Source organism: Cajanus cajan, chromosome 7 (genome assembly GCF_000230855.2).
Source record: "Cajanus cajan strain Asha chromosome 7, NIPB_CcT2T_4, whole genome shotgun sequence".
Classification (NCBI taxonomy): domain Eukaryota; kingdom Viridiplantae; phylum Streptophyta; class Magnoliopsida; order Fabales; family Fabaceae; genus Cajanus; species Cajanus cajan.
This window is the reverse complement of record NC_138523.1, coordinates 60,533,453-60,597,002: the sequence shown is the minus strand read 5'-3', so window position 1 is coordinate 60,597,002 and position 63,550 is coordinate 60,533,453. Positions and strand designations below refer to the sequence as shown.

General features: G+C 31.7%; 7 protein-coding genes across 13 annotated transcripts; 5 read left to right on the top strand and 2 right to left on the bottom strand.

The window, feature by feature from the left end:
* Positions 1-3,613: 3,613 nt before the first annotated feature.
* On the top strand, positions 3,614-8,206 carry LOC109815142 (peptidase M1 family protein). Its single transcript, XM_020379761.3, has 4 exons — positions 3,614-4,641; positions 5,556-5,789; positions 6,021-6,347; positions 7,644-8,206. The coding sequence occupies exons 1-4, from the start codon at positions 3,670-3,672 to the stop codon at positions 7,938-7,940; spliced, it is 1,830 nt and encodes a 609-aa protein (XP_020235350.2). The 5' UTR covers positions 3,614-3,669; the 3' UTR covers positions 7,941-8,206.
* A 1,290-nt stretch (positions 8,207-9,496) lies between these two features.
* LOC109815124 (casein kinase 1-like protein HD16) lies at positions 9,497-15,115 on the bottom strand. Its single transcript, XM_020379735.3, has 16 exons — positions 14,539-15,115; positions 13,915-14,028; positions 13,732-13,805; positions 13,552-13,621; positions 13,417-13,472; positions 12,810-12,881; positions 12,556-12,650; positions 12,363-12,429; positions 12,116-12,245; positions 11,801-12,019; positions 11,545-11,672; positions 11,245-11,419; positions 11,073-11,163; positions 10,377-10,534; positions 10,025-10,213; positions 9,497-9,944 (listed from the first exon to the last, which is right to left on the bottom strand). Exons 1-16 carry the CDS (start codon positions 14,851-14,853, stop codon positions 9,885-9,887), a joined length of 2,013 nt encoding a protein of 670 aa, XP_020235324.1. The 5' UTR covers positions 14,854-15,115; the 3' UTR covers positions 9,497-9,884.
* A 19,009-nt stretch (positions 15,116-34,124) lies between these two features.
* On the top strand, positions 34,125-39,398 carry LOC109815138 (high mobility group B protein 15). Of its 6 annotated transcripts, none has more exons than XM_083060393.1 (7): positions 34,125-34,252; positions 35,680-35,883; positions 36,329-36,407; positions 37,188-37,350; positions 37,441-37,566; positions 38,173-38,567; positions 38,706-39,398. In XM_083060393.1, exons 2-7 carry the CDS (start codon positions 35,714-35,716, stop codon positions 39,048-39,050), a joined length of 1,278 nt encoding a protein of 425 aa, XP_082916519.1. In that variant the 5' UTR covers positions 34,125-34,252; positions 35,680-35,713; the 3' UTR covers positions 39,051-39,398. The 6 variants fall into 6 exon arrangements, with proteins under 6 accessions (XP_082916519.1, XP_020235346.1, XP_029130549.1 ...); XM_020379757.3 differs by lacking the exon at positions 34,125-34,252 and adding an exon at positions 34,304-34,428; XM_029274716.2 differs by lacking the exon at positions 34,125-34,252 and adding an exon at positions 34,481-34,553.
* A 4,719-nt stretch (positions 39,399-44,117) lies between these two features.
* EDA3 (DnaJ/Hsp40 cysteine-rich domain superfamily protein) lies at positions 44,118-47,468 on the top strand. Its single transcript, XM_020379717.3, has 6 exons — positions 44,118-44,285; positions 44,401-44,462; positions 45,365-45,533; positions 46,029-46,121; positions 46,836-46,969; positions 47,054-47,468. Exons 1-5 carry the CDS (start codon positions 44,228-44,230, stop codon positions 46,964-46,966), a joined length of 513 nt encoding a protein of 170 aa, XP_020235306.1. The 5' UTR covers positions 44,118-44,227; the 3' UTR covers positions 46,967-46,969; positions 47,054-47,468.
* Positions 47,469-49,208: 1,740 nt separating this feature from the next.
* Positions 49,209-53,372, top strand: THFS (10-formyltetrahydrofolate synthetase). Of its 2 annotated transcripts, XM_020379716.2 has the most exons (5): positions 49,209-49,545; positions 49,792-49,941; positions 50,674-51,849; positions 52,276-52,422; positions 52,911-53,372. In XM_020379716.2, the coding sequence occupies exons 1-5, from the start codon at positions 49,384-49,386 to the stop codon at positions 53,184-53,186; spliced, it is 1,911 nt and encodes a 636-aa protein (XP_020235305.1). In that variant the 5' UTR covers positions 49,209-49,383; the 3' UTR covers positions 53,187-53,372. The 2 variants fall into 2 exon arrangements, with proteins under 2 accessions (XP_020235305.1, XP_029130556.1); XM_029274723.2 differs by lacking the exon at positions 50,674-51,849 and having other exon boundaries at positions 49,212-49,545.
* A 1,695-nt stretch (positions 53,373-55,067) lies between these two features.
* On the top strand, positions 55,068-58,303 carry LOC109815118 (protein trichome birefringence-like 4). Its single transcript, XM_020379720.3, has 5 exons — positions 55,068-56,158; positions 56,683-56,875; positions 57,222-57,415; positions 57,583-57,741; positions 57,812-58,303. The coding sequence occupies exons 1-5, from the start codon at positions 55,347-55,349 to the stop codon at positions 58,161-58,163; spliced, it is 1,710 nt and encodes a 569-aa protein (XP_020235309.1). The 5' UTR covers positions 55,068-55,346; the 3' UTR covers positions 58,164-58,303.
* A 446-nt stretch (positions 58,304-58,749) lies between these two features.
* LOC109815128 (transketolase, chloroplastic) lies at positions 58,750-62,946 on the bottom strand. The gene is made up of 7 exons (XM_020379738.3): positions 62,261-62,946; positions 61,446-61,536; positions 61,261-61,366; positions 60,860-61,142; positions 60,518-60,666; positions 60,266-60,419; positions 58,750-59,908 (listed from the first exon to the last, which is right to left on the bottom strand). Exons 1-7 carry the CDS (start codon positions 62,753-62,755, stop codon positions 58,949-58,951), a joined length of 2,238 nt encoding a protein of 745 aa, XP_020235327.1. The 5' UTR covers positions 62,756-62,946; the 3' UTR covers positions 58,750-58,948.
* Between the last annotated feature and the right edge of the window lie 604 nt (positions 62,947-63,550).

Genomic DNA, 63,550 nt, shown 5'->3' with positions numbered 1-63,550 from the left:
TACTAACAGTATATAAATGATTAACTCTTTATAAAATCATTTAATTTGGATAAAGTTCTTAACAAAAACATATAATTAAAAAAGTTTATTCAAATTAGGTCAATGTATAATACTTATAGAAAAGATGAAAAAGTAAAATGTTTAATTAGATGAAATTTCATCATATTATACGTCATAAATCATATTATAATAATATTAATGGTGAAGTTGACACTACTATACTTTCATTCACTGATTATTCCTTTCTGTAGTTTTGAGAAAGAACGTAACTTTCGCTTTCAAGTGCTTGAGCATCTTCCTCAACAACAAAGACAAAAAAGTACTTCAGCATGTCCTCGGTGTCACTTTTATTTTCTTTTTATTCTTATACTCAAAGTTTAACCAATGTGGACGTGAAGGTGATAATTCAAATAGATGATACCTCAAAATTTCACTCTACCATAAACTTATTTCCTTCTCCGCAAATGAATAAGAGTTAATTACCTATATATTGTCAGTATAAAATTTTTTATTGATAACTAATCATATATTTTGATAGTATCTGTTAGTTGTTTATTTAATAAAATAATAATAAAATAAACAATTTTAATATATGATTATTGCCAGTGTAAAAAACTTTATGTTGACAGTGTATGGATGATTAACTCAATGAATAATATGATTTATATCAAATTTGAATCATTCAATAATAAAATTAAAAAATTTTAATACATAAATTAATTCTGTAAAGTTTTAAAAAATTATAAACTATTTTATATTTTTTCAATTCAAATTGACGGATAATTATAAAAATATTTTATACATTAATTTAAATTTATATAACAAAAATATTAAATAATTTTAAATTTTAAAAAAACTTACAAATTTGGTTAATACATTAACAAATTTTAATTCAATTGATGGATCACTAAAATCTCATGTAAAATATAAGTTATTGAGGGAAATAAATTTATGAAAACTTACTCTTTGAAAAAGTGAGTCCTCACTCTCTCTCTCTCTCTCTCTCTCTCTCTCTCTCTATATATATATATATATATATATATATATATATATATATATATTTATTTATATTTATATTTGTATATACACCAACCGGAAAAGAGACTATAAAGACATGATTCGACCATTCTTTCGATTATTTCGACCACCAAGACAATCAAGTAGCACCAACCCTGATCAAGGTAATAGGCGCAAACTAATATATTGCACACTTGCATTAGTCTTATTCAGTTCGATAATCAAGACAACCCAAACATCATATTATATACATGATTATTGCCTTATGTTTCGACATTGTGGATGATTTAGGTAGTAAAAATGGTATATGATAATTATTCCACATGCACTTACCTTGTTTGTGATGGTTTTGACGCTCTCAACTATTGAAATAATCGAGGTAGCCAACATGATCATATTGTGAAACCCTCATAAGATGAATTAACTAACTAATAAAGGGAGTATAACAAATTAGGAGGCTAATTCATCATTGACAACCATATTACTTAATTGGTAATTAGAAATCAAAGCCCATGGAATTCAAACCCATTATAATTAATATAAATATAATTAGTTATACAAATCGATGTAAAATGACTATTATTTTATATCACTCACCTATATATTTTAATCTGTTTTGACTTAAGTGTCATAATGTCTTTTGCATGTACTTCACTCCTCAAAATTATTAGCAAGCAAAGAGTTTAGTGTGTCTATCGCGAGAGATTCACTAATACTCTCATACAAGTAAAAAACACACACACACATGTATGTGCATGTATGTATGTATATATAGAGAGATCTATTTATTATAAAAATAAATTTATCTAAACTTACTCATGTTTTACATTAATTCAAACTTTAAATTTAAAATTTTTAATATATAGGCCAAGTTTATAATTTTTTTAAAATTTTTAAAATTCATTAATATTTCATTTCATTAATTCAAATTATCAGATAATCATAAAAATATTTTATATACAAATTTGATAAATAATTATAAAAATTATTCGATACTTCATTTAATTAATTCAATTTAAGGAATAATTATAAAAGTATCATAAATAATAAATTATATAAAAATTTTACACCCCACGAAAATCAAACTCATTTTCTTTTTTATACATTTGCGTTACAAATGAAGTAAATCTTAAGTAAAGTATGATAATATTATTAAATAAAATCTTAATATTCGTTTTTTTTTATAACAGAAAATAAAAGTTTATCGTAGGGCTAACTTCCCCCGATTAAAAGCTAAGATGCAATCAGTGTGAACAACAAAGTATAATAAAATAATCACCCGGAAGAATCAATTCAAAACTTTTCAATAGAAAACAATTTCATCCACAAACCATGAAGGAACCTCGTATAATCTTTCATAATCAAATGTATGTTATAAAGCAGAATGAATTTATCCTTCCAGCTTGTTTTTGCCTTTAAAAATTAAAATATATAATCAAAACATAGCATCTGTCTCGGGGCATCCTTACCCCTAAGAGAATAAATCGGGAAGAAAATAATAAATTTCGATTGTTTAACTGGACATAAAATGAGAATATAGTGAGCTTATTGAAAAATATGTCACCTTTAAAACCGTCGTTTCATTTATTTTCAGCTGCTTTTTCTTTTTATGCTTATCTTTCATGTATTCATACTATATATATATATAAATGGTTCTTTATTTTTTTAATATAATTTTTGAATTTTTTATCTTTAAATTTTCAAATAATAAAAATTAATATTACAGGTTAACTATTTTTTCAAATATAAAATTTTAAAATTTGAGAACTAATAGACACAACACTAATTGATTCAATAAATATTAATAATTTTTTAAATATTTTTAAATAAATATAAATACACGAAATATTAAATTCCATTAATATTTATAAAATAAATATATCTCCGATATTAACTTACTATTTGGTTTGAGGATTATGATAGTTAACTATGTTTCCTATTTAAATCGATTGTGATTTAGAAATTCTTTTTTATAAACTGTAATAAGATAATTTTAAAAAAATCTTTTTAATTTTTACATAAAATATACTCATAAAAAATTTGGTTGGCTTCATAAATGAGAGAACATGTCACTTAATAAAGTAATTAAAATTTAAATCTTAACTTTTAGAAACACAAAAAGAAAACTCACTTAATTAGTGTTTATCAAATTTCATGAGAAAGATTAGTTTATGTATTAAACAAAAGATATTTCTTAATAATGAATAAAAAATTAAAAAATAAATAACAACGACAAACGTAATTTTCAAACAACTAATATATCTTTTCTAGACATTAGTTAAGTAAGAAACAACTAGGTCGGTGAGAGTGATGAGTAATTTAAAAAATATATTAAAAATAATTTTATAAAAATAGTTAGTTATCGATAAAAAAACCAACAAATTTATGCATAATCTTATTTTAATTTTTGAAATATAATCAATTATATTATAAGTTATTTATTTAATAAAATAAAATAATTTGAAAAATATTATTAATAAAAAAATTTACATGTATAGATAATTAATTCTTATTGTTTTGTGGATAGTGATTCATTAATTTTCAATACACAAAAGCATCATTTCTCGTGTTCACGTCGTTCCCCCTCCTATAAAAGAACAAAACAGAGGTGGAGAGGTAGAGAAAGTTGGAAGCAAAGCAGAAAAACCAAGAATGGCACCCATTGACCCGCACTCGTTCACAGACTCAAGCGACCCGCCAACGAGCCACATCGCACTGACCCTCTACCTGGACTTCCCATCCTCCACCATAAACGCCACGGCCCTCTTTACTCTCCACACCCCCCACACGGGCCCATTCTCCCTGGACACCCGCGGCCTCACTATCCACTCCGTCCACACCCCCCAAACCCAAACCCAAGCCCCAATCCCCTTCACCCTCTCACCGCCACACCCCATAAGTGGGTCCCACCTCACTCTCACCCTCTCCAACCACACCTCCTTCCTCATCACCTACACCACCTCCCCCTCCTCCTCCGCACTCCAATGGCTCCTCCCTCCCCAAACCTTCGCCAAGTCTCACCCTTTCGTCTACACCCAATGCCAAGCCATCCACGCCCGCTCCGTCTTCCCCTGCCAAGACACCCCCGCCGTCAGGATCCGCTACTCCGCTCTCCTCAACATCCCCTCCCACCTCTCCGCCGTCATGGCTGCGCGCCACGTCGATCGCCGCCCCCCGAGAAACGACGACGTCGCAACCGCCCTTTGGTGCTCCCAAGGGAGGGTCGTCGAGGAGTTTCTCATGGACCAGCCCGTTCCGCCTTACCTCTTCGCTTTCGCCGTTGGGGGCCTTGGGAACAGGGAGGTGGGGCCCAGGACTAGGGTTTACGCGGAGGATGTGCCGGAGGTGCTGGATTCCGCCGCGGCGGAGTTTGCCGGGACGGAGGAGATGATTAGAGAGGGAGAGAGGCTGTTTGGGCCGTATGAATGGGAGAGGTTTGATTTGCTGGTTCTGCCGCCGAGTTTTCCTTACGGGGGGATGGAGAATCCGAGGATGGTGTTCTTGACGCCCACTGTTGTTAAAGGGGATGCAACCGGGGCGCAGGTTGTGGCGCATGAACTTGCTCATAGTTGGACTGGGAACTTGATCACTAACAAGACTAATGAACACTTCTGGTTGAATGAGGTAATCTACTGCCTCTGTGTTTCTATACAAGCTAGAAGAGCTTTTGAATGCTTTTTTCTAGGATTTTTTTTAAGAGTTAATCACCCGTACACTTTTTACATTAGCAACCAATTATATCTTTTAATAGTGTCACGTCAGTTTCTTATTTAATAAAATAATAATAAAATAAGTAACTTTAAAAGATATTATTAATAAACTTTACACTATAGATGATTATTTTTTTTTTAAAGAAAAAGCTCTTTTAAGTTTGTATCCAAACAGACTAAAAAAAAATCACTTTTATATACCATGATTTTAATTTAGGTAGATATTTATATGTTGGAGAATTTAGTCTAGGTCCAGATTCCCATAATTGATTTTCGTATTCGCAAATAAAATTACACTAGATTTTACTATTAACTTGCATTTAGAATCTTTACCTCAAAATTAATTTTGCAAATGTTCAGCTAAGCATACACATAATAATATTGCAGTACTTTTTGTTTGAGATATTATAAATATGGTCAAAATAGAGTATATAAGTGGATATTATACTCACCTTACGAAATGGTATTGTAAGATTGAGTTTGACACAAATCTATATTCTAAGATGGTATTATAGTCTATTTTAGGATGGTTAAAATAAAGTATAAAAGTGATTTGATAGTGATCGATGTTTTAAGTTATATCTTTTGTCTTATAAGTGTAATTTGTTGAGTTTCTCCTTCTACGATAATAAAGGTCATGACATGACAGGCTTATATTTGCAGTTCAGGTTTTAAGAGCATTGGTTGTTGTAAAGCATCACCATTTTGGTTTTTTTTTTTGGCAGTTTGCGTATTTGATATGTTGACCAGGAAGAATATTGTTTATGTGGTTTATTCTGAGCAAAGTTGAACTTGTGATCGTGAAATTATTGTTGACTGTGGTTTTAGGGCTTCACTACGTATGCGGAGAGGAGGATTGTGGAGGCTGTACAAGGAGAGCAAAGAGCCACGCTGAACATTGGAATTGGTTGGAGGGGTTTGAATGAGGACGTCGAGAGGTTCAAGGACAACTTCGAGTTTACAAAGCTAAAAAATAATCAGGAAGGAATTGACCCAGATGATGTGTATTCTCAGGTTCCATATGAGAAAGGTTTCCAATTCTTATGGCGCATTGAACGACAGGTATCCGAAATTGTTTGCTTTGTCTGATATGTAACAAGCTTGCTTTGCATCATATTCTGAATTAACTAAAAGTGATAATTGTTAAACTATGTTATTATGTGTTTGTACTCTTCATTTTTGGGTTGGAAAACATATGCATGTTTTGTTTGTTGTTTGGGAGTTAAGCTTGAACCTAATTTATTGGAATGGGGTGTATTTTTTCATTTGTTAATTTTCTTATGGATTGGGCAGGTTGGGAGGCCCGCATTTGATGAGTTTCTGAAGAAATATATTGATACATTCAAGTTCAAATCAATTGATACGGAAACATTCATTGACTTCCTTAAAGCCAACATCCCTGACATAGAGAACCAGATTGACCTTGTGCTGTGGACAGAAGGTACTGGCATTCCTCCTGATGCTTATGAACCTGATTCCAGTAGTTATAAAATGATTGTATCACTGGCAAATGAGTTCATAAATGGGAGGATGCCGAGGGAGGATGAAGTTGCTGATTGGCAAGGTCAGGAGTGGGAGCTCTACTTGGACAACTTGCCAAAATCCATTGAAGCTTCTCAGGTTAATACTGTTTTTTCAATTTCCTAGCGGCCTTTTCCTCCCTTCTTTGTTAACTTGATTAAGATGAACTTCTTATTCTCGTATGGAATATAGCGTTTTAATGTTTTGTTCAAAATAACCCTAAACCCTCCTCCACTTGATTATTGTGTCTTTCCTTTCCTATCACCCCCCTCACATCTCCTTCCCCTTTTAGGATTCTGGTATTGGCAATTAGATTATTGTAATGAATCCTGTGATTTCTTTCTGCAATGCTCATTTATTAGAATATAGTCCATCAATGGAAATTTGTCTGCTCTTGCTTGCACATAATATCCATTTTGGATCATTCGTGTGACTTTTGTCATTTCCTAGCTGGTTTCAGGTGTTGAAAATGAATTTCTTTCTGGTATTTTGATTTGGTATTGACTTGCTTGATGTGTGAATGTTTATGGTCTCTTTGTATTGCTTTATCAGTTGAATATTAAATGAAATGTTTCCTAGATGGATAGAAGTGATTATGGCTGGATAAAACATATATATGGAAAATCTTTTAGACTACCTTTAATTTAGGTCCTATGCATGGTTTTAAATTGCGGACCGCAACACGTGTTGCGGCCGCAATATTGCTGTTGCTACCTTGTCCGCAACGGCATCGGACCGCAATTGCGATGATACTCGAAATCACACATTTTTTCGCAACGTAACGGTGTTGCGTCCGCAACACATCTGCAATGTACCGCAATACATTTGTAATGCGATAAATTGATACTATAATTTTAAAATAAATTAAATTATTCATTAAAATAATAAGATATTTAAAAAAAAAGGAATTAAAATGTATAAATCCTTAAAAATAAAATATATATTGATAATTATAAATTTTTTATATTTAGTGAAAATAATTAATAATTTCACACCGCAACAACCGCAATCCGCATCGCAATACCCGCAATCGCAGTAACTGCAACCGCGACCGCAACCGCAATTTAAAACCATGGTCCTATGACTTGGCTAGTTTCTCTGTACATATCTATTCGATTCAATAGGATAGCCCCCCGCTTTAATTTAGGCTTTTTCTGCAGCCTATAACTTGCAGACAAGTACTTCATTCACAACTCTACTAAAATTCAAGCCCATTTAACCGTGCTTATTTACAAAGCTCTTGTGTAGTATACCTTCTCTTTTCTAGTTGGAGAAAGACAACCCATGTGTTAATATTAGGTGAAACTCAAATGTCACACGCATCATTTCACATATATTACCTGTTTACTGTCTGCTCCATCATAATTATTAAGTTGTATAATACATGTCATGCAGATCATAGCATTGGATTCACGCTACAAATTATCTGAGTCAAAAGATTATGAGGTAAAGGTGTCATTTCTCCAAAGGGCTATTTCATGTGGATGCAAAGATTACTATAATGAAGTGGAGAAAACCTTAAAAGGAGTTGGGAGGATGAAGTATCTTCGTCCACTTTACACTGCTCTTGTGAAAGGCAGTGGGAAGGAAGATGATAAAGTATTTGCCAAAAGGCTATTTTCAGAGGCTCGTGAGTGTTACCATCCAATTGCTCAAGGTGTTGTTGAGGCCATATTTGCTAAGCATCTGTAGAAGGAAAATTTCTCAGAATGTTTTATGTATTTGAACGTGCAAGATGTCTGAGTGTACTTTACAATAAATATAAGGTTTACTTTTATTCTGACACCCTCATAGCTGCTGCACCAGAAGTTTCTTCATGATTCTTCCTGTTAGAGCATCTCAGCTTTTGGTTTATAGGGTTACAAGAGTGAGATGTGAATTAATGATATAAAGATTTCCCCTGTAAGAATTTTTTCTACCGAGGAGGATATAAGAAATTTAGATGCAACTTACTCGGACGGCTTTTGCTTGTGTTTACTCTTGAGGGTTAACTCAATGTTCATTATATTATGGAATTTTTGTCGGGATATTTCTAATTTTATTTCTTAAAATAACATTTTTAATAATATATTATTGCCATATTATATGTGTATATATATATATATATATATATATATACAAGGAGGGATCTATTTATTCTTGATAGATTTACTATGTTCGATAATTCATATTTTACGTAGAATTTTAATGATTCAATTGTTGAATTTAAAGTTTTTAATATATAAATTTAAGTTTGCAAATGTTTAAAAAATTTGAAAAATTATTTGATATTTTGTTTTATTAATTTAAATCAACGTATAAAATAATTTTATAATTATCTGTCAATTTGAATTAATAAAATAAAGTATTAAATATTTTTTAAATTTTTTAAAAATTTATAAATTTGATCTATGTATTAAAAACTTTAAATTCAACAGTTGGATCGTTAAAATTTTATGTAGGATATGAATTATTAAACTAAATAAATTTATCTAAACTTATTCTTAAAATAAATAGATTCTAATATATATATATATATATATACACAACTTATAAGAATCTTTTATGGGATTCCTTATAAAGAATAAGTTAATTGTTTAAAAATACTTATTCTCGTAAATACAGGTGATAAAACTCAAAATGCCCTTAATATAAATTTAGTTATATCATAATTTTAGTATTTAGTTCAAATTATTTGTGATAATAATCATTTTAAGTTTTTTTTCTTCAAATGGTAAATTTTAATTTTTGTAAGCTATGTAAATTTGTTGGTATTTTTTTTTTTTTTTTTTTTTTGCTTATAACCTTTAAATTTTGTCTTTCACAAATTAAATTGATTAAACTATTTTTAATATTCTACCCATAGTATATTGATAAAGACCATTTTTTAATTAAAAAAATTATAATTTTAATTTTCTCTTTGATTTTCAATCTCAAAAATAATAAAATCAAAATTTATCATATCTATTTAATTTACTTCTATATTTAAAAATTATTTCGTATCGCAAATAAACTTTAAATACAAGACTTAACTAGGAATAAAAGACCTGAAAAATCAAAGTCACCCATAATTTTAATTAAAATTATTAAAATTGCAATTAAATCTAAATATTTTCACTAGTGTTAAAATTGAGAAATGGATTGGAGATTTTATTTGATTCCAAAAAATATATATAATTACATGAATCCTTAATTTAAATATGAAATCGTTGAAACCTTACTTTAAATGAATCAATTCGATGAAATAAAATTACATGAGACAATGCCAATTTATAATTTAAAGGAATCTTTTATGAATCTTAATATTCAAGTACTGTCGATGAAAAAAATCACACTCAAGCAACAAGTCATCTTTATGAATACTTGATTGATTAGCTGCATTAAGCTCGCGGCATGCAGAAATAATAAATACATAACCAGCATACACATTATGGAGGAACTTATGATATGAAGCTAAACGCCATTCATTACTCTGCAGCATTCCCCAGCCAAAGTAAAACACATAATAGAAGGGGAGATATCAGAATAATAATCTACATAGCACAACAAAATATGGTTCTCTGCTGGCACAATTAGTTTCTAGAAGATCTTGTGTGATTGGGCAGTTGACGATTCATAATCCGGTTGTCAATAAAATGCTTTAACATGTGATGGAAATCAGCATACTGTGCGCCCGTAGCACAAACAGGCAAGGTAAAGGTTTTTTGACCATTTGTCCTGAACACAAGAACAAAAAATAAGAGAACCAATCTTCATAATTAACTATAGAAATTAACTAGTCATTCATCCTCCATTACCTTAACATGTTGGCTGGGAAATTGAGATGTTCGTAGAGTTTCCTGAGTTTCATCACTGAGCTTGCGCCTTGGAATACTTAATATTAGAGCAGATTGATCCGATGTAGCTGCAGTTGCTGTAATCCTAAAACCTTTATCCCAACGTTTATGGATGCCCTCACTTGGATAGAGAAAATCAAGTTCTACCACCTATAATTAGAAAGTTAATATGAGAACATGATGGAAGTCTAGTAACAGGCTTATATCCACCATTGCTAAACATACCGAAGAGGCAGGAAATTGCACTCAAAAGAATGCAGAGAAACTGTTTATGCCAATATGTCACATGAAGGAATACAATTTAACAGCAAACCTGTTTACTGAATCCAGCATTGCGAGACATAACAACACCCCAGCGACTTCCAGCAGTAGCCATTGAGGTGACATGAAAACCTTCTCTCCATTTTTTGTTTATCCATTTGAAGGGGAAAGATTCGCTTACTTTGTAGGATTGTTGAGTATACTGGGTACCTACAGAAATTAGATAATAAATCACAACAAAACCAGAGGTAACAGTTGCAGAACCATTATATGCAGCGGTCTTTTAAAAAGGTAAAATAACGGCAAGGGCACAATTGACACCAAACAAAACATGACTTATGATGCAAGTTAATTGGACCACGTTCAATTGCACTACTATCAACAAAGCATTTAGATATTTGTGGGAATTGTTTCAGGTACATAATGAGACTCTAGAAAATGCTGAATAACCTGATGTGTATAAAGGCTTAAATACAGCTGTGGAGAAAACATAACATATCAGAAATTATTTATAATGTGAAAGTAAAGGTACCAAAACTGCATCTAAGCCTGATATAAAAGCTCAAAAGTAAGGAGCCAAACCCATTTATACCCCAATAGTGAATATAATACTGTGGGACAAAGATTGCAACTCCTGAAAATCTTTCCAATGATATTGGTAACATGATTTATCAACCATGAAAAGTAATAAAAACAATTAACCATTTCATCACAAGCTGGCAAAAAGTGACTCGTTTAAAAATCAAACCTTTTGACATCACCACCAGAGAGCTGCCAGTATTGGACCCTGCAATAGAAGTAATGTAATAATTTTTATCCCACTGCTCCATGATCCATTCCTGCAAAGAAACAATCACATGGATAAGTTTAATCAGATAGAATTAGATTAAAGGAACCGCAAGACATGCAGCATACTTCACCTTGTGCAAGAAAAAAGGTGACAACTTGAAAACTTGAGCTGTAAAACCAGTTCCAGCATCCATAATAAGGGCCCAAAAATTGCCACAAGAAGACACACAACTAATAAGAAGGCCATCTGCAATCCCTCTCTCGACATGCTGTTCTAATCTTGAATCACACACATTGTAATGATACCTGGAAAGCAACCAATTTAAAAGTCACAAGCAACTCATGGGCATAACATACTCAAGTTCACCCTTGTATACTTTATTGCTGAATTGAAGGAAACCACTAAAAAGAGAAAACTGCTGTGTTTCTACCTTTGTTTCATTGGTAGTCTTGCATTGTATATTGAAATCCACTGTGTAGCAGGAACCCCTAGACGAACCTTCTTCTTTGGCTGTGAATCATCTTCCTCAATATTCAATCTACCCCGCTTTTGCCCAACCTGCCAAACTATGATTTTGAGTAGATGTACACTTCTGAAGTTATGATAAATACAAAGACCAACCAGAAAAGGAAAAATAAAAAATAAGCCACAAAAACAACTCCACAAAACCACATTTTAGCGATCACCTTTTGGGCACCATCAGTATTAATTGGCCGCAAAGCAGGATTGGGTCCAATCGTACCATCAAACAAAGATATTAGCTTGGAATAATTAGGTTCTTCATCAAATTTCATATTCACTACAATCTCAAGAAATTGCCTAAAAGGAGAAGGGCACAAGCAGCACAGCGTCTCAGGAGATGTTCCCATCTTCTTTTTGCAAACAAGGAAGGATTTGCTATCACCCTAAAACACAAGGTAATGTAAGATAGAAATAAAATATTTTAAGAATAAATTTGCACAGCAAAATACTTGGTATGCATGTAAAATAAATCCATGTACCTGATAACCTTGCCACGGTAATCGACCCTTATGAAGGAAGATGAGTGTGTATGCAAGAGATTCAAGATCATCCCTTCTACTAGCAGTTCTCCCCAAATGTGCATGAACACTAGCATAACGAACAGTCCCTCTACATAAAAAGACAAGGCTCATTAACATTGATAACCATATGCAAAAAAACCATTAAAAAAAGAGGACTGCAAGGGAAAAAAGAAAGGAAAAAGTGGGGAAATAGGGGAAAGAAAACCTAAACATATCAGGACGTTGATCATATTCAACATGCAGTCCACTGGAGGTGTCTCTCCATTTTGTTGCTGAGAAACATAGCATATTTTAAGAAGGGATTCATAAGAAACCTCAAATACACATTTAAACTTGAATTACATCAACAAACCCAATCCACTGTCAACAAATTTAGACTTTAAACTACATCAACTAACCTAATCCAAGATCAACAAGAAACAGTTTCTTCTCTTGCGCCGTAGCTGGTTGACCAAGTAAAAAGTTCTCTGGTTTTACATCACCGTGTACATAACTAAAATGAACAGCAGTAACAAAAAATAAGAAAGAGATCATGTTTATTGCCTAGAATTTAAAATAACTAAAACGGAATCAATTTGCGGACATTCTGAATGTCACTAAGTAGGAAGATGAAGAAATGTTTCAAACAAACATGTTTTGACTAACAACATACCCTTTTGAGTGCATCTTCTCGAGTATTGATAAGGACTCAACCGCTATACATGAGACCATTTCAGCAGACATCCTAGGCATTTATTAATAAAAAAAACAAAACTAACAGGTCAGGGTCAGAAAAAGGGAAAATCACTTATTCTAACATGATCTATTGCATATATTCAAACTAAGGGTGGACGAAAGATAAAGGAAAAACAATTCAATGAAGCAAAAAAGACCAAAAAGGTTAAGGTAACAGAGGTGGAAGTTGATGGCATAAATACTAGGTTGAAGCAAAAAAGAATACATCTTTAGACAAAATTCTTGCATACAGCAAATCAAACCATAAGAACTAAACCAAAAAAAATAGTACAACAGAACATATAGTCAAATACAACCATTTATGACTCACATTGTTTTGCGTTTCTTTATACAATATTCACTAAACTAAGTACTCAGAAGAGAATGAATTTGAATTCAGTCACCTTGTTTCAATGTGAACCTCACACAAGAAAGCCCCAAAACAAATAAAATCAGTATATTACAACCTTTGTTTTAATACACATGGCATAAACCCTATAAAAAAACATTAAGGCCAAGATAGATACAATCACACTTATACTCACGTCTGGCTTGAGGAATTCCAGAGATCCCACAAACTGGGACCAAGTATGTCCATAACCTGCACATAAAGGAAAATAGATGAATTGTTAAGTTGGCAATGATATAGTGCAATGGCTGCTGTGTAGAATAGATCATACCATCACATAATATTCTCCTTGTCTTCCTTTATAGTGTACTTTAGGTATTCCGTAACTACCCCCAAGAGTGCTTTTGACATAACATAAAAGTCAAACATTAACTATACATAGTTGTCACAAATCATGATAAATAAATTTGAATAAACAAGTAAAATAATATAAAAGTAAGAAAGTACCTACTTGTATACTTGCCACTCGTAAGGAGGGCCATAGGTACAGCCCTTACTGTTTCTATGTTCAAATTTCAGAGCCACCTGAGATATTATGTTAGATAGAAATCAACTTAAAGCCAAATTGTGGCAAAAGTATTAAACCATTCAACACATTAACACATAAAGCCCGGATGTAATAAGAGAAACTTGCCTCCATAGCTCCAGCACCTGTCACACGCTCCCTACGGCCAACAAAAACCTGACCAAATCCACCTTTACCCAGCTTCCTCTCTACCTTGTACATTGGTGATCCACCCACTTGAACCTTTGGCATTGAAAACAAATTCAAGTTCAGAATTTTATCAAAATAAATAATTCAATGAACAAGCAACAACAATACACCAAAAACTGCAAAAGACACCCATCTTGGTGACCACTAATATCGTATAAAAAAAATTACATAAAACAAAAAGGAGTAAACAAACAATTTCATCCTAAAAGACAAAAAAAAAAATGTGTTAATTTGTTTCGTGAAAATTTGTATGTGTACAATTTAGTCCCTATATTAATTAATCCCATGACAAAACGATTCATCTGCACCAACGTAGTCCTATGATATATTCCTCGAATATATGAACATTTGTAACAAATTTAGCCCCGAATTTGATCGAGCTGACAGAAGAAAGACCAAGTCGTTACGAGGTTGACAAATCGGAGACCAAACATTACATACATACGCAGACTTTTCACTTTTCAGGATCAAATCAGCTGCAACTTTCAGATACAAAAGTGCACTTACTAAACAAAACAAAAACACGGAATCACAATCACATACCCTATCTGGAAAAGGTGGAGCGTTGGCATCATCGTCACCCTTGTTAGCACTCACCCCACCACTTGCCATCACGCCCGCACCTCCTTTCTTATTCTCTTCCTTCACCGGCTCCGGTATCCGAATCGGTTTCAACGGCTCAGATATCGGGATCGGTATCAACGGCTCCACACGCTCCAATTCCTTCGCCGCCAATCTAGTCCTCGGTCTCCCCCTTGGAGCCGCAGCAGCACGAGCCTTCACGCTCTTCTTTGCCGGCTCCGATTCTTTCTGGCCACGGCCGCGGCCGCGTCGCACTCCGCTACGAAGCTCCGGCATTCTCTAAACCCATGCAATCGATTCGCAATTCCGATAACTTCCTTCGTCATATGCTCTACCGATTCATATCTGAAACCATTTTGCGATGGTGAATTTTGAAAATGAAAAAGAAGTTCGAAATAGATCACTGGTACAGTGGAACTCGATGTTTAAATTGAGGGGTGAGTATTAGGGTTAGGGTTTGATGTCTGAGCAAACTCGATAGAAGATTAACCGGGAAAGGGAAAGTGTCGCGGGAGGCAAGAAGAGCCTTACGCGGTCCAACGTGAAAACGAAAGTATATAAATTAATATATTTTAAATTTTATTTAATTTCATTTAGAAAAATTATAATTGTCATGTCAACCTTTTACCTATAATTTGACCCCATTGGTTGAACAAGTTCTGATAATATACACGTATTATTATTGATTTAACTTTATTAAAAATATTAAATTATGAATTAACTCGTTAAATAAATTTTATTGATGATTAAAAATTATTAGGATATTAAACAAGGGAGATGACTAACTAAATGAAAAATAAGACTTATAAAAAGAAATTAATTTGAGATAAATTTTAGTCAAAGTAAAAGTGAATTCAAAAGAGTGTGGAAATATATTTTTCTGACCTGTTGTTAAATGGCAGCATTTCAAGTTAGATTGTATATCAATTCACGCGGCATTATCTTAATCAAAGATAATATATAAAAAAAAATTAAATTATTTTTAAAACAACAATTATATTCTTATGTTTCATTTTATATCTTTTCACTAAATTATACTTAAAGATAAAATAGAAAAATATATAAAAGAATAACTACATCTTTAAAAATAATAATTATCTATTTTTAGAAAAAATACTAATTTATTTTATATTTTTTACAAAAGCACAGATGTCTTTTTTCTATTAGGCAGTAATAATAATAATAATAATATATCTATAATATTATATATAAAGAGATAACATTTTTTTTATTTTCACTTTTTTTAAGGCTCGTTTATCTTTAATTTATGTATATATGAACGTATCTTTCTTTAAAATATTTTTATTTTTATTTGTTATTCTAATCAAACAATTACCGTTCTTTCACTAAATAAAACTATCTTTGTTTTCTTTATAATAACTTCTATTGTTTTTTATTTTTTTAAAATAAATTAATCTTCTTACATATTGCCTAAACTATTTTACTGTATATAATAATAAATAAAAAAATATTTTTTTTAGGGTTTAACGCCCATAAAATAGAAAGATACACTTTAAAAAAAATAGACATATATTTGTTGATTAAAAAATCAACAATTTATGATCATAAAAGAATTCAAAAATATATAATAATAAAATAAAATAAATAACGATCCAAATTATAAAATTTGGATCGTTTCCGATCAGATTAAAAAAATTATAAATCTAATAAGTCTATATCGAATTTTAGATTTTGATATTGAAAAAATAATTCAACTAATTAATTATTATGTATTTTTAAGTTTTTTATAAATTTTATAATTTACCAATAAAAAAATGTTTTAGAATTTGAATAAAAAAGTGAGTCAAACTTTTTATTCATTTTTAAAATGGTTAAGTGTATTTTTGATTTTTAAAGAATTAATAAATTTTGATTTTGGTCTCGATAATTTATTTATTTGTTATAAAATTATAACTATTATTTATAGTCTTTAATTTTTATATAATTATTTTTAATTACTTCTTGTTTATTAATAGGTTAAAATGTTAAATGACCATCTAAATATTACTTATAATTGTTAGTAATATCATATTGTTTAACACCTCTAAAAAATTGTATGAATTTTTAAAATAATTATCATTTATCTATTTTAAAATAATTATTAAAAACCAAAAATAATAATTTTAAAATAATATATATATATATATACATATATATATATATTACATATATCAAAACCAAATATATTCATTCATTTTATAATGAGTATAAATATATTCAAACCTTTTTAATATTATAATACTTCAACCAATATTTTATAATGTACACACAGTTCTATAATTTTGTATACATTTTATCAAAATCAAAATATATTCATTCATTTTATAATGACTACAAATATATTCAAACCTTTTTAATATTATAATACTTTAATCAATATTTTATAATGTACACATAGTTCTATAATTTTATACATTTAACCGTCTCAATTTGTTAGGAATAGAGATTATGTGTATTTCACTTTGGATTTTAATTCTGTAACTTTAGATTTTTTTTTTTATCTTTAAATGATAAACTTGATTATTTAATCCAAATAAATCCAATTATAGTCGGTTTGATTTAGTTTGGTTCATAATTTTTTTTATAAAAAAAAATCAATTTAAATTGTTTCTATTATATTTAACTAAATTAGATATGAAAAAAAAATAGTGCAAATACAATCAAAACTTACACGTGACCACTCCTAATTAATATCTTAAATAATCTATATATATAATTTTTAACAATTTTAACTTTTTATAAAAACTGCATAATAAAAATTAATAAAGATTATAAAAAAGTCTTATGAAAGTTTTATACTTAAAATTATTATTGAAATACAATAACAACTCACAACCTCTTTAATTTAAAGGGAGATACTAAGAAATCGTGGAGTGTCTTCTTTTGTACTAAGTTAACATAATAAATATATTTTCAATCAAGATTGAATGGTTGATTTAAAAATATACAGTTTAATGCTAAAAAATCACAATTTTATGGATTAATGATTTAAAATCCTAAGAAAAACTTACTTTTAGATGATAATATTTTTTTATTATTATTTTTATTTGAAAATGTGAGGACAACTAACAACAATCAATAAAATATAATTTTATGAAATTAATATTATATTAAATAATTCTGAATAAAGATAAAATGTATCACGCTTTTAAATTCAAATATTCAAACAAAGTAAACTATTACAAAAATTGCATAAATAAGTTTGAATAAAATAAATTGAATTTTCTGGTGCATAAAACATAAAAGACATATTCTCAATAATCTCAATATCACATAAATTGCATAAATAAGTTTGAATAAAATAAATTGAATTTTCTGGTGCATAAAACATAAAAGACATATTCTCAATAATCTCAATATAACATGTATCAGAGCTTTCTCTTCCATCAACTAGACTCCTAAAAAAATGAAGTCTCCAATAAATACATATAAAACATCCACAAAAAGAAAATAAGGAGTGAGAACATATTTCATTCTCATTATCGATGTAGAATAAGGTTAAGTAGACACACACAAATAATGTATATATAAAACAATTAATCATATTTTCTCATCAATCCTTACATAGATAATAAGACAATAATTTAAACCACTCAACTCATTTTATACAGTGATTTAAAACTCGGATCGAACCGGCCAGTCGAACCGGTTGGACCGGGAACTAGTGGTCCAACTGATTTGAATCTTAAGTTTGATCGATTATGCAATTAACCCGTTTTAAACCGGATTGAACCGGTCAATTTTTCGGTTCAACCGGTGAACCGGTGGGTCAAACCAGTTCAACCACTTTTTTTCTTATTTTTTAAAAAAAAAAATTTAAGGAACCATGTAATGACCCGCCGTGGCCGTCACACTACGAAACAACACTACATACTACTCAAAAATATACTAAAATAGTATAATAAATATTTACAACACAAGTTGCTAATCAAGCAACAAACAACTAGTTATATACAAGAAAATCTGCTACTATAAGGTACCCTACAAAAAAAAAATATATCCATCTTCAGGCACCTCCTGTGGCCTCTAACAGCTACTTCTCAGCCTATCCCTGCCCTTCTCCCATATCACGTATGATCATCGCAGTCCAAACCACATGGAGACATGCAAGGGTAAGCTAGAAACAATAAACAACTCATGATAATTTAATATTCAACATAACAACTATATAATCATTTTCGCATTTGACACTTGAGACAAACAACATATATACATATTATACATATAAAAAATTCATTTCAACTTACAACATAACAATACTATCGTCATCCTCAACAAGGTCAACATACAACACAATCACAGCTTAACAACACAACAACTGTAATATCCCAAAATTTTATTCAAATGAAAAGAGTTATTTATTATGTGAATAAGTATTTTATTCCCGTATTTTACTATTCATGTATATGTATTTTACTATTTACATATACGTATTTTTACTATTTATGTATACGTATTTATGAATAGTATTTTACTATTCATATGAATAGTAATTTTAAAAAAAAACGTAAGCACTTACGTCAAAACTCAAATTATTTGGATGAATAGTATTTTACTATTCATGAATAGTAATTATATTATTATTTTAATGAATAGTGCATAGTGCATAGTAACTTCAAAATTTCTATAAATAGGGGCCTAAGGTTTTGGAAAATTTAGAATTCTAGAGAGAAGGAAATTCTAGAGAAATAGAGAGAGAAAGTAAGAGAGAGAAGGAGAAAGAAAAGGAGGTTCTGCTCCAGTGCCTTGTTTAAGGAGAAAGAGGAAGAGATTCTGCCCTAATTCCGATTCCTTTTTAAGGAAAGAGAAGAGGAGATTCTGCCCAAGTTTTAGAGAGATATTGCGCTAGTTCCAACTCCTACTTATCCAGGTAAGGGGGGAGTGGGAAACCTTGCTTGGGGGTGTAGAAATAATTGTTAAATAGTCTGTTTGTTGGATTGGCTCCCGATCCCTTGTCTGTTGTTTGATTATTTGAATATATATTATTACTGTGTTTTGTTTGTACTACTTGATTTTCTTGTTGCGGTAATTAATAATTATAATTAATGGATAACTTCACTTTTACTATTCTAAAATATTCATTGAATGGAAGACTAAGTCTCCTATTAACTTATAAATTTAGACTTTATTATCTAAATGGAAGGCCGAGCCTCCTTATTTTCATTAAGCTTCCTATTTTACTTAAGGATATAATTATACCAGGAAATATAAATTATATGATCCCTAAAGATCTTTGAACTATTGGACCCTTGACTTAATGACCTTTGGACTGTTGAACTGTTGGACTGTTGGACAATGGACTATTGGACTATTGAACCTTTGGACTATGGGGCTATTGAATTATTGGACCTTTGGACTATTGGATTAATAAAATATAATATAAGTATGAATTATGCTTATGATATGGTATATTATAGGAAATTCTGTAACATGTTAAATGTTAAGTTTATGATTGTATGACATGCATCATATGCATATATACTCCAGGTGTGCCGCTGAGGCCGCATACCCACGACTAACAAGGTGTACCTTTGAGTCACCCACGATATGCTAACTAGGTGTGCCTTAGGGTCACCAATGATGATATGTGAACTTCCGTATGGCGCCACATGCATATATTTATGAGTTGAGTCTATGACATCATTGCATGATAAATAATTATATATGATAATGATTATATGTGTGTGTGCTATTTAACTTTTATTTCTTCATCTACAACTGAGTGAGATGTTTCTCACTCCCTTGTTATTTTTTTTGTATATGTTTAAATTTATGTTGCAGGTAATCATCATCATGAGGATGTTGGTGATGAGGCCTAAAGGCTTATTGGGGCATGCTCTGATAGGATGTGACATCGGGTTTAGCTAGGATTTCTCTTATGTCTTTCTTGTTCTAAAAATATTTTCTTTTCTTGTGTAATTTAATAAATTATAAATTGATTCCTAACTAGGAGGCACTGCCACCTTTACTGGGATTAATTTATAATCTTTGTTTTATAATAACTTCTTGAGTTTAATATTTATGTGTATGAATTATGAATGTGCATCTTCTACCTTATGATACTTATTGTTTTATATCATTCTATGAAAATCTTTTATAAATATAGTTTAGGTTTATTAATAATGTTGGGGTAGAGGGTGTCACATTTAGTGGTATCAGAGCAGGTCGATTTTATCGGCCGTGAGTTATGTGTCTACTATATTTATTGATAAATGAATTGATTGTGAGATCTATTATGTTGATATGATGCTTGCCTATGTCTATTAATTGTATTATTTCTTTAGAATATGGCTGGTAGAAATGATCGTGCGATTGCTGATGCTCTCCAAGCATTAGCCCAAGCTATGAACAACAATAATATGAATGGAGTTGCTCCTAACTGGTTGGAGCAATTTCAGAGGAATAATCCACCCACTTTCAAAGGAGGTTATGACCCAGATGCTGCCATGAATTGGTTATCAGAGATCGAGAAAATCTTTAATGTTATGGATTGTCCCCTTACAGAGAGAGTGAAGCTAGCCACCTTCATGCTGACAGCTGATGCTTACTTTTGGTGGGAAGGAGCACTTCGGAGGATAATTGATGGAGGCGTACATTTGAATTGGGAGAACTTCAAGAGGGTCTTTCTTGAAAAATATTTTTCAGATGATGTAAGGAGTAGGAAGGAAATGGAATTTCTTGAACTAAAACAAGGAAACGATACAGTAGAGGTATATGCTGCAAAGTTTGATGCTTTGGTCCGCTACTGTACACACTATCATGGTGAAGGTGGGGAAAGGGCCAAATGCATAAAGTTTGTAAATGGTCTGCGTCCTGAAGTGAAAACAGCAATCAATTATCAGGAGATATATCATTTTCCCACTCTGGTCAATAAGTGCAGTATTTATGATCGTGACAACCGTGCTCGTGCTGCTTTCTATAAAGGAGCTGGAGGCCCTGCTCGTACAGTGAATTCTAATACTTCTAGTAGAAGTAAGCCTTATTCCAACCCTACAAGATTTCAAGGGAATATGACTATTAATAATAGAAGTAATTCCTTTACTAGAGGAACCACTGTAAATACTACTGGAAGTGTTGGAGGATCTACTTTTTCAGGGAGATGTGGGAAGTGTGGACGTGTTGGTCATAACAAGTCAGAATGTCGTGACAACGAGATTACCTGTTTCAACTGTAGTGGTAAAGGACATATTAGCACTCAATGTTCTGAACCACCAAGAACACGTGTCGTTGGATCAGGATCGCAAACCGAACGACCAAAGACTGTAGGAAGAGTATTTGCTCTTAGTGGTGTTGAAGCTGCTCAGTCAGAAAATTTGATACAAGGTACTTGTTTCATAGCTGAGACTCCTTTTGTTGTACTATTTGATTCTGGTGCAACTCATTCCTTTATTTCCATCTCTTGTGTCCAAAAACTGAAATTGCCTGTGTCTTTGTTAAATTTTGATTTAGTTGTTGAAACCCCTACTAATGGTTCTGTAACTACATCCCTAGTGTGTTTAAAATGCCCTTTGACAATTTCTGATAAACAGTTTCTAGTTGACTTAATCTGTCTGCCTCTTAGTCAATTAGATGTAATCCTTGGTATGGATTGGCTATCTTCTCACCATGTTCTTTTAAATTGCTTTGATAAATCCATTTCATTTTGTGAATGTAAGAGTACGGAATTTCTTAGTGCTTCTAACATTAAAACTTGTTTAAAGGAAAATGAAAGGGTATACATGATCTTATCTTCATTAACAGTTGAGACTGAGAATAAGCTAGATGAGATTCCCTTAGTGAGAGAATTTCCAGAAGTATTTCCTAAGGATGTGTCTAGTTTACCACCTGAGAGAGAGATTGAGTTCAGTATAGACTTAGTGCCAGGTACCGCACCCATATCTATAGTACCCTATAGGATGTCTCCTAAAGAGTTAGTTGAGCTTAAGAAACAGATAGAGGAACTACAAGAGAAACAATTCATTAGGCCTAATGTTTCACCTTGGGGAGCGCCTGTTCTATTGGTCAAGAAGAAAGATGGGAGCATGAGATTGTGCATAGATTATAGACAATTGAATAAGGTAACCATTAAGAATAAGTATCCATTGCCTAGAATAGATGACCTTATGGACCAGCTAGTTGGGGCTTGTGTGTTTAGTAAGATAGATTTGAGATCAGGTTATCACCAAATCCGAGTGAAATCCGAGGATATCCCAAAGACTGCTTTTAGGACCCGCTATGGGCACTATGAGTATTTAGTGATGCCTTTTGGTGTGACTAATGCACCTAGTGTTTTCATGGACTACATGAATAGGATCTTTCACCCTTACTTGGATAGATTTGTAGTGGTCTTCATAGATGATATTCTAGTGTATTCTAAGAATAGGGAGGAGCATGCTGAGCACCTTAGGATCGTTCTTCAAACCCTTAAGGAGAAACAGTTGTATGCTAAATTGGCAAAATGTGAATTTTGGTTGGAGAGTGTAAATTTTCTAGGGCATGTGATATCCAAGGATGGAATAGCTGTAGATCCTTCTAAGGTAGAGGCGGTTCTTGAATGGAAAACACCTAAGTCAGTTTTTGAGATTAGGAGTTTTCTAGGACTAGCTGGGTATTATAGGAGATTTATAGAGGGTTTTCTAAATTAGCTTTACCTTTGACCAAATTGACTAGGAAAAACCAACCTTTTGTGTGGGACTCTAAGTGTGAAGAGAGTTTTCAAGAACTTAAGAGAAGACTAACTAGTGCCCCTGTGTTAGTATTACCTGACCCTAGCAAGACTTTTGAGGTATTTTGTGATGCTTCCAAATCAGGTTTAGGTGGAGTACTTATGCAGGAGAGAAGGGTAGTAGCCTATGCGTCTAGACAACTTAAAACCCATGAGCAAAACTATCCTACCCATGATCTTGAGTTAGCTGCAATAGTATTTGTGCTTAAGTTGTGGAGACACTACTTGTTTGGATCTAGATTTGAGGTGTTTAGTGATCATAAAAGCCTTAAGTACTTGTTTGACCAAAAGGAATTAAATATGAGACAGAGAAGATGGTTAGAGTTTCTTAAGGATTATGACTTTCAGTTGAACTATCACCCAGGCAAAGCTAATGTGGTAGCTGACGCTTTGAGTAGGAAATCCTTGAGAATTTATTCTTTAATGATGAGGGAATTGCACATGATTGAGGAATTTAGGGATATGAGTTTAGGGTGTGAACTAACCTCTAAGAGTATTAGGTTGGGAACCTTGAAGGTGACTAATAACTTGATAGATGAAATTAGAAAAGGTCAGAAGGTAGATCCTTTCTTATTGAGTCAAGCTGAGAAGTTGAATCAAGGTGTGGAAAGTGAATTTAGAATTGGAATAGATGGAGTATTGAGATTTAGGGATAGGTTGTGTATTCCTGGTGTGCCTGAACTTAAGAGAACAATTCTTGAAGAAGGACATAGGAGTAGCCTTAGTATTCATCCTGGAGCCACTAAGATGTACCAAGACCTTAAGAAGATGTTTTGGTGGCCTAAGATGAAGAAGGAAGTGGAGGAATTTGTGTATGCCTGCCTAGTATGTCAAAAAGCTAAGGTAGAACACCAAAAACCTTCAGGTTTGATGCAACCTTTGGATGTGCCTGTATGGAAATGGGATAGCATCTCTATGGATTTCATAGTTGGATTACCTAAAACTACGAAAAACTTAGATGTTATATGGGTTATTGTAGATAGATTGACTAAGTCTGCCCATTTTATTCCCATTAACATTAGATACTCTTTGGAGAGACTAACCAAGTTGTACATAAGTGAGATTGTGAGATTACATGGGGTTCCTACTAGTATAGTTTCTGACAGAGATCCTAGGTTTACTTCTAGATTTTGGGACAGTTTACATGAGGCTTTAGGCACTAAGCTTAGATTGAGTTCAGCCTACCATCCCCAAACAGATGGCCAAACCGAAAGAACTATTCAATCTTTGGAAGACTTGTTGAGAGCTTGCATCTTAGAACATGGGGGTAGTTGGGATAGTTTCCTACCTTTGATAGAATTTACCTACAACAATAGCTACCATTCCAGTATTGGGATGGCACCCTATGAAGCTCTATATGGTAGGAGATGTAGAACACCTTTGTGTTGGGTAGAACCTGGAGAGAATGCTATCTTAGGACCTGAGATAGTTCAACAAACTACTGAACAAGTTAAGATGATCCAGGAGAGAATGAGAGCAGCTCAGAGTAGGCAAAAGAGTTACAGTGATAAGAGGAGAAAGGACCTTGAGTTTAATGAAGGTGATCATGTATTCCTTAAAGTTACTCCTTGGACAGGAGTAGGCAGAGCACTAAAATCGCGTAAGCTTACTCCACGTTTCATTGGTCCTTATCAAATCCTTAAAAGAATTGGTGAAGTAGCCTATCAAATTGCCTTACCCCCACCTCTTTCAAATCTTCATAATGTCTTTCATGTTTCCCAACTCAGAAAATATGTCCATGATCCTTCCCATATCATCGAGTCTGACAATGTTCAATTGAAAGATAATCTCACCTATGAAACAGTTCCTTTAAGAATTGATGATACGAGGGTGAAACAACTAAGAGGAAAGGAAATTCCTTTGGTTAAGGTCGTTTGGGGAGGACATTTTGAAGAAAGTGCTACTTGGGAGTTAGAAAGCAAGATGCGTGAAGATTATCCTTTTCTATTTCAGGAAAATTTCGGGGACGAAATTTCTTAAAGGAGGGGAAAAATGTAATATCCCAAAATTTTATTCAAATGAAAAGAGTTATTTATTATGTGAATAAGTATTTTATTCCCGTATTTTACTATTCATGTATATGTATTTTACTATTTACATATACGTATTTTTACTATTTATGTATACGTATTTATGAATAGTATTTTACTATTAATATGAATAGTAATTTTAAAAAAAAACGTAAGCACTTACGTCAAAACTCAAATTATTTGGATGAATAGTATTTTACTATTCATGAATAGTAATTATATTATTATTTTAATGAATAGTGCATAGTGCATAGTAACTTCAAAATTTCTATAAATAGGGGCCTAAGGTTTTGGAAAATTTAGAATTCTAGAGAGAAGGAAATTCTAGAGAAATAGAGAGAGAAAGTAAGAGAGAGAAGGAGAAAGAAAAGGAGGTTCTGCTCCAGTGCCTTGTTTAAGGAGAAAGAGGAAGAGATTCTGCCCTAATTCCGATTCCTTTTTAAGGAAAGAGAAGAGGAGATTCTGCCCAAGTTTTAGAGAGATATTGCGCTAGTTCCAACTCCTACTTATCCAGGTAAGGGGGGAGTGGGAAACCTTGCTTGGGGGTGTAGAAATAATTGTTAAATAGTCTGTTTGTTGGATTGGCTCCCGATCCCTTGTCTGTTGTTTGATTATTTGAATATATATTATTACTGTGTTTTGTTTGTACTACTTGATTTTCTTGTTGCGGTAATTAATAATTATAATTAATGGATAACTTCACTTTTACTATTCTAAAATATTCATTGAATGGAAGACTAAGTCTCCTATTAACTTATAAATTTAGACTTTATTATCTAAATGGAAGACCGAGCCTCCTTATTTTCATTAAGCTTCCTATTTTACTTAAGGATATAATTATACCAGGAAATATAAATTATATGATCCCTAAAGACCTTTGAACTATTGGACCCTTGACTTAATGACCTTTGGACTGTTGAACTGTTGGACTGTTGGACAATGGACTATTGGACTATTGAACCTTTGGACTATGGGGCTATTGAATTATTGGACCTTTGGACTATTGGATTAATAAAATATAATATAAGTATGAATTATGCTTATGATATGGTATATTATAGGAAATTCTGTAACATGTTAAATGTTAAGTTTATGATTGTATGACATGCATCATATGCATATATACTCCAGGTGTGCCGCTGAGGCCGCATACCCACGACTAACAAGGTGTACCTTTGAGTCACCCACGATATGCTAACTAGGTGTGCCTTAGGGTCACCAATGATGATATGTGAACTTCCGTATGGCGCCACATGCATATATTTATGAGTTGAGTCTATGACATCATTGCATGATAAATAATTATATATGATAATGATTATATGTGTGTGTGCTATTTAACTTTTATTTCTTCATCTACAACTGAGTGAGATGTTTCTCACTCCCTTGTTATTTTTTTTGTATATGTTTAAATTTATGTTGCAGGTAATCATCATCATGAGGATGTTGGTGATGAGGCCTAAAGGCTTATTGGGGCATGCTCTGATAGGATGTGACATCGGGTTTAGCTAGGATTTCTCTTATGTCTTTCTTGTTCTAAAAATATTTTCTTTTCTTGTGTAATTTAATAAATTATAAATTGATTCCTAACTAGGAGGCACTGCCACCTTTACTGGGATTAATTTATAATCTTTGTTTTATAATAACTTCTTGAGTTTAATATTTATGTGTATGAATTATGAATGTGCATCTTCTACCTTATGATACTTATTGTTTTATATCATTCTATGAAAATCTTTTATAAATATAGTTTAGGTTTATTAATAATGTTGGGGTAGAGGGTGTCACAACAACAAATATACAACTCATATTAACACCAAATCAACTCATCAACAACTTATGGGTCGTCACGCATTTCGACTCGGATATCTCCTACAACATGGTAAGTAGTCTAAGTGGCTAGGTCTTACCGAATCGACAACACAACAAATTTGGATATCAATCCACAACACGATAATGGTTTCTCAAACTTTGTCACTTAAACAAGGAAGTATAGTACTCGGTTAGGAACTAAGTTCCCGACTTCGTACTTACTCAAATTGGCCACTTGTAATCGATATAGGTCGACCTGACCCCTATACCGTGGTCGCTTTGTAATCGGTATAGCTCGACCTTGCCCCTATACCGTGGTCGCTTTATAATCGGTATAGCTCGACCTTGCCCCTATACCGTGGTCGCTTTATAATCGGTATAGCTCGACCTTGCCCCTATACCGTAGTCGCTTTATACACGTGTGCCTCGACCTTGCCCACACACGGGATCAACTAAGTCCTAGAGGAGAACAACACAACGACCACTCCAAATGACAACTTCCCAATGAGGGTTTTTCAACAAATTGGACTCTCAGAGCACCACAACTATCTCAATCCACACAATGGGATGAGCAACTTCGAAAAACATTTCCCCTAGTCCTAGTGATCAACAACTTATCATCACAGCTTAATCAGCTTACAAATCAACAACACAGATCAGCTCAACAACTTACGCAACACACAACTTTTCAACTCATCATCTCAATCAACTTTCAACTTGAACAACACAATCAACTCACAACTTTAACAACACAGTTTACCAGCACAACAACTCATCAACGCTGTTCAACAACACATTTTAACCACACAACATTTCATTTCAACTTTAAACAACACAATAAACTCAACAGCTTATTAGCTCAACTCATAATTTACAACTCAATTATCTTAAGATAATATATTTTCAACACATGGCACAACATACAACTCTCCTCTAACAACTTGACAACACAGTCTATTAATAACATCTCATCATATTTCACAACATAAACATGTCCACACATATAGCAACCTTATCAACTTAATTCCAACTAGCTTCAACAATATCCTAGATCAACACATAACTTGTAAACAACTTCACAACTTAACTACAACATGCATCTCATTTACATCTCATTTTCATCATGAAAGCATCACCAACAACATCATTAATAAATATTTAATCATATACTAGCAACACACAAAATTTTCATCACATAACACAACTCATACTACATATTTACAACCCATATATCATGCCAACTTAAATACCCAAACGATACTAATCAACCTAAGCATCCAAATGAGTTCTCAACTCACATACAACTAACAACTTTACAATCTAACTTCCCTTACCTGAAGATTGGCTCAGAATAGCCAAGAAGCGAAATTCCCTTTCCGAAGCTCAACCCGGAACTTCAATCCACCCAAAGCAAGCTTCCTAGTCCATAGTCTTTCTCTCTAAAGACCTCATATTCTCCTCAACCACCAACCCCTATTTATAGAGGTTCCGGAGTGGCCAGAACGGCCTGTTTCGAATGCGAAACGGCCCGTTATGTACTCTTTCACCAAGTACTAAATTTCCATGCAAAACGACCCGTTCTGAAATCAAAACGGCTCGTTCTGGGACTCATCTATAACGGTCCGTTCTCCATCCAGAACGGCCCGTACTCCTTCTAGAATGGCCCGTTTTGGGGTTTGGAACGACCCGTTCTTCCTCCATAAAGGCCTGTTCTCAACTACGTTTACAAGTCAATTTAGTAGTTTGGAACGGCCCGTTCCAGTTCGGGAACGACCCGTTCTGGGCTACTAAATCACCCATATTGAGCTTTTGGGCCCTCTAAAACAACTTGCTACGTTACAAACCATAAACCACAAAAATAATAAGGAAAATTGAACCATAAACCGGTTCAATTGCTAGCATATTATATTTGTACATATTATTTATATTTTTAATTTGTATTAATATACAGTTTAACATGTAATTTTTTATGTATTTTTTTACAAAATAAAAAATAATAATTTTAAATAAGATAGAAAAATTGAAATTTAAAATAAGATATGAATTTATTAAAATTTATAAGTATAAAATATATTTAATATGAATATGTTTTTAACAAATAAAAAAAATTCGAGTCATGCGGTTTAACTAGTGACCCACCGGTTCAACCTTTGACCCACTGACCCAATACTTTAACTGGTTTGATGATCGGTCCGGTTTTTAAAACTATGATTTTATATATCATATCATTGTAATATAAGTAAAATATAGTTTAAACATAGGCAATATGTTATTATCATGCATTGACTAAACTCTCTTAAACTATATGCATGTGACGCTATTAAAAACAATTTTCTCCATCTTTTAGTTTAGTAGTCCAGAAGTACATGTCGCGTTAAATCATTTCAACACTCTCACTAGAAGAATATATTATTAAGATCTTGTTGAGATAATTGAGCCGCGCGCAAAAGATATATCCTATGTACACAATGAGTGAGACCGAGGCTTCCCAAACCTAACTATCCTCAATGATTAATCCCCAAGCTTTTACACAAATAAATTTTCCTTAGTAGTGGATTCCCCATCATGCCCATCACACAACACTTATGACATGATGCATGACAGTCAAGATTCAATGCATTTACTACACAAATTCACTTGTCACTTATAATTCATAACACACAATGTTTTATCACTTCACAACTCATAAAATATCACAATCACTTATGTACACAAATCATTCTCACACACACATAATGATTAAGTCCAAACATAGGGTCATGCTTAACGAGGCCAACATTTGCGAGTAAGTGAGTCTCTCCTTCTCATGCTTAGCGACATACATTTAAAGGATTTCTAAAGTTCTTATATCTGGTGTGACAATGCTCATGCCTAGTGTCAATTAAAGTCGCAAGTATTTCAAGCTTTTACACCCGACAAGACTAAGCCCACACCTGACGTAGTCGAGGCCACAAGTATTTTGTGTTTCCCACGCTCAGCGAGTCCAAACTATAGTTTGATGTGAGAGTTCTCTCATATAACATCTTATAAATTAATTATATATAAAATAGTTGTTAATGTAATATTTATATAAATATAAAAAATAGTCAAAAGTTTCTCTTATCTTGTATTAAATAATTAGTGCATTCATTAAATATAAATATATTAAATAAAAATATTTGAAATTTTATAATAAATACGATAAATATTCATCAAATAAAATTTTGTTTAAGAATCTTTATACATACAAGATCCAAGTTTTTTTTATTTATCAAATATAACATCAACTCTAATATATTAAATACAAATTTTTATGTTGTGCGAGAATATTTTAAAGAATTTTTTTTATGAGAGATTTTTTAATTTTCTTTAAATCCTCATCTAATTTGATTTTAATTTATCATAATTTTTTATGAATTAAATTTTAATATTTTTAAAATAAATCAACTCATCATCCCGTATATATTAAACATGAATCTTTATCTTCTACAAAAACGTTTTTATAGACTTTTCTCGTCAAGAGAGTTTCTAGAGTTTTTAATTTTTTTTATTTAATTTAATTTATATTTATCATGGTTATTTATTATTTAAATTTTAATATTTTTTAAAATATGTGAACGACTATCTTAAACAGTAATGTTTTTATGGACTTTTCTTTAACCACATGTTTTTATGTATTCTTTCAACTTTATATCTAATTCAACATTTTTTATCAAAATTATTTATGAATTAAATTTTAATACTTTTAAAATAAAACATTAATAAATTAAAATAATTTTATAATGCAATATAAATATTTATTTATTTAAAATTTAAATATAATTTATATATTCAAACATAGTATTTATTTATATATATAATTCATTTTAAAATTTAGTTATATATCATAAACATTTAACCTATACATTTCACAAATCAAAATACTAGTATAAACTTAAACATGTTTTAATCATTATAAAATGGAAGTGTTTTGATTTTGGTCGATATAAACTTTTTTATTCTTTTCAAATTAAGAGTGAACCTTTTAAATTTATTTTTAAAATATATGTATGTGTATGCACACTTGTATTAAAATGTATCTTTTTAAATGTATTAAAAATTATTTTATTACTGTTAAAAAAATTACTTTATAAAACACATTTTGAAGTATAAATATATTAATAAAATTTATATAAAATTATACTGATAGAGAATAATGTATTTTTTAATTAATAATTTAATTAATATCTTAAATATATTTTTGAATATTTTTATATTTAAGTATGTATTTAATATTCTTAATTTTTAATTGTTATTTTTATTCATAAGTTATATTTTAATATAACAAAATTTAATAAATATTATTATTATTATTATTTATTTATTATATATGCTAGCCATTAATTTTTAAGTTTGAAACATATTAGCTCTGTTATAATTTTCACGGATAAAAAAAAATCAGTGTTATTCTGTCCATTAAATATTTTATATATCATATAAGTTAAGTAATGTTATTTTATATAAAATAAATAATAAAAAAAGGGTTGAAAATTTAATTTACTAACGTTGCATGTACTTCCTCTGATCTTAAATATAAACAGAAAAGTTATGTATGTTTGGTCTCAAATAAAAATAAATATTAATGAATTTTATTTATTTATTGACATTATCTAAAAAAATCCCTTGTTTTATTGAGATTTCAGAAAAAAAATGTGTTATTTTTAAAATGATATTTGTGAAATAAAATGATGTTAATTATTTTTTAGTTAACTTGAATTATTTTTTTTTTGTTATTTTTATAACCAAAGGAGTATATATTGTTGAAAATTAGAATTCTATGTATGCTATCCAAACTTTTACCATAGTATTATTATTAAACCAACTCTTGTAGTTTGTTATGTAGTTTTTGATAAATTTTAATAAATAAAAGATGGTTGTCTAACTTATCTAAAATAAAACTAGCTTTAAATACTTTCATCACAAATTATTAACAATATTCTCTTTATGAGAGATTACAGCGTTCACAACAATCATTTATAATAAAACTCTTTAACTCCATGTTTATTTATTTGGAATAAGTTAGACAACTTTTAAGTGAGTGCTAGAAATTTCTAACACTACTTACCATCATTATTTGTTACACTTTTAACAAAAAAAAATTATACATATAGTATTTTTTTTATATATTTTTATTTAGTTTTAGTTTTTCTGATACTTAAAAAAAAAAGTGTACCTGCATTGACACCCTAAAATTTATAAAATGATTTTAAATTTATAAAAAATGCTCAAAGTTTTTTTTATCTATTAACTTTTCATTTTTTAAAAATACTTTTACTATTATCTTTTATTATAGTTAATCTGGTTGACGTGATGATCAAAATTAAATATAATTGAAAATGTGATAAAATCTTTTAACCAAATTTGGATAAACGGTTTGATACTTTATAAATGAATAACCTCCTTTTATCAAATTCAATTATTGATATCCATCAATTTAATTTTTATAATTATACTTTTTATAGTATAAATTAATATTTTTAAAATTAGATTGGTCAAGATATTAGTTCAAAATTTAGTAGTTGAATTGTGATCAAATTATTATTAATAAAATAAATGATAATTAAATAATATAAAATAATATTAAAAAATATAATATCATAATTTTATAGGTTATTAACATCAAAAGTACACGTAAAGTGATAATATTAAGGAAAGAAATCTAAACGGAGTAACTCAGCTGGAGGAGGTTGTTTTCAACTCTTGTAGCACACCACCAGATCCATTCTATAATTTTTCTTTTTTCACAATAGTTACCTTTTCTCAATAATAAGGTAGACAATCTAATAAACTAAGTATTGTCACTATCAAATTCTCTCGTTTGAGTTCTTACAAGTACTAAATCACCTTATTGAAGACTTGAAGCACTTGAGAAACCACACACCTATATGAAGAATTCGATTTCTAAGAACCACAACATGGACCATACTTGGTTGGGTCAAGGGATAAAAATAAATCGGATTTTAAATTAGTGTCCATAGTTTAGCAATTTGTTTGATTTAATCTATTTAATAAAAAAATTAAATTTTAAAAATATCTATTTATTTAAGAAGATTAGACTCAAATTTATTAAAAAAAATTGTTAGACTAATCTGTTTATTTATATGATATAATAAAAAATTATATATATATATATATATACATACATATATTATATTTTCAATAATATAATCAAATAAATAAATTTATAATATAAAAATTAAATTATCATTAATTTTGACATTTATATTACATTTAAATATTTTACATTAACTATTTGTATAAATCAAGAAATTGAAAATAAAAGTCTAACAATCATATCTCTCTATTCATATTTATGCTTGATTATTTAAAATATTTAAAATGAGATAAAAAATATATTTAAGATTATATTTTAAGATTATCTTATTTCATTATGATCTGTGCATGAATGTAGATGAGTAAATTGTATTTTTTATATTAATTTTTTTTAAACTAGAGATTTTAATAATAATAAAATAAATTATTTTTATTAAGTAAATTAATAAAAGTCTCGTATGTATATTTAAAAATAGATTTACTCATTTATTTTAAAATAAAAAATTTAAATTTATTTAGCACTGTCAATATAAAATTATTTTTTAAATAAATTAATAAATTATATTTTAAAAAAAAGTAAAAAAAAAATCTATAAAAAAATTATAATAAGTAATACTTTTATAGAATAAACTTAACCAGTATATTTAAATTCACTATTTTTATTTAGATCATAATAATAATTTTAAAAGTCATATATGAAATAAAAGTTAAATTATTTTGTTAGAATATATAAAACAGACTATTTTATAATTATCATATTCATCAAGAAAAATATGCTATTTGTTCAAAACTAAGGATATTTTTTTAATGAAAATATAGAAAATATTTTATGTGGCGAGCGTTTCATTAGGAATTTCTCAAGTTGTTACGAAAGGGTGCGGTGGAGGCTCATTTCATTTTCCTTTCAAGAATCCTATAAAAGACTAATTTTTATTTTCATCCAAAATTAATTTGATTATATTCAGAGATGCAAAATTTACTGGACAAATCCAGAATCACCCTTGTTCTAGGGTGGATGAATTGACAAGTTACAGAGGACAAAAGGGTCTTTTGATTGGTGGGTATAATATTTTTAGGGTTATTATTTTTTCTTCTTCACCATTCAATCAATTCGCACCCGAACTTATATTTAAATAACAGTGCCATTATTATCTTTAAAAGCTTCTTCCTTACTGTCGTTTCATTTGCATGATGAGGAGATGATGAATGATATTCCACACTCTGTTACCGTTGGTAAATTAACCCTAACATATATTATATTATTATTTTGTCTTATTCTTTTTTATATAAACAAAAACTGTTGTTTGACATTTCTGCTTCTCTGCCTCTGGATTTGCATCTTGTCATATTCTCTTTATGTAAGCTAGCGTTATATATTCTCTTATTTATTTATTTTCCTTCCAATTTTTTTTAATGAAATATAATTCCAAGCAAGTTGCACAGAGAAATAAAGAAACCTACAGGTGCACATTTTTATTGTGATGGATAAGTGATATAATCTTTTCTTTGTATAATATCAAAATTTTCTTTTCTTTATCGACCTTCATTAGAGATTGCAACAAGGACAAGAAATCCGATTTGAATTTTCTTTAGGAGAAAAAAGGTGAAGTTTTTGATATTTAGTATTGGATGATGGATTGGCATCATGACACCAACCCCACAAATCTTTTTTACCCTGAAACAGTGTCAGATTATAGAGAAAGATCAATTAAAGTAATGACTTGCTTTATGCATATGCACATTTATGTAAACAATGGTTTGGTAGCCTTTATGTTAAGATATACATACCATCCTATCCTACCGATGACAGGGTTCAGTTATAGGCTACGTAGGTCTGTGAACAGTGCCTGTGGTTTGGGAGAGTCTAGAAAGGGACTGTGTGGTGCGTCTTTATTACCATAGTCTAAAAAGGCTTTTCTTGGTTAGCCACTGTTGTTTCAAAGGCCAGAGTCCTGAGCTTTGATGGGTTCATGCTGTTACATCCTCGGTAATCTGGAGGAATTCATGGCTGTGTCACAGCTTTTTTGTACCATAATACCCTTTTCTTGGGTTTTGTATCTTCCTTCGTACTGCAAGTTATTTCACCACCACCCCTTGAGCCTGTGTATCCTCCTATCAGGGTTGTGGGTTGTTTCAGTCCTGAAACTGCTGCTGCACGGTGATTTTATTGGCTCTTCTCTCTTTTTTGTTTCTTTTTTTTTTTCTTTTTCATGGGACAGGTTCTTTCTTCTCATAATCTTATCCAGTGAACTTGTCTGTATCTTTACATTTTTTTTGTCTCCTTTCTTTTATTTGTTGTCTGCATGTAAGTGACCATTTCATTTCTCATTAATGTTTTTGTTTTTCATATATGTAAATGCTGGGTGATTTTCAACTTACTGTTTTTATTTTTGTTCTCCAGTTGGTTCCTTCATTTTTGAATCCCCTCCCCCTTCCGCTGTGCCACCTTGTGTTAATCTTGTTGTGTTGTTGATGGTGGGACAGGAAAATACTAAAGTCTGAAATTACCAAGTTGTTAATGGCTTCAACTTCTTGCGTTGGTAACACCTCATTACCCATGAAAGATGCAGCTTCGAGCTATCATGCATATCCCCTTCCTCTAGCAAAATATGAGGAGGTTATAGACAATTCCCAGCTTTTCATGTTTACCTTGGAAAAGCTTCATGCATCTATGGGTACCAAGTTCATGTAAGTTCCCCTGGATTTCATTTGGCTGTTACTTATATAAGTTTTTTTTTTTTTTTTTAATTCGCTTAAGTGTTCATAGAGCTTGTACTTGGTTCTGTCTAAAAATATGGAACGTACAATCTTGTCATTTTAAATTCCTGGAATTGTGGTCTCTTAGTTCTCCGTATTGATTTTGAGACTGATATATATCTGATGATATTTTATGGTTCTACCTAGTAAGTAGTAATGTTAGCGCCATTATTTGGCTTTGCCAATGAATTTAAAATAATTCTGATGCTACAATGTCTGCAGTGGGGCCTCAGCTTATATTTTTTGTAGTTTTTGCCAGTACTGTGCCCTACTAATTAATGCCTTTTAATTGCATAACTTTAAATTCAAAAGCATGGCCCCCTCCCCTCAACACCATTTTTAATTACTTTTGTGGCATTTTGAAATTTTGTTGCAGGATTCCTATTGTTGGAGGAAGAGAACTAGATTTACATCGCCTCTTCATTGAAGTGACATCCCGAGGAGGGATTGCCAAAGTAAGACGTGATTGTAATTCCCATTATGCTGGTCTGCTTTTTACGTCTTAAAATTGCTGTGCATGTCCAATGCCTGTGATTGGTGAACTGGAATAAGACAATTTTGGTGGTTGCCAATTGTATTTATTTTAGTCAGAGGACAAAGAGGTTTTGCATAAATGTTTCCACTAATTTTATTGAGTGATAAACATAAGTTTGTGTTTGAACATAATTTATTATTTAAGAAGCACTATATTCTTTTTATCGCTGAGCCCAAGTCCTCAACCAGTTGTGGTTAATATTTTCAACAATAAAGTGGGTTGTTGTTTTGGAAATACTAGTTAAGAAACATAAGTTTGTGTGAGATCTTAATTTATTATTGAAGAAGCATCATATTTTTTTTATAGCTGAACCCAAGTTCTCAACCAATTGTGATTAACGTTTTCAACAATAAAGTGGGTTGGTGTTTAAGAAATACTAGTTGGGAGGTTATGCCATCAGAATTGATCACAAGCAGTTGAATTTGTATTAAATCAATTAATATTTTCCGGTGTTCATTGTCACTCTGCTGAACTTTGTGTCTTCAGATAACTGAAGGAGCTTTTTACTACAAATTTATAGGTAGTTATCCAGTATGGATACTTTTCAAGCCAATATTATGTTACATGTCTTTTATAATTTTTTTTATGATATTCTGGTAGAAAACTGATAATCATTTTCACGTTTCTTTTGAATAATAACTTTTTGTTTTATTTGGTTGTAGTGCTAAAAGTTAAAATATCTGGTAAATCTGTCTTGCAGATAATTAGAGAGAGGAAATGGAAAGATGTAACTTCAGTTTTCAATTTTCCATCAACAGCTACAAATGCGTCTTTTGTGTTGCGGAAGTACTATGCTTCATTGCTTTACCATTACGAACAGATCTACTATTTTAAAGCCCGTGAATGGGACCCTACTGCTCCTGGTATTTTCATTTAAACCACATTGCTGGTTTGAACTAATGTTAGGGATGGGGCCCATGTTAATATGCAAAATGTCCATTTCTCTTTGACAGATGTTTTGCAGAATCAATCAACCCTGCCAGTTCCTCCTCCAAAAATGCAGTTTCCGCAGCCTTTGTCAGAAATTCAACCAGTTGCGTTTCAACACTCAAATGTTAATGCTGCTAAATTGCCTGAAGGTCTTTTCTCTTTCTTTTTATTGACTCAAAATATGGTGAATTTTAGCTTCTAATACGCTTCTAGGATATATTTAGATTGATGGAAAATAATGGAATGGAATAAAATGAAGTTATATTGATTAATCAGTGCCACTGTATGGTTAATCAGAACCGAGAAGTAGGTCTAGTGTTTTATCTTCCTTTCAGAATTTATGTTCCATGACTTAATCGAAACGAGCATTGTATCAAATATAAGTGGCCTTCCAAATCTGTATTGTTACTTTTTCGGAATTACACATTTTGTGCATACTCAATTTTGTTTTCTATCAATTTTATCATTTGAAGGATCAAGGATATGATGATTTTTGGTGTTATGTGACATAATAAGCTTGCATTTGATTGATGGAGCTTGTATTGATTTTGGCTTTAATGTTAATTTGTACGAAATATCATTTGCAAAATTGCTCTCTAGTAAACTCTCGTGTATCTGTTTTTCCCTGTTAAACCACTTTATCTTTACAAGAAGACTAGAAGTTGGACTTGTCTTTTTGCATGGTGTTTTTGACTACCTCTCATGACTGTTCAATTATTTGACGAGTAATACTGTTTATGCTTTTGTTGTCTCAGCAATGGCAGCATCTTCGGCAGGGTCTCCAGTCATTGGGGTCATTGATGGGAAATTTGAAAGTGGGTATCTAGTTACTGTCACAATCGGTTCGGAGAAACTCAAAGGTGTACTTTATCAAGCTCCACAGACCCCTGGTTTGCCAGCATCCCATCACAGTGCCTCAGCTAATACCAACAATGCTTCTGCTTCATCGGGTGTCCATCGTCGGCGACGCAGGAAGAAATCAGAAATAAAGAGGAGGGATCCTGCTCATCCAAAACCAAACAGAAGTGGTTACAATTTCTTCTTTGCTGAACAACATGCAAGACTAAAACTAGTTCACCATGGGAAGGATAGAGAGATTAGTAGGATGATTGGTGAACTCTGGAACAAGTTAAAGGAATCGGAAAAAACGGTAAGGGGTTTGTTTAACACTCTTTCATACTGGCAATTCATTTTTCCCTTTTATTTACTTCTCATGTGACTATGCATCTTTTGGTTCTTGTATCTTGTATAGTATTATACTAACGTGTTAAGTTTGACTGACCTAAAGGTTTATCAAGAGAAGGCCATGAAGGATAAGGAGAGGTACAGAGCAGAAATGGAAGATTATCGGGAGAGACAGAGGATGGGCCAAGTTATAAGTGATGCTGTGCCGCTTCAACAAAGACTTCCTGAACCAGATACAGATATGATGGATGTTGACATGAAAATGGATGAAGCTGAGGGAGATTCTCCTCAAACTCCAGAAGAGAGCAGTTCTGGTGGAAGTGACTATGAAGATTATAACAAAACTGCAGAGAGAGGTTTTGATATGGATGCATTGCCTGTTATAGGAGTGGGGGCTGAAACAAGCTATTTGGGTTCAGAAGAGAAGTCATCCAAGGGGGGTTTATGAGCTTCTCTAGTAGATAGTAAGAGTGAGAGAAGTTAGCTGGCACTAATTTTTAGCGCACACAGAGAGATTTTGTTATGATAATTTAGAAGTTGAGATGAGATGCAGTGGAGATTTGAGGTAGGATTACGTTGCAGTGCTTACTTGCTTGCTCACACAGTTCTTAACTGTGGTTTTTGTCAATTTTAAGGTTTCAATTTTAGTGTTCATGTTGGTTCATGCTATTGTACATTTGGCATGCTGGCATGATGGTGGTATGGTAACTAATGTTGGTAACTGGGGAGTATCCTCTTCCTATGTTATTAGGTCGACTGTGGCCGTAGAATAAAATGTTGCCTGTTTACATTTGTAGTTCTTAATTTCTTATTGTTCTATTTGGTCACGCACTGATCCTCGGATGGTAAAAAGGATCTTGCACAGGAAGTATGTCATTGGCAAAACTTGTCATCTTAGTATTCAAGCAGAATAAAAAAACAAACAAAAAAATTATAAGGATTTTTTAATTGGAGAATACTTGAAATTCTTTATGGTATAATTTTGTTGAAATGATGGGAGGAAGCTGTGTCATCGAAGAACTTAATTTTTCAAGAGGGACAGATGTTGCTTATATATACATGTAAGAAATTTTTTTTTTCACTACTTTTTTTTTTGAATGATCAAAATTAAAAGAAAAATATATAATTTTTTAAGTGGTCATCTTAACTATTAATTATCTTTTAAAATGTTTGATTCGTTGTTAAGGAGATAATTCATAGACACACGTTCAGATTCTGCTGATTGAGAAAGTAAAAGTATATTTATTTTTAACTTAATTTAATATTTTACAAAGTCAAATCATTTTAAATAATATACATAAATATATATTACTTAAAAAATTAAATTTACATATAGGAATTACAGTAAACAAAGGAAAGAAATGATTTATTTAATTAAAAAACTGTGAAATTTGGTTGTTTTAAAAAATAATAACAGGTGCATACTTTGTTAGAAATTAAGATTGACTTTTTCAAAAATATATCTCATGAACAATAGAGGTGATTCTTTTAAAGGTGAATTAAATCTGCATTAAAATTTCATAAATTGGCAGATATTGTGTGAAAAAAATGATGAAGACTAAGGGGATGTATTGGATTAGGATTTTAAAGGACTTTTTTAGTTAAAAAAAATCCTGCGGATTTTAAAAGACTTTGCAGGATTTTCATGACTTTTAAGATTTTGCAAGATTCTACAAGACTTAAAATCAGGATTTTAATGGATTCTGCAAGACTTTTAAATTAAGATTTTAATGGATTCTGTGGGATTTTGTGGAGTTTTGACATTTGATAAGATTTAAAAAAAATTATACATTCAAATTTAAAAAGAGTCAAAGATAAAAGTAATAAATAAAAAAAATAATGTCTAGATAAATAATAATAATAATTCTCTATAATATTCTATCCTCTTTTTATAGCATCCACTATCAATTGTAACAATTCATCCAAGCTTCATAGTTTTCTTTCTCTTTTCATTTTTCTTTATTATTTCCTTGTGAATCTCCCATTTGAATTACTAAAACAATATATGTTAAAAAATAGTTATATAAATAATTACGGATAATAGACAAAATCAATAAAATTATATTATTATTTTTAGAAGCACACCATCATACAAGATCGAATATATTTTTGCTATCCAAATGGATCAAATACCTCAGTTATTATAAAAAAAAATGTAAAAACGAAAATATAGAAACATAAGATAATTTTTTATATAAAAAAATTAGTATATTCGATACTGAAAAAATATTTAGATATATAATTTTTTTTTATATAAACAGAAGTATTTAGATATAGAGAATATATATATATATATATATATATATATATGATAATTTTTAACGATATTTATAAATATAAATTATTCTAACAAATATTTTAACAATATTTTATTTTTTAAAAAATAAATTAATGAAGGCATAAATCCTAAACCCTAAAAAATTAGATATTGCAATGTCTTATGTTAATTTTCTTTTTTTAAAATATAAAAAATCTTAATTTCATAATATAAAAATAAAAAAGAAAAATTCATAGTAAAAAAAATAAAATAATTGTTGAGTCATAAAAGGAGGAGGGATAAGAGTAACAAATTCAAGGGAAAGAGAGAATTCGCAATTTTTATGCTAAGAGGGTTCTTCCCCCTACTAAGATCCATTTTTATCTCATTCTACTCACAAAAACCCTAACAAATTCATCTTTTATATATATATATATATATATATATATATATATATATTGTTGAGATTATGATATCAATTTCATCTTTCACCTTTTTCTTTTCTTAACGTGTGTCATAAAAAAAATTACCACTTAAAAGTTAAAATTTCAAGTATTTTTTTGTGTTATATAAAGGAACAAATTCAACTACATAGAATAAAATAAAGTAAGTCAATTAAAGAGAACGAACAGAAAAATAAAACAAGTCAATGACACTATCATTTACATATTAGAGTTTCACAAAATAGGAGAATGGTATGAGAATAGTATTATATATGAGCAATGAACAATAGTGTAGTATTATTAGTAGAGAAAAAATGGAGAAGACAGGAGCATAGAAAAAAAAGATGAAAAACTCACTTGAAAATTCTTAAAACACTTGAAAAATCATTTCAAACAATCCTTCAAAATCCGATGGGTTTGGATGGGATTGTTTTATAAATCTGGTATTTATAGATAACACTAGAAAGTCTTTCAAAATCCCTCTCACACAACAATCCTTTAAAATCCTTAAATTTTTGAATACCAATGGATTGTTTTTAAGTTGTAAAAAATCTCAAATGAATACCAGTGGATTTTAATGGACTCTTTAAAAAATCCTAAAAATCCAGATTGAATACCACTGGATTGTTTTTAAGTGACATAAAATCCTGATTGAATACCAATGGACTTTTTTACTCAAAAAAAGTCTTTTAAAATCCTACTAAATCCTAAACCAATACACCCCCTAAATATGTATATTATATTAATCATGTGATTTTTTTTTTCTAACAAGAAAGTCTAACTCATTTACACTTAATTGATCACTATGAAAATAAAGTGATACTTTTGGTTATAATTTCATATAATAGAAATTGAATTCCAATTATTAGTTAAGAAATATAAGTACTAAATCACTTTGTAAAATGTATTTAAAATGTTCACTTAATGTCTTAATAAACACATAAACATAAGTAATTAAAAATGATAAATGGTAAGAATTACAAGTAATAGTTTCAAATTTTTTAATTGAATTTTTTTTTTTAAATCAACTAAAATTAAAACTTATTTGTCTTGAAAGTACTAAAAACATATTGAAAATTTAAATATGCTATTCCCTCGATCCCATAACAGGATCCAGATAGTTGCATTTTAGATAATAAAATGTATTATAACTATTAGCTAAAAATTAATTATTAATATTATAATTAATTTTAAATTTTATTTCGTAAGAGTTTATTTTTTTCATAAATTATAATCGTTGATCTTATAATCAACAATTGTTAGTATACTTAATCTTTTAAAGTATACCTCCTCTTTTTTAGAAGAATCAAATATCAAATAATAATTGTCACATTAGAAAAAAAAAAGTAAGTTTTAAAATAAGTGTCATATTAATTTTTCAATCGTGTATTAATTACCTTTTTTTCATTTATACTTCTAATATTATGATGTACAAAATGAGTTTTATGTTGTATCATTTTTAATAAAGAAGATAAATTATAAGATTAATTTTGTAAAATCAATATTCTTTATTAAATGTGTAACCAATTTTATTTTTTATGATAACTATTATATTTATTAAATGCATTATATAATTATATTAATTATTATATTTATTAAACACACACATATATGTTAATTTTTTTTTTATTACCGTTCCTTCTTTAGAAAATAATATTTTTAGATATAAATATTTTTTTTATAATATTTATTAAAGATAATGATTGATTATCATCAATCATATTGTTATTCTTTTTCTATTTATCAAACATGATAGATTCATTGCATTTAATAAATGTTAATTAAATATATAACATTTTTTTTATAAATCTATATGTTTTAAATAAAATAGAACTTCCATCCCAAATGTTTAGTCTTTTTAACCTTCATTTTTATTCTAAAACAATTCACATTTTAGAATTTCAAGGTGTAATTAATATTTTTCTCGGTTATACACATATTTACAAGATATTTCCTCTACTAATTGATGACTTTTTTTTATTACAAAAATGGGATAATAAGATATTAAATAAAGTATTTTTAATTTAAATTTATATTTATCATATTTTTAATTGATATGCATAAATATAACTCAGTTTGTTGAATAAAGTTTGTGATTATTGTAAATCTCATGATAATTGGTTGGTACCAACTTCGATTGCCACATATAAAAAAGAAAAAGATTAAAAACTTTGGATGGAGAGAGTAATTAATAATTATTACAAATTTAATCATCTCTCTCCCCGTCTCGTGTTGACACTCGCTATGTTAGATATTTTTATTTATTTATAAGAATTATAATAATAAAAAAAATTTGAACCTAAAACCACACACACATATTATCTCAATCTTCATTATTAGATCAATTTTATAGTAATTATCAAAATTTTCTTCAAAACTCTTTATTATTAACGAAAATTATTGAAAGTTATAAACTTTAATAAGTCTTACATCTTGTTTAATAAATATCTTTTTCAATTTAATATTAAAACTCAATAAAATTTATCATTTATGAGTTTTAATAAATTTCTTTCAATATAAGCTAGAAAAATAGTCTCTAGAAATTTGCCAATATTTTTACAATAAAAATTAGCAAGTTATATTAAAATGTAAAATACATGAAAGTGAATTATGATATTTAATATATACATACATACATATATATCAGAAAAAAAAAAACCACACTTTTAATCTATCAAATTAATTAATAATTTAGGAAATTAGAAAATTAATTAAATAAGAAAGTATGAGAAAAAAAAACCGAGATTAAGAATGTTTATTCTAGATGAGATATATATATATATCGAGAGAGGAGCACGTGGAGGGCATTCTGACCAATCGATTTGGTTTGGTCCAAACCAAATCTGTTTCTTTTTCTTCCTTTGTAGTTTGTAGTAATCACTCAATTCAATTACATAACATTACTGGCAAGTGAAGTTTCAGTTCATGGAGTCTGTTATTCCTCGATGCTTTCTTCCATTTCCAACTCCCACTGCAAACTCACGTCAGTGTTTCATCTTTCTTCTCTGTCCGCGTTAATTCAAAATTCATTTAATCGCTTTTTGAATGGAAGTTTCTTCTATTATTTGATTTTTGATTGAATATTGTGTTCTTCTCAGGAAAGGCGTATGTCGTTAAATCGAGTCACCAAAACGAGGGCACTGCTCCGGTTCACACAAAGGTGAAACAATCATCATGCGTTGCTTTTTTAATTATTCATTGTTAATCATATTAACTTGCTAATTACTCCTTTATTTACTGCATCTGTTTTGCATTGTCTGTATATCAAAGTTGAGATTAAGCCATTAGTTAAGCATAGCTAGTATTATTTGATTAATGATTAGTGAGCGTGTGTCATAAATCTCAAAATTATTTCTTTAGTACTCAACACTTTCACTTGACTAATGTCGAAATTTTAAGCTTACTAATCTAAAAGTTGAAAGATGAATTTTGTTGGTTTAATTATCCTTTTGACCTTATAAATTCATAAACTTTAACTTTTATTCTTATAGTTAAAAACTTTACATTTTAGTCTTTGTAGTTCATTTTTATAAAGACTAAAAGATAAAATTTATGAAACTATAAAAATCAAGAGGAAACAAAAATGGTATATATAGAAACTAAAAGGAAATATTTTTAATTATAGAGACTAAAAAGTTAAGTTAATAAAACTATAAGATTGAAAAGAGTAATTGAACCAAGTTTTAACAATATTTAGAGAATGTTTGGATAAAAGTCTAGAATGACTTTTAAGAGCTTTTTTACTAAAGAATACTCTTTATTTTCGGTGGAGAAACTATCAAAAATTCTTTTAAATTGTATCCAAACAGATTTTTAGTGTTTATCTATCTATATGAAGGTGTTTGATTCAAGTGTTTATAGCGGTGTCAGGTTAAGTGGTCAAGCCAACAATTTTTATTTTTATTTTTATTTCTTTTTCAATTGAACACCTAATTTGAAGTGTTGACAAGTGTTGGTGTCGGTAATATGTCTAGCCCTGCGATATTTCCAATAAGAGAGGTGTTAGAGCTTCATAGCTTGCTTGTTTAGTTGCTCAGGAAACATGTTCGTCCTCTCTTGCAGGAACTCCAAGTAACAGTTTCCAGGCGTCATTGTCTCTCGTGTTTGTGTTCAACTCTAGTTTTGATTGGTGAACACGCCACGCCTATTTTTGTACCAAAGGCAAGTGCTGTGGATGGGATGATGGATAAACCTGTGTGCAGAAATTGTTTGGGAAGTGGTGCTGTGCTTTGTAAGTTGTGATAAAATTGCTTTCTCTGTGCTTGACTCTTAATTGCATTACCTAGATTTACAAACAGGAGACAATTTCCATAACAGCAACTATCCATTTTATAAGCTCAATCAATGGTTTTCACGTTACTCTTTTGAGAAGAGAAATAAAAAATTTCCACAATTTTAAATCTTGGTTGAACTTTGTTTCTTTAAGAGGCTGAGGAGGATTTCCATGACCATAAGCAAATCAAAATACTGAGACAATTTGATCTTTAAAGGGCTTTGCTAGTGTGTCTTGCTTCAAAACTTTGGTAATTAGACATTACACGCAATTTAAATAATACCTAATTGAATTATTGAACCAAGTTGCCATATATGATGTGATTGATTGTTGGGTCAGTTAAGATTGTCTCCATATTATTCCTGATGCCATATGTTGTGTAATTTTATCAATATCAGACAAGTGGATGTTTCTTACATCCTTTGATACATATGATATTTACTTTTCGTTTAGGTGATATGTGTGGTGGTACAGGAAAATGGAAAGCTCTAAACAGGAAGCGAGCTAAAGATGTTTATGAATTTACAGAATGTCCAAATTGTTATGGTAAGAAGTTTAGTTTCTACTCGACTCCATTTTTGTTAGTTATAAGAGGTGGTAATAATGGCATGCTTTCGTTTGAAGTTGCTGTTCTGAATGGCCTTTGTTGACATGCTTTTCTGTTAGGTAGCCCTTATTAGTAGGTTAGCTAGCCATTTAGAGAATTAGTTAGTTGAGGATGAGATAATTAGATAAATAAGGTCTGTTGTATATAAATTGTTGGTGTAGACCGAAATCATGAACCATGAACCAACTTGGAAACATGATCAAGAACCAAAGGTTCGAGATGTATGACCTCATACCACCCTCAAGGACTTATCTCTGTGATGTGCAATTCTCTTGGGACTAATGCTCATTGGTATTTGAGAGACCTTGACCTCTCCTCCCTCTCTACTTGTCCAAACCTTTCCAAAAGGATAGATAAGATCCCCCTCTCTCAATCCCTTTTCTTATTTATGTTGTATATATAATTGAGTCTTTCAATAATATTTTGGATGTTCAAAATAAGCAAATGAAGGGAATTGTTATCCCATTTTTTTTTAGTTAAAGTAGAGGAAATGCACTTCTCCTTGAAAATCTTTCCTACAAAGGTTAGGTCACTTTTTTCATCCCTTCCCCACCCCCTCTTTACCTTATCCAAGCAGAGCATTGTTTTTTTAGTATTGCCATATGCAATACACTTGTATGGTTGGTCAATAATATAGTATTTATAAACTACAGGTCGAGGAAAGCTTGTCTGCCCTGTTTGTTTAGGAACTGGTTTGCCAAATAATAAAGGTCTCCTAAGGAGACCTGATGCACGGAAACTGCTTGATAAAATGTACAATGGACGGCTACTTCCGAACTCTTAGAAGGTAAATTTTCTTTGCCATGCTGCTTCATAAAGTCACTGGTGTTCTAGAATACTAATATTCTGTTGTGGTTATTCACCTTTTCAGCCGTAAATTTGAGTAAAACTGAGGCTTGACAATGCTGCTTTTTGGCACAATGATTTGGATGTTCTTCACCGGTTAACAAAGCCAGTGACTGCACTGGTAATCAACTTCTAGCACAGAACATACAGAGTATTCTTTGCTTATATTTTTGGTCTGGCTGCATTAGAGAACTTTAACCATCGGCTTGGTTATCCACCTAATAGATTTTTATGGTTGTGTATGAAAAAAGGTCCATTATTAGATGCTACAGTTGTCCTATTCATGCCGATCGAATTGACTTACAAAATCCCATGTAGAATGTAACATTGAGTAAATACTTCCAGCAATAGAGTAGCTATTCAGGTTCCTATTTAGCTACCGGGTAAATTTGTAAATGTTCATGCAACTAAGGTATGAAATCCTTAAAGATGTTTAAAAACTAACATGTCGGTTAGAGTTTTTTAGGATTTTTTTTTTTGGTTTAAAGAACTAAACAGCATGTCATGATAACCTATTTTGCTGTTTACTCTGGGTTTTTTTATTTTATCAACAAACATTAATTGTTAGTTGTTAGTGTGGAAATTCGAACGCACACCCTTCTTTTCACTCTAATTTTATGTCTCTCTTCCAAACCACTTGTTCCACACCTAAAAGAATGAAAATAACAGAGCCTAAGAATTTTCTTCTTTTACCGTAAAAATAGGTATAGAAATAAACTGTATAATAAGAACGTAAAAGAAGCATTTTTTTATTTTTACTTTATGGCTGTTTTTATAGCATTTTTTAAGTTCAATATTTTATCTATATCACTTTGTAAATCCTAGGTGAGGCATTTTTTTATTATAAAGATTAAAGAGAAAGGGAGAAAAAACAAACAAAAAGAAATGAAGTGCGCATATGACTCACCCGTGCTAAGTGCTAACAACGGGTCATACTCAAAGCCGAAGGCGCCTCATCTAAATAATTGAATTTATTTATTTAATTAATTATCTATAGTTTTATGAGCGTGAATTTCTAAATATAAGAACTTCTTAATCTTCGCAAAAGAAAATAATATAAAAAGGATGGAGTAACAAGGATTTCTTCCGTACCATAATTTTGAAATTATACATTTTTTAATAAATATTTAATACTAGTTTATTTAATTTAAAATATTTATAATAAAACTAATTATAAAATAGTAATAAATAACAATACTTTAAGAAATACTATGTTGATTTTAAAATATTTTTTTATTGAATAACTTTAACAAAAACAATTATAGAATAGCAATAATAACAATGTTTAAGTAGGGGGCTATATGTCAAAAAGATTACTCCTTCGATTTTGAATATAAACAGAAAAAATATCATATTTTTATTATTATCTCAAATATAAACAAATTTATATTAATCTCACTCTGTTTCTAAAATACCCTTTTATTTAATTAAAGTTACATTTCTAATGTTTTTTTTATTCTTATATAAAATTCTAAAGAATGATAAAATAAGAAAATAAGTTATTTTTCAGATGTAATTAAAAAATTAAATGATGTAAATAACTTTTTTAATTAGCATGAATGATTTTTTTATTTATTTATATTCAGAAATGAGGGGACTAAGTAAGAATTACTTAAAAGATGTAAAACATAAAAAATTATATAAAAAAAATCAATTATGGACTAGGAGAATAAATATAATTACTCTATTTTACTATTAAAATACTATTCAATATTAATGAATTGCTTAGGAGTAGTGATTGAAAATTAATATATAAAAAAATATTGATTAAAAATAGAACAAAACACAGTTATGCCTTAACGAGTATCGTTAGTGTTATTTTTCTATCATAATTATAATTTACAAAAATATAAATGAATTTAATGATTAGTTGATTACGTACTACTTTTTTTTTATTTTATGAAAGCATTAATATAAAAGTTTTTTTATACCATTACATTAAATATAAATACATATTTTTAGGAAAAACTTCAATTGAAAACCAGTTCAATATATAAACTGTATCTGAATTTTCTTCTTAAAAATAATGATGTTAATGGCAAAGAGTATTAAAAGGAGAATATTAATAAAGCTAGCACTTCTGAGAATTTTTAAAGGTAGATGGAAAGAATGTAAATTATACTACTGTGTCATGGATGTTAGTAATTACTGCGAAGGAATTTCTCGATTCATATGCCTATTTGTCTGTGTCAGAGGATGACTGAGAGTGAGCGAATAAACAACAAATAAATACAATAGAGAATAAATACAATAGAGAGGGATAAGATTCAAGAAACAATAATCAACGTACAAAAATCAACGTGCGCTCTTCTCTTTCAGATTCCAAATCCTTGTTTCTCCCCAAAACTGAATCCAATGACCACCTTAACTCCACTGAGGAGGCTACCTGTTGTGTCCCCTGTTCCTGCGGACATAGACATTGCAAACTCCGTTGAACCTATTCACATCTCCCAGATTGCCAAAGACCTCAATCTTAGTTCCATTCACTATGACCTTTATGGTAAATACAAGGCCAAGGTAGTTAATCTTTTGGGTTTCTTTGTTGTCCCTTTTACTCGAGAAAGATCAGATTTTTGTTACAAGAACATGATGTTATTAGTTTATTTATGGTGGGTATGTGAGAAAAAATGGTTTTTTGTATGTTAGATTTCAGTTGCATGCAACTAGTCTTTTTGTGACAACTTGTGGGTAATTTTGGGTGAATGCATAGGTGTGATTATCTTAGTTTTTGTAGCTTGGCTGACGAGGGATTTGAATGCCTAGGTTTTGTTGTCGGTTCTTGATGAGCTTCAAGGATCAAAAGATGGGTATTATGTTGTGGTTGGAGGCATTACTCCAACTCCTCTTGGGGAAGGCAAATCTACTACTACAGTGGGGCTCTGTCAAGCTTTAGGTGCTTTTCTTGATAAAAAGGTAATTTTTTATTTTTATTTTTTATGTTTACTGAAGTGTGCCTCCTCTTCATTTGATACTGAACTGAATCCGGATGCTTTGTAGTTTCTTAAATTTATAATGAAGAGTTTGTTTGGGTACAAAATTTTATAAGTGTTTTTGATTGCTTTTCTACTGGAAATAACTCTTTATTTTCTAGGAGAGAAGCTCTAAAAAACACTTCTAAATTATATCCAAAGAGACTCTAAGATAGATAATGTTTTTTTTTGTTCCCAAAAGATAATGCTTGCAAACTTTGGATTAGATTGATGGTTTTTGTTTTTTAATGTAGTCAACTGGTCTGAAACCTTTGGGAACATTAATTTATGGTGATTTTTTGTTATGCCTCTGTTATTCTCAATCGTGAAGAAAATAATGAAACTTTTAGGATACACTTTTTATGGAGCGTTCCAGGATGGGTCAGTGGGTTTATTTTGGAATTTCTGGACATTGTGGAATTTATGAGATTATTTTTGTTAATACCTTTGTGCTTTATACACTAGAAGAAAAATCTTTTCACTCTGTTTTGAAAGTATTTTCCTATGTTCTTTTCCTTATTTGAGTGATGATAAGATGATAGGATGTAGGAATTGTTCATTCATCATTTAGGTCTTTACTGGTTATTTGGCTCCAAGATATCAATGGGAAACTATACTATTTAATCATATGTCAAAGTTAAGCTGGGTACATATTTCCATTTTATCTATTTGTTAGGTAGTCACCTGCCTTCGGCAACCATCACAAGGACCTACTTTTGGGATTAAAGGAGGTGCAGCTGGTGGTGGCTATAGCCAAGTTATTCCCATGGATGAATTCAATCTTCATCTAACAGGAGATATTCATGCTATAACTGCAGCAAACAATCTTCTAGCTGCTGCAATAGATACCCGAATTTTCCATGAGTCAACGCAGTCTGATAAGGCTCTTTTTAACCGGTTGTGCCCTCCAAATAAAGAAGGGAAGAGGAGCTTTAGTAATGTCATGTTTAGGCGTCTTATAAAGCTTGGTATTTCAAAGACGAATCCAGATGATCTTACACCAGAAGAAGTAAATAAATTTGCTAGGCTTGATATTGACCCAGATTCTATTACATGGAGGAGAGTAATGGACATCAATGATAGATTCTTGAGAAAAATTACTATTGGCCAGGGACCTGATGAGAAAGGAATGGTACGAGAAACAGGATTTGATATTTCAGTTGCAAGTGAGATAATGGCTGTTTTGGCACTGACAACATCCTTAGCTGATATGCGAGAGCGGCTTGGGAGAATGGTTATTGGGAATAGCAAGAGTGGTGACCCTGTTACTGCTGATGATCTAGGTGTTGGAGGTGCTTTAACAGTTCTAATGAAGGATGCTATTCACCCTACACTTATGCAGACTCTGGAAGGGACCCCTGTTCTTGTTCATGCAGGTCCATTTGCAAATATTGCTCATGGGAATTCTTCTATTGTGGCCGATAAGATTGCACTGAAGTTGGTTGGACCAGGTGGATTTGTAGTTACTGAAGCTGGTTTTGGTGCTGATATTGGAGCTGAAAAGTTTATGAACATTAAGTGTCGTTATAGTGGTTTGACACCTCAATGTGCGATTATTGTGGCAACAATAAGGGCACTAAAAATGCATGGTGGAGGGCCAGCAGTTGTTGCTGGCAAACCTCTTGACCATGCATATTTGACTGAAAATGTTGCCCTGGTTGAGGCTGGTTGTGTGAATATGGCACGGCATATATCAAATACAAAATCTTATGGTGTAAATGTTGTAGTTGCTATTAACAAATTTTCAACGGACACTGAAGCTGAGCTAAATGCAGTTCGAAGTGCTGCTTTAGCTGCTGGGGCTTTTGATGCTGTAATTTGTACCCATCATGCACATGGTGGCAAAGGAGCCGTAAGTTCATACTTCCTGAATCTTACATTTGAGTAACATAGAAGCCATATAGACAATACCAGTCTTTTACCTTGACACATATGAATAGGATACTGAATTATAAAAATCAATAAAACCAAAGGAGAAAATAAAGAAATGTTAGAATCAATAGGCCACTTTTGATTAAGTTGTGGCCTAGCATATTTGAATATAAAATTTAGCTTTGAGGTGTCTTTAAATTTTAGCCTTCTATATGAATTGTTTATCATATCGAGTTGCTTGTGTCAGCACATATTTATATCCATCCCATGCTTTAGACTTCAGATTTTAAGTAAATGAAACCATTTCAGGGCTACAATTAGCAGCACAATTTAGTTTATCTACATGCATGTTACTGGATGCGAATATTATTTATTATTTGCTGAGGTGTGCCTTGTCATGATTCAGGTTGACCTGGGCATAGCGGTTCAAAAAGCTTGTGAGAATGTGTCACAGCCATTGAAGTTCCTGTATCCTCTGGATCTGAGCATAAAAGAGAAAATAGAGGCAATAGCAAAGTCATATGGAGCCAGTGGCGTTGAGTACTCAGAACAGGTAGTCTCATCTCCTATATGATTATAAAAGTGTACCTTTGGTATAAACCGCAGGTATCCTCTACTAGAAACAATTCTATTTGAGTAGATATGAAAGTGTACTTTTTCTTCAGTATAATGTTACCCCCACTTATTTTACTATACATTTTTTTGGTGGGATGGGGAAGAGAATGCTGTATTAGATAGTAAATGGAGAAATATGCACAATCTCTATATATGAACTCACTTGAAGTAGGCATGAGTAAATAAAACACTAACAGAATCCATGTAACATAATTCTATCCTTAATGATGCAACGAAGGACTACATAAACCTCACACTCCACAAAGTTTTAGTTTCCTTGCTCATACCAAATCCTTAATATATGATGTACCTATAATTGTTATTTGTTAATTAAATACAAACAGAAAAATTTCTCTTCTTTCCTTTTATACTGTTTAATGGATACACCCTTTGACAATCTAATTGTCATTCTTGTTGTCTAACCAGGCTGAGAAGCAGATTGAGATGTATAGCAAGCAAGGGTTTTCAGGTCTTCCAATCTGCATGGCTAAGACTCAGTATTCTTTCTCAGACAATGCTGCAGCAAAGGGAGCTCCAAGTGGCTTTGTCTTGCCCATAAGGGATGTAAGAGCTAGTATAGGTGCTGGATTTATTTATCCTTTAGTTGGAACAATGAGTACCATGCCAGGGCTTCCAACAAGGCCATGCTTCTATGACATTGATCTTGATACAACAACCGGAAAAGTCATTGGTCTCTCTTAAACCTCAAGTCAATCGCTCTATCACCTGCCAAGAGCTTTATGGATGTCATTTACATATCCCTTTATGGTGTTCATGTATGTCATTGTCACAGTAACATTCTTCTTCATTGACTCGTTTCTTTGCATGCTTGATTTGTATGAATGAAATAAATGAGTAATTTAAGGAGAAACTATATCTGTTTTCTTATATCTATTTCTGTTATGTAATTGGTATAGAGGAGTTGAAGATTCATCGTATGGATATTTGGTATAAATGGTGGGGATATTAGTGTGGTACTGATTGAATGATTATTTAGTTTTCAGTGGAAAAGGGTAAAGAAAAACCAAAAAAAGATATTAGAGGAAATTGTTAAGGATCCTTTGATTCAAAGAAGGGAGAGTAAAGAAAGGATTTTTATTAGACATTCTCTATAATTAAGAGGAGGGATGAGAGGGAATTTAAGGGAGGAAAAGAGTTATTCGGTTCATTAAGTTATAGTATGTGTATTTTAAAAACTAAATTAACTTTGTATTATTATAATTTTTTAACTTTAAAATATAAGGATGTTTTAGATATTATATTTAAAATATTTTTATTTTTTTTATTAGAATTTGGTTTTTAATCAAGTTCAATAATAAAGTACATGTATGTGAGGCAAATTTGGTTTACTCCAACGGGCTGGCATATTTAATCTACTTTTTTTAGGTGGGCTTGATTACGGGTAAATTCCAATGGCATGGAGCACACTAGATTGTTGGGCCATCCATTTTTTATTTTTAAGTTGGGTAAACTAATAATTTTACAACTTTAAATCTTTTTATTTTATTTTTTAATTTAATTTTCAACCCAAATATGCTAAGTGAGGCAACCTACCTTAACATGCTTTGAGCAGACTCATGGTGTGACAGGCCAAAATGGGTTGGGTTAGTTCTTTTGTCACCTGTTGTTTATATAGAGAAATATTATTTATACAACAAATTCTAACACTGAAAGAGAAAAGAGAGAAAAATACATACTGTGAAAAATGTTGTGACGAAAAAAGATAGATAAAAAAAATGTTGTATAAATTATTGTGTGAATAATTCATACAACTCTTCTTTATACTAACATAACTAAAGTTTGATTCTTGACTTGCATATGAAGTTATACTTAGAGGTATTACTTTGATGCAAATGAGTTATATATCCCTTATAGACCACAAAGCAAGGAAAAAAAAATATTTCGTATTTGTGAAAAAAAATAAGTGTTTTATAGAAAAAAAAAAGCAAATACTTATTATTTTTAAAAAGAACATTTATTTTTTATATACATTTTTTTCCTATTTTATCCTTAAATATATATTAGTAAGAAAAAAATTAGAATACAACATAAAGGTATAACTATCCTTCAAAAAGTGGACAGCAAGAAGCCAAGAAGTTATATCTCCTTTATAAATTATCATAAATTATAGATGAATATTTCATGTGAAAATTATTGTAAGAAATGAGAATTAAATCTAGACTATACATTAATCATGCACAAATAATTATTATTAAAAATTAGTTTTTTTAGAACAATAGTAAAAATTAGTTAATAATTATTCTCATTTTTTTAATGTAAATTAAGAATTTAATAACTTAAATAAACTATTCACAAAAAGAAAAGGACTAGACTGACCCTAATGGGTTAATTATTCTCATATCTCACCATAATTATTTGTAAGAAATTGCTCCAATATGGATGTTAATCATAATGAAGCAGTCATCAAGCAATCTTGGTGAGATTTATATATATATATATATATATATATATAGATATATATATATATATATATATATATAACTTTAATTTCCCACCAAAGTATGTGATGATCTAAGATTTCATGACAATTATCTAAGAAAAGACAAGAGGAGAAAATTTGTTGAGCAAGCATGCACGTAGATCTGTGGTGGGCTGAGCGTACATGTGAATCGACGAAAACGGCTCCTACGTTAATTCCTCCGTCTCCTCCTTTCTTCTCTCTTTCGCAACATAAACCACACTATGTCTTCTCTAATCTCTTTCTCTCGCCAAAAATAGCAACACAATTTTTTTTCCCTCTATCATCTCAATTCTCACCGTTTTGCAGAACAACTTAACGAACGAACGAACGAACCAAGTTTGTGATTGTGAGCTAACTGAGATATCAAACAAGCCAGCACAATGGCGGATTCCCCAGCCATTTCCAGGAACCGTTTACTTGCGAGAACAGACTCCATGCGCTTCTTTTCTTCCGGAAGATTCATGAGCTTTGCTTACGGTTTCACCTGTGCTTCCATCTTGTTCATGCTCTTCCTCGTTCTCAATCCTTCGAGCTATCAACTCGCTCCAAGAATCAAAAACGCTTTTCACCCTTCTCGCAGATATAACTTCTCTACGGTTTTAGCTCACATATTCTATAACTCTTCCTATTCTCCACCCCCTTACACCCCTCATAGCTTCAATGATAGACCTAAACATGAAGATCTTTCCTTAGAAAGTGGAAGTTCTAAGAATGGTGATGGTGCAATAGATCATCATGGGCTAGGGGGTGCTCCTCCTCCCCCTCAGATTTCAAGAAAAGAAGGTTCTGGACTTGCACCAAAGGAGGGTTTGAGAAGGGATGGTTCTCAAAGTGGTGGTGCACATGTGCACCCACCAAGTGAGGAACATAGAATTCAGACACCACCACAAGAGCCTTCCCTCACTGCATGGTCACCAATACCAACTCCTACCACATGGTCACCATCACCAACTCCAACTACATCATGGCCACCATCACCACCAACAGCTTCTCCAAATATGACGGGTGGTGTGGAAACGGGGAATAGTTGTGATATGTATGAAGGGTCATGGGTTAGAGATGATTCATATCCACTTTACAGTGCTGGGTCTTGTCCCTTTATTGATGAGCCTTTTAACTGTTTCGCCAATGGTAGGAGTGATAATATTTATGAGAAGTACAGGTGGCAGCCCAAGAATTGCAACATTCCAAGGTATTTTCTGATATGAGTTCACCCAATGTGTGTCGGAGCATGTAGAGATATAAGTTTAGAAGTGTTTTTGAAAACGTATCTTCTAAAATTGAAAAGCTTTTTCCAGTAAAAAAATTCTAAAAAGCATTCTAACTTATATCCAAACAAGCTCTTGAAAGAAATGGAAAATGAGAGTTGTTATGGCACCCAGAGAAATCTAAAGGTTTGGATACAGTTGTTTCTTGGGGCCAATAGTTGAATGAGTTTGGCCATATCAAAGGAGAGGGAGGGAGATTCTCAATAACAGTATCAAGACCCTTAAATTTTCGAGGGTACCACAGAATTTCTCATGTTAAGTTGCTATGAGATTCAAGGTGCAGGAAAATATGGCAAGCTAGCTGTTGTCTCACATTGATATTTCTAGACTTCAATCATGGCTAGCTATTTTTTTTTTCTTTTCCTGAGAAGGAGAGAGAGATGAATTTTGTTTTGCGTTGCTGTCTGTACCTTTTGGTTCTCTTTTAGTGAGATGAGTATGTACGCAGGTTAAAAGGTAGCGACATGTTGGAGATACTAAGAGGGAAACGTTTAGTCTATATTGGTGATTCTCTCAATAGGAATATGTGGGAATCTCTGGTTTGTACTCTTAGAAATTCAGTGGAAGATAAGAGCCGCATGTTTGAAGCCTCTGGTAGAGAAGAATTTCGAACAGAGGGTTCTTACTCATTTATCTTCAAAGTATGTCATATGTTATTCCCTCACTATGCTTAAGATGAAATTTTTATGGTTCTTTTGCATCTTTTCCTGTTTACTTAAACAAAAACAAACGTTAGACAAAATTAGAAATACATTGGAGTGAAAAAATTGAAGATGTTATATTACATCTGATAACTAAATGATCAATACGAGAAAATAGGCAAAACTCCAGAAATTGAAAATAATTGTAGCCATTTGTTTGGTTGGCTTCAATGGCTTGAGTTCAACTGCTTAGAGCTAGAATAATTTTGGTGATCAAATTTAAGTTGAGGTTGCTGTTTTATACCAGAAATATAATTTTGTGTGCTCCTTGTTTAATTTTGAACAGGATTACAATTGCTCAGTTGAGTTCTTCCGTTCACCATTTCTTGTTCAAGAGTGGGAGATTCCGGACCAGAAAGGATCAACGAAAGAAACACTTCGTCTTGATTTGGTTGAGAGATCTTGTGATAAGTACAAAGATGCAGATGTTCTTATCTTCAACACAGGTCACTGGTGGACTCATGAGAAAAGAATTGAAGGGTAATGCTTCTTTTTCTTCTTTTAAATTTGGTAGTTGGTAGAAATGATGTTGCTTTTCTATTCAGATCAATGCATGATCTCTCACCTTTCAACTCAAATGAAAACTATTTAGATTTAGAGACACCAATGGGGAAAGTTTAGATGACAACTTTTTAAGCAACTTGCAGGAAGGGATATTATCAAGAAGGAGATCATATCCATGGACAAATGAATGTTGAGGAGGCATTTCGTAGAGCTTTGATGACATGGTCACAGTGGGTGGATACCAATGTTGATTCTAAGAAAACTGCAGTTTTCTTCAGGGGTTATTCTCCATCACACTTCAGGTAATAAAGAGCAATTTGTTTAGTGAATGCTTTGGATTTAGGACTAATATAATCTTTTTTTCTGCTATAGAGGTGGAGAATGGAATTCAGGTGGTCAGTGTGAGAATGAGACAGAACCAATGAAGAATGAGTCCGACTTGTCAGAAAATCCTCCAATGATGAGGACCATTGAGTCAGTAATTGAGAGAATGAAGACTCCAGTGTTCTATTTGAACATCACAAAAATGACTGATATCAGGCGTGATGCTCACCCTTCCTTGTACAGAAACGAGAATATGACTGAAGAGACAAAAAAATACATGCTTACACATCAGGATTGTAGCCATTGGTGTCTTCCCGGTGTTCCTGATTTGTGGAATGAATTAGTGTATGCTCACCTTTTAAATAGGATCAACGAAAACAAGGACAAACACCCAGAATAATTATTGATACATTGTTTAAACATACAAGACAGCATAGGCTTCATTTTGTATCTCTTCTATTTTCAGTACATAATTGAATAACTAGGTTGTATAATTATTCCATTTTCTCCAATATGATAACACATTATACTTCTCTTCAATTCTCTCTCAAAAGCTAGAGGGGAGGATCAGTGGGGTTACTAAGGAAGCCATATATGACTTCTTCTTTTGGATATCATGATAACTAAAGCCACACAAATGTGAAGAGGCTCGTGGGATAAATATGGCTAATCAGTACCACATTAGGCAAAATTTCAGGATCAAAGTCCTGGAACAGACGGTTATCTAAAGAACCATACATAAATTTGACTGTTTTGAAATACTTATCTACACTAAAAAAGTAAATTAGTATCAGTGAAACAATCCTATAGCCCCAGCTTTCGAGAGACACGATTTAGTAATGGTTTTAAACCGGAATTTTTAGTTTAAATAATAATTAGAGAACGATATAATTCTTCCTAGAAGCCGTATCTGATCAGACTTGAGTGCTAAAGTGAGGATTGCTAATTAAAACTACATCACAGCAAAACTAACAAGCCAAAATAGCTGTCACAAATTCATACAACTTCATTAATTCAACTCATCCTTTAATGTAAGTGGCTCCTCTGACAATCATATGCAATAGCAATCTAATCTTTCTTATTGTGGCTAAAGTGATATCTCAAAAAACAAAATCATGTAATTACCCAAAGCCACCAGTGAAAACCACAAGTTCAGATGAGATAAAAGAAACTCAACAAATAGATCTACGAAACTTCTTTGGCAGCAGCGATAACAGCTTCCTTGGTGATACCAAACTCCTTGTATATTTTTCCTGCTGGAGCACTTGCTCCAAATCGATCAATGCCTATGGCTTTTCCTTTGCTCCCAACAATCTTGTGCCAACCGAATGTTGATCCTGCCTCAATGCTAACTCTAGCTGATACAGAAGCAGGGAGAATACTCTCCTTGTATTCATCTGACTGCTCCTCAAAAAGTTCCCAGCTAACAAAAGAAACAACTCTAACAGCTTTTCCTTCCTTCCTTAGATCCTCAGCAGCAGCAGCAGCAATTTCCAACTCAGAACCAGTTCCAATCAAGATAATATCAGGCTTGTTGCCTGATGAGTTGTCTGAAATGATGTAGCCACCCTTTTCAACTCCCTCAATAGAAGTTCCCGGAAGTTGGGGCAACTTTTGCCTAGAAAGTGCAAGAATTGAGGGTCTCTTCTTGTTAAGCACAGCAACTTTGTACGATCCAGCAGTTTCATTACCATCAGCTGGACGAAGCATCAAAACATTTGGCATTGCCCTGAAGCTTGCCAAGTGCTCTATTGGCTGATGAGTTGGTCCATCCTCTCCAAGTCCAATTGAATCATGAGTCATCACATAAATAACTCCAGCTTCACATAGTGCAGAAATCCTTATGGCAGCTCTCATGTAGTCGGTGAAGACAAAGAAAGTTGCACAGTATGGAATGAATCCGGGGCTGTGAAGAGCAATACCATTACAGATTGCTCCCATTCCGTGTTCTCTAACACCGAATCTAACATTGCGCTCTTCTGGAGTAGCCTTTTGGAAATCTCCGTATGATTTCAACAAGGTCATGTTGGAAGATGCAAGATCTGCACTACCACCAAGCAGACCAGGAAGAACCTTAACAAGGGCATTTAGATTTTGCTGAGACAGATTTCTCGTAGCATCAGCAGGGCTTTCTGGTGTGTAAGTCTGAAAGTTGAAATCAAATGGTAGGGCGGTCAATAATTAGGAAACAAATGATGGAGGTCAAGTTTTATTTATCTTAAAACTTTGAAGGCTATACATGCATGAAGCAAAAAAGTGGAATGATGAATGAAATTGCAATGAACATTATAATAAATTTGAATTTGAAGTTATGACAAATCATGGAAACAAATCACTACCAATAGAGTTAGTGATCCTGAGAATAAAGATACTATCGGAAATTTCATAATTATAAGGGCACCAATGAAGTTGGATTAGGCACCATGCAACTACTAAGAAGCTATACCTCGAGATAAAATGATACATATCATAAGAAAACTAGAAGTTTGGTACTTTACTCACCGGGAGTGCTTTTTCCCAGCCAGCTGGTAATTCACCAGTGATAATAGCCTTCAGCTCTGCAGCTTCCTCACTGTATTTCTTTTCATATTCAGAAAACTTGGCATTCCATTCAGCTTCAAGTTTAGCACCATCAGGAGCATGGCGACTCCAATGCCTAAGGAAAAGTTAAGAAAGTTGCATTTTAGACCATGAAAATGTCATCAGCATACTAAGAGGAGACAAAGATATCTCTAACCCTCCCCCCATTCATACTTTTTAACATCTTCTGGCACATGGAAAGGCTCGTATGGCCATCCAAGATTCTTCCTTGTAGCATCCACTTCTTTAGCACCTAATGCACTTCCATGAACACTGTAGGAGTTAGCCTTGTTTGGAGAACCAAATCCAATGGTAGTGGTTACCTGTGAAATAGCAATCATACATGAGCATAAAGCTGATAAAATACCCAAACAAGAAAAACAACAAAGAAAAGCATATAAAAGGGTTTCCTTTCTTACAGCAATCGCATTATGCTACTTCCACAAGTATAATCAAGTGATAAAATGATGTTTTGGATAAATCCATTTGCATCAATCTTCGTGTCATGTAACTAACCTTGATCAAAGTGGGTTTGTCTTTGACAGCCTTTGCTTCCTTAATGGCTGCACGAATCTCATCATACCCCGTATTTCCATTCTTCACCCAAATTACATGCCATCCTAGTGCCTCAAAACGTTGATCAACATTCTCAGTGAATGCAATCTCAGTGTCACCATCAATGGAAATGTGGTTGTCATCATATAGAGCAATAAGCTTCCCTAGACCCCAGTGACCGGCAAGTGAGCACGCTTCATTTGAAATTCCCTCCATTTGACAACCATCGCCCAATATAACATATCTGCACGAGTAAAACAAAAAGAAAACAAATCTCATCGGTAAAACACCAGGCCTTGCAAGTACAAAGATCAGAATGTAGATAAAAGGAAAGGGCACTGAAAAAGATGTAGTTATCCTACGTGTAATGGTCAACAATCTCATTGTCTGGCTTGTTAAATCGTGCAGCCAAGTGTTTCTCAGCAAGTGCTAATCCAACAGCATTGGCAATTCCCTGACCCAGAGGACCTAAACAAAACATAAGGATAAGCAACAGAACACAGCAAAAAGGCTCACTATGATAACATAAACTAAAGAAACATCTAACCTGTGGTCACTTCAACTCCAACCGTCTCAAAGTTCTCAGGATGTCCAGGAGTCCTACTCCCCCATTGTCTAAAATTCTTCAGGTCTTCTTCCTATCATGTAACCAGGAAACAACAAATTCAGCCAATGAAGATCCCACAACTTTAAAGGCTTCACAATTGTATTTCCATCAAAGTTCATTCATATGAACCTTTGGTGAGGGCTATTAAGATACACACACCATCTCACTTCTTAGTTCTTATGAAAGAGATAAAAAAACAAATGTCAAACAAATACAAAAGGACTCAAAACTGTTTCACCAATCAATGTAAATAAATTTGGAGAACATATAACAACATATCATATTAGGTATGACTTTTATGAAGAAAGTGTATTTTTCCTAACTACTTACAAAACTGACTTTTAAGATAGAATTGTTCTGCACTTACATACTCTATTTTGGTCTCCCATACCAAGGATTAGACATTTATGTGTGGTCTGATAGTATATGACACGATAGGTCCAAAACCAATAGCTTTAATATTATTTTAAAAAAGTGAATTTAGGACCAACTCAACTTTAAAAAACCACTTAGTAAGGCGAAAATTCTTCCTTACTAGTATTTTGGGATGCGGGATCTCCAACAACTTTTAAAATAGTTATTATAAAAGTCAACAAATTTATCTTCCATGTCAATACTTAATTGAATGATCTTGTAAAAACCCTTTACTATTAATGTTGCGAGTGCATAATTACAAATGCATAGCATGAGGATCAGAATTCTCAGTCACAGATCCAAATAAACTACCAAAAGTGCAAGAAGAAGTTAAAGCTGACCTGAACACTGTCATATCCTGCAAGGTGAAGGAGAGCATATTGGAGCATGCAACCATGTCCAGCAGACAAAACAAAACGGTCACGGTTGAACCAAGTGGGGTTCTTAGGATTGTACCTCATGACCTCATCATAGAGAATGTGACCCATTGGAGCACACCCCATGGGGAGGCCAGGGTGGCCAGAGTTGGCCTTCTCAACAGCATCAATGGCCAGAAACCGAATAGTGTTGATGGATTTCTCCACCAGTGAAACCTCAGTGGTCTGGTCAAGTGTCTCAACAGCAGTGGCACGAACAGTGGTGGTGGATATAGCACCACCCCTTCTACGTGAAGCTGAAGTGGACGTGGCTGCTTTGCATGGAGAATGTGACTTGAGGCCAGAGAATGATGGGAAGGTGAGTGAGACACGATCAGAAGATGAAGAGTTGAAGCCATGAAGGTACACAGCACGGGCCAAGAGGGCCTGAGAAAGATGAAGAGAGGAAGAGGATGCCATGACTCAAGTTAAGTGAAACCAAAGCAAAAGCCAAAGCAACCACTTGTGAGGGTGGTTGAAGTGAAGAAGAAGAGTGTTGGTTGTGTTGGTGAGAGTGAGAGAGGAAAAAGGGTAGTTGATGATCTAAACATTCGTTGTTCTTGCGGTCCACATGTTGTGGACAATCAATCTTAGCCTATGCTTCTGGCTATCTCCTTCTCACTTCTCTGCCTCTCAATCTCTTCCTCATATTTTCAAAGATAAAAAAAAAAGTATATATGATAATATAGTTTATTTAATGTATTTTAAATTTATGATAATAATAGCATATTCGCATCTTATGTTAGTGTTTTCTGTAAACATACAATGCTCCTTCCTTGGCTTTATGCAAATAATTTCGTTATTTCCCTGTCAAAAAATTCACGTTTTACTTGTATCGTATGTAAATTATCTTTTGAAAAATTATCTGTCGAAATTTAAATAGTACGGTATAGAATTTCTTTCTCTCTTTCTCTCTCTCTATTGATATTCCCAAATTCTTTTTTTAAATAATATTTTTAATGTAAAATTTTCAATAATTTCAACAATGACTAATTTTGATAAAATAAAAAAAAACTTGTCATATTTTAGTGAAATTTTCTCTTACAACTATGTTTTTCAATAGCAACATTCAATTTGGTCAAATCTTATTTAGTTTTATTCTTAAACTCATTTACTTACTGGTTTAATATCAAATTCTTATGCATTTATAAAACTGCTATAATTCAACATCTTTAGAGAATTATTTTTAGATTATATATATTAAAATTGACACAT

Coding starts and splice junctions, on each gene's coding strand:
- LOC109815138 (XM_029274715.2), top strand. CDS start 34,609: ATGAAATATAATTCCAAGCAAGTTGCACAGAGAAATAAAGAAACCTAC. Junction 36,408..37,187: donor CCCGAGGAGGGATTGCCAAA/GTAAGACGTGAT, acceptor TCTGTCTTGCAG/ATAATTAGAGAGAGGAAATG. Junction 38,568..38,705: donor TAAAGGAATCGGAAAAAACG/GTAAGGGGTTTG, acceptor ACTGACCTAAAG/GTTTATCAAGAGAAGGCCAT.
- EDA3 (XM_020379717.3), top strand. CDS start 44,228: ATGGAGTCTGTTATTCCTCGATGCTTTCTTCCATTTCCAACTCCCACT. Junction 44,286..44,400: donor AACTCCCACTGCAAACTCAC/GTCAGTGTTTCA, acceptor TGTTCTTCTCAG/GAAAGGCGTATGTCGTTAAA. Junction 46,122..46,835: donor AGAATGTCCAAATTGTTATG/GTAAGAAGTTTA, acceptor TATAAACTACAG/GTCGAGGAAAGCTTGTCTGC.
- LOC109815142 (XM_020379761.3), top strand. CDS start 3,670: ATGGCACCCATTGACCCGCACTCGTTCACAGACTCAAGCGACCCGCCA. Junction 4,642..5,555: donor AACACTTCTGGTTGAATGAG/GTAATCTACTGC, acceptor CTGTGGTTTTAG/GGCTTCACTACGTATGCGGA. Junction 5,790..6,020: donor TATGGCGCATTGAACGACAG/GTATCCGAAATT, acceptor TGGATTGGGCAG/GTTGGGAGGCCCGCATTTGA.
- THFS (XM_020379716.2), top strand. CDS start 49,384: ATGACCACCTTAACTCCACTGAGGAGGCTACCTGTTGTGTCCCCTGTT. Junction 49,942..50,673: donor GTGCTTTTCTTGATAAAAAG/GTAATTTTTTAT, acceptor TCTATTTGTTAG/GTAGTCACCTGCCTTCGGCA. Junction 51,850..52,275: donor CACATGGTGGCAAAGGAGCC/GTAAGTTCATAC, acceptor GTCATGATTCAG/GTTGACCTGGGCATAGCGGT.
- LOC109815118 (XM_020379720.3), top strand. CDS start 55,347: ATGGCGGATTCCCCAGCCATTTCCAGGAACCGTTTACTTGCGAGAACA. Junction 56,876..57,221: donor CTTACTCATTTATCTTCAAA/GTATGTCATATG, acceptor AATTTTGAACAG/GATTACAATTGCTCAGTTGA. Junction 57,742..57,811: donor TATTCTCCATCACACTTCAG/GTAATAAAGAGC, acceptor TTTCTGCTATAG/AGGTGGAGAATGGAATTCAG.
- LOC109815124 (XM_020379735.3), bottom strand. CDS start 14,853: ATGCCGGAGCTTCGTAGCGGAGTGCGACGCGGCCGCGGCCGTGGCCAG. Junction 12,430..12,555: donor TCTTGTTGATCTTGGATTAG/GTTAGTTGATGT, acceptor TATGTTTCTCAG/CAACAAAATGGAGAGACACC. Junction 12,246..12,362: donor CAACGTCCTGATATGTTTAG/GTTTTCTTTCCC, acceptor CTTTTTATGTAG/AGGGACTGTTCGTTATGCTA.
- LOC109815128 (XM_020379738.3), bottom strand. CDS start 62,755: ATGGCATCCTCTTCCTCTCTTCATCTTTCTCAGGCCCTCTTGGCCCGT. Junction 61,537..62,260: donor CAGGATATGACAGTGTTCAG/GTCAGCTTTAAC, acceptor GTTACATGATAG/GAAGAAGACCTGAAGAATTT. Junction 60,667..60,859: donor ACAAACCCACTTTGATCAAG/GTTAGTTACATG, acceptor GCTATTTCACAG/GTAACCACTACCATTGGATT.